Genomic DNA, 72089 nt, shown 5'->3' with positions numbered 1-72089 from the left:
AACGTGAACAGAGAATACATGAAGCACAAAACAACCGGTGACTAGACCTGGGAGGTACAGGGACTAATATACACAGAACTGAGAACAAGGAACAGGTGATGACAATGATACAGGGGCGTGGTAGATATTGGAGAATCACAGAGACAAACGAGCAGGGCGGGATGAACAGGCAAGGAACACAGACACGAGGGAACCCAGAGTGACAGCTAAGGGAGGGGGGCATAGCCCTATGTGACAATTACATTAAACTGTAGTTTCTCAGGTAAATTGTGATGCATTTTTCCCCTGTTAATTTCAAATCACCTTGCTAATACAACTAGTTAAACAATGGCTGACAGGGGCGGGGTGGGTTGTAACACAGCTTTAAAACATGTTACAACCATCACCTTACATACAACTAAGAAAACTTTCTTGATTTTTAATAATTTTAAAGAAAGACTGACAGAGGTGTGCCTGATGAGGTCACAAAGAAGGGCAAGTCAGTCAGATCAGTTGCAAAGGCACATGGTATCTGCCATGTAACACACACACACACACACACACACACACACACACACACACACACACACACACACACACACACATACATTGACGTTGTTTACTATTTGACCTACATGTTTTTTACACAGGTACATTGTATTAGTGTTCATTAAGCATACATATTGTTAAATAAGTTTGTTCTAGTACACTAATTTACACACTCACACACTTCCACAGAAAGTGGATATGAGTTATGGTCAGTCACGGAGAGAGAGATTGTTCTGGATTGTTGTTTTATTTTAAAAACCTCTTTTTGAAGCATTTTGCATGGTGTGGCCTCTGTGTTACAACCACACCCTGTCTCCCCCTACATATGCTAAAAATACAATTTCTAATTAAGTCTGAGACACTAATCTGTCCAGGTCTCAATAACTCATGGAGTCAGTCCAAAATAGAAACCTGCTGCTCAATCAAGTAAGCAGTGAACACTTTTCTTTGCTACCCCTTAAATGTTTCTGGACTGTTGTGATGGCCCACACTGGGCAGACCATCTTTCCCTCAGGTTTTGTCATTTCTTGCAATGTCTGCTCAATGTCAAATGGCAGATAGACTATTCCCTGGTGACAGTCTGTCATTCCGTCGCCCCTCATGTGATGCAGGTTTAAACGTGTGCACGCAGACTCCTGTCTCACCTCTTTTGGCATTCTCAAAAATAGGAGAATATAGGAAAAAAGGCATGTCTCGTATCTCACTTGGGAAAAGGTGTACCATCAACCCTCACCCCTGTCAGACATTATTTAGCTAGTTGTAGGTTTGTTGGCATAAGTGAAATACCTCACATTTTACTTATGATACTGCTCTTTAATGAATTATATGAGCAACAATTTCAGCTTTAAGAGTGACAGAACTAATCAAAATATAGTCTTGTTCCAAAAACAGCCTTTGATTCCTGAAAGTCAGTGTTGTTGACTGTAAACTTCATAGTTCTTCACACGTGTGTAATTTCACATGCAAGGTCAGGAAGGAGGTGGTCAAACGTGAAAGTAAGCACATAACTCGAATGAACCCACAAAAATTGAGCAGTTGTTTATTGTAAACAGCAATAGGTCAGTTTCTATGTATGTAATGTTTATATGTATAATTATGTGTAATCATGAATCTCCCCCTCCCACTTCACATGTCAATTGGCGAGAATTCCTCCATCACAGCTGTGGGGGTTACAGCCACCTTCACCCTCCGTCAGGTGCTGTGGGGGTTACAGACACCTTCACCCTCCGTCAGGTGCTGTGGGGGTTACAGACAGCTCCCTCCGTCAGGTGCTGTGGGGGTTACAGACACCTTCACCCTCTGTCAGGTGCTGTGGGGGTTACAGACAGCTCCCTCCGTCAGGTGCTGTGGGGGTTACAGACAGCTCCCTCCGTCAGGTGCTGTGGGGGTTACAGACAGCTCCCTCCGTCAGGTGCTGTGGGGGTTACAGACACCTTCACCCTCCGTCAGGTGCTGTGGGGGTTACAGACACCTTCACCCTCTGTCAGGTGCTGTGGGGGTTACAGACACCTTCACCCTCTGTCAGGTGCTGTGGGGGTTACAGACACCTTCACCCTCTGTCAGGTGCTGTGGGGGTTACAGACAGCTCCCTCCGTCAGGTGCTGTGGGGGTTACAGACACCTTCACCCTCCGTCAGGTGCTGTGGGGGTTACAGACACCTTCACCCTCCGTCAGGTGCTGTGGGGGTTACAGACACCTTCACCCTCCGTCAGGTGCTGTGGGGGTTACAGACACCTTCACCCTCTGTCAGGTGCTGTGGGGGTTACAGACACCTTCACCCTCCGTCAGGTGCTGTGGGGGTTACAGACACCTTCACCCTCCGTCAGGTGCTGTGGGGGTTACAGCCACCTTCACCCTCCGTCAGGTGCTGTGGGGGTTACAGCCACCTTCACCCTCCGTCAGGTGCTGTGGGGGTTACAGACACCTCCCTCCGTCAGGGGCTCCAGGTCTGCTACTACTTAAAGAGGGTCTCAACTGTCATCTTATGTGTGAATGTAAATTAACACAAATGTCAACACCAGCAAATGCTTGTGAGGGGAGATGACGGTTTACTAAGACTAATGCGATAGAATAAACATCCATTTGGAGGAATAAAAGCAAAGGTGGGATTTTGACTGGAAAGTCTGCTTTGAAAAACTCATATTGTGTTTAATTAATTGAGGCTATTCAAGGCCTTGCCATTTTTCACATAAAAAAGAAAAGACATCAGAAGAATTAATACAATCTTCCAAAATGTTAATTTCAGTGGTTATTTTAACTGAATAGAAATTCAGCATACACGCGTCCCTGAACTTGTGTTACTCTTTGAACATTGAAAACCCCAAAAGCTCTTTTAGTCTTGCTACTTCTTTGTGTAACACATCGTGTAAGGCTTTGAGTGTCAAATCTCATTAGGCTTTATGTGTGTATCTCATTATACTGTTATAAGTTGCCCAGGTGGTTCCGGCACACAGATCCCATAACCCAGTAACACTCAGAACACGTTTGTGTATTTATGAAGAACACGTGAACATTCTTGAACATTCTATGATCCAATTTCCTATTGCATGTATGCATTGTATGATGTCTGAGTGAGTTATTACTATTATTGAATATAAGTTGATTATTGATAATAATAATTCTAATGTGAAGTGTGATTTATATGGGTGTGTGAATGTGTGTGTGTGTTTGTGTATGTGTGTGAGTGTGTGTGTGTGTGTGTGTGTGTTTGTGAGTGTGTGTGTGTGTGTGTGTGTGTGTGTGTGTGTGTGTGTGTGTGTGAGAGAGAGAGAGTGTGTGTGTGTGTTTGTGAGAGAGAGAGAGAGAGAGAGAGAGAGAGAGACAGTGTGTGTGTGTGTGTGTGTGTGTGTATATGTGTGTGTTTGTGAGAGAGAGAGAGAGAGAGAGAGAGAGAGAGTGTGTGTGTGTGTGTGTGTGTGGGTGTGTGTGTGTGAGAGAGAAACAACCCCCCCCCCCCTTCAGCTTCAGAATGTGAATGTAAATAATTGAAATGATAACTTTCCCTAAATGTTATCATATTTTATTAGGGTTCACACACGTAGTGTGGGAAACCTATTGTAATTGCTGAGATTTTTCTTATTAGGGTTCACACACGTAGTGTGGGAAACCTATTGTAATTGCTCGAATTTTTCTTCTTTTTTTTTTTTTTTCTTCTTATTAGGGTTCACACACGTAGTGTGGGAAACCTATTGTTATTGTTAGGTTTTTTCTTCTTTCTTTCTTATTATTATTATTATTTTTCTCCGCATAAAACGCATACTGCAGCTTAAACCGTAAGGCCCAGGGAGACCAAACTTGGCAGACTGGTGTAGTCTGTTTGCGGGACCGTGCTAAAGTACAGAGACCCACATTGGCCTGATGGTGGCGCTATAGCGCAGCATTTTGCGTTTTGGTCCATATCTCCCACCCCGTAGGTCGTAGAAACAAAATTCCACTTCAGGTGCATTCCTTGGCTCCAGACAAACAAAAAAGCCTCAAGAACCATTAAGCTCCGCCTACTTAGATTTTCGCTAATTTGCATAATATGCAAAACCTACTTTTTTATACTAGTCCCTGGTTTTTCATCTGATCACCACAATCTTGGTGTCAAAATATTCACAAGAATCTCATTATCAAGGAACATCAACAAAACTGTGACATTGGTATACAGTCTGGTTGTCACATGTCAATCAATAGCTCTGAGGCGTGGCCAAATTGACTTCAGCAGCTATATCTCAGCAATGCTTTGACCTATCTTTATGAAAATTTATCAGTTGTTAGGGCACATGACTCAGAGGTCACAGGTCAAAGCTGGCCACGATTGTCCAATAGGGGGCGCTATAACATGGGGAAATTTGTTTCTCAGAAACCATTAGTCACATCAAGCCCAAACTTTACAGGCATCATCAGGGGCCCAAGTGGTATCAAGGCACACAATGATGACCTCATCACTCAAAAAACATGGCCGCCATGAGCCAATTAATTTTTATTTGAATTAATTGGCCATTTGACAGACTTACCATTGGCCAATCAACATGAAACCTCATCACTGTGCATATCCCAGGACTATGTGTCATACTGTGCAGTGTTGAAACATTTGGCCACTAGGTGGCGCTATTTGTGAAAATCATGCATAACTCCTCCAAATTTTCACTTAGGAACATGCAACTTGTTTCTTTTTATACCTTGCAGTAGACCTGACAACTTTGCAATTACAAGTCCTATTAAAAAATGCATACTTTTGTCACATTCATCAATTGTTTGAAAATAGCTCTTTAAGAACTAGTCCTAGGAATTTGATCCAATGATGGCAAAAATGGCATAGGCATAATCTGTAGACACTGTAGTTAACTAAATATGGAAAAAATGTTGCATTTTTGTTTTTCTGATTGGTCAATTTTTCCATTATATCCTTCTGGCCATGCCATAAATGACCTTTATTGCTATAACTCATAAACCATGTAAGTGATCAACTCCCAATTTGAAAGGCTTTTATACACTGAGGTCCTTGAGAGGTAGGCCACGTTTGTTTCAAATTGGCCTGTCGGAGGCGCTACAGTACCCAAAAACCTAGAAAATCATAAAAACTCAGGCTGCAATCTTGTTATAAAGAATACAGACAAGTAATTGGTCTTGTATGATTCAGATCAATGAGATCTATAAGATTGCAATTACATCTCATAACAAAAAGTGCACTGCCTGACCAGAAATGAACCTTTTAATTCACCAAAATGTCATTGCATTACTGAGATTAATGAGATATCAGTATGATAGTACTTGGGCTCCATCTAGTGGCCAAACACCAGAACTGACTGAAAACTATTGCTCACATGAAACACCACACAAACACACAAAGCTGATCTCAGCATGTGATTTAGTTCTGTGATCTGAATCATTTTGCCAATACACATTATTTTGATCCTTTTGGGCCTTTAGTGCCTCAGTTGAAATGAATGTTTTGTCACATTGATTTACTTATGCATTTTTTCCACTCAAACAGCTTCTATTCACTTTTGGGTCTAAAGGACCTATTGGGCTTCTTTTTGCCTATTGAGGCCAAGAGGCCAATTTGTTGGTCTAAAAGACCCTTTGGGCTTTTTTGCCTTTTTTTGTGTGAACCCGCCAATCGCCGCTTGCGGCTATATTTAGGGTTCACACACACATAGTGTGGGAACCCTATTGTAATTGCTGGTATTTTTCTTATTTTTCTTATTCTTTTGCCCATTTTTTGACATAAAATGCATCGTGCAGCCTAGACCGTAATGCCTAGAAAACCCAATCTTGGCAAAAAGGTTCAGTTACCTCCAAGGACCAGATTCCCATACAGGGACCCCAAATTGGCCTGATGGTGGCGCTATAGCAGACCATATTGACTTTTTGTCCATATCTCCTACACCGTAGGTCCTAGAACCAAAATTCCAGTTCCTATGCATTCCTTGACTAAATTCAATAGGACAATTAATATACAACCATTAAGCTCCGCCCACTTAGATTTTGAGTTAATTTGCATAATGTGCAAAATCACACACATCTTTGAGCGCGAACTAGTCCCTGGATTTTTCACATACGTGCACATATGTGGTATCAAAACGTTCAGAAGAGTCTGAACTTTAAAATGTATCCAACAAAAATGCTAATTTCTTCACTACCTAGTCAGTATAAGCCAATCAAATGAGGGGGCGTAAATTCAATAGTAAATTTTGCACAAATGGAACTCTAACTTAAGAAAACTTGCATGTAATGAGATGGCACTTCACAGACAGCTTCCGTGTGAGGGTCTGGGGCAGCTCGCAGTGGTTGCCATACCTCACCTGCTAGGGGGCGCTATAACATGCAAAAATTTGCCCCATGCACTCAGATTGGCCGATCCACATGAAACTTGACAGACATCATCTATGGGCCTCTGGAAACCAGGTCCTAAAGCAGACATGCCATACTTCCAAAATGGCTGACGTAATCGGCCAATCAGTGATCGGCACGCGTTTGACAGGCTTACCATTGGTCGATCTGCACGAAACCTCTTGGGTGTGGACAAGTGCACGCCCCCTATGACATAATCCAGCCGGGTGTCGATTGGCCACTGGGGGGCGCTATTGCAAAAAAAGCAAGTGTATCCCCTACATAATTCCACTTGGGAACATGCAATTGGACTCTTTTGATTCCTTGCAGTAGTGCGAACAACTTTCCCATTACATGTCCTATTAAAAAATGCACAGTTTATTTACAGTTAATAATAGTTTGAAATCATCATTTTTCATACTCCTCCTAGGATTTTCATACTATCATGTCAAGCAAAGTCTTATAATACTCTACAGAGTGTGAAATCAAAAAACAATCCAAAGATTTTGAATTTGAGGACACTTATACCTGCTAAATATTTTTTTAATAGACAGCATCGATACATATAATATTCATATTCTTAAAGCTCTTTCATATTTTACCCAATTCTGACCAAAATGCACAAGCCCATTCAGAATCCCATCCTGAACAAATTTGTCAAGTTTCATCTAAATCGGTTATCGTATGGCTCTACAGTGCAGTATTATATACAATGCATAAGAATGCATGTAAAGTCCCTCTGTCACCTTCTCCTTCTCACACGCACGCAAGCTGAAACTCACACACTCAGTCTCTATCACACTCTCACCCACATTCCCCCTCCCATCTCTGTGCCCTAAGTAAACATTGCTCTGGCTACCTAGATCTCTCTGTGTCTATTAACCAGGCACACACACATACAGGCACAAGCAGGCCTTCCTATAGCATTCACAATGACACTTCCCTAGCCATACCCACCCATATCTCAGTGACTAACACATGCTCATACAAACTGATATTTGGCTTCTTTTTTGTCTCTCTCTCACACAAACACACAGACACACACACCTTTATACCTATATGTATGTATAGTTTCTATGTATACTTATGTATGTATGTATTAGTATATGTTGTCATAGTTTCAGTACATACACTACCACACACACACACACACACACACACTTCTACCTAAATGTATGTATAGTTTGTATGCATATCTGTCCAGTCATAACAGTCATGTCAGTCCAGTCATGTCAGTCATTTCAGTCCAGTCATATCAGTCATGTCAGTCCAGTCATGTCAGACATAAGTCATGTCAGTCATATCAGTCATGTCATTACAGTCATGCCAGTCATGTCACTCATTCCAGTTATGTCAGTCATATCAGTCATATTACTTTTGTTCATCATGCCAGTGATGTCATTTCAGTCATATCAGTTATGTCAGTCATGCCAGTCATGTCAGTCATGTAATGCCAGGCTTTGCAGACTACATTCATACTTTGAATACACGGGCAGTCATGTTAGGCGTGCAAGGTGTGCAAGGAGTGAATTAACAAAGCATAGTCTCTGGCACCCTCAATCTCTCTCTGTCTGTAATATACAGGCCCAATCATGTATAGACACAATATAGGCCTTCCTATATTGTTCACATAGATGCAGCCCTAGCCAGATGTGGTATTTCTGTGTCTCCCTTTCTGACACACGCAGATGTCATCACACACTATCTGTAGAGCACACACTGGCCAAACCCAAACAGCTTCTTTTCACTTTTAGGTCTAAAGGACCTTTTGGGCTTCCTTTTGCCTATTGAGGCCAAAATATGCCTATTTGTGTGTGAACCCGCCAATCGCCGCTTGCGGCTATATTTATTAGGGTTCACACACGTAGTGTGGGAAACCTATTGTAATTGTCGGGTTTTTTCTTTCTTATTATTATTATTATTATTATTTTTCTCCGCATAAAACGCATACTGCAGCCTAGACCGTAAGGCCCAGAGACACCAAACTTGGCAGAATGGTGTAGTCTCTTTGCGAGACCGTGCCAAAGCACAGAGACCCACATTGGCCTGATGGTGGCGCTATAGCGCACCATTTTGCGTTTTGGTCCATATCTCCCAAACCGTAGGGCCTAGACACAAAATTCCACTTCAGGTGCATTCCTTGGCTCAAACCAAACAAAAAAGCCTCAAGAACCATTAAGCTCCGCCTACTTAGATTTTTTGCTAATTTGCATAATATGCAAAACCTACTTTTTTATACTAGTCCCTGGTTTTTCATCGGATCACCACAACCTTGGTGTCAAAATATTCAGGAGAATCTCATTATCAAAGTTGCTTAAAAACATTTTGAGATTTGCATACAGTCTGGTTGTCACATGTCAATCAATAGCTCCAAGGCGTGGTCAAATTTACTTAAACAGCCATATCTCAGCAACGCTTTGACGGATCTTCATAAAATTTTAACCGTTGTTAGGGCACATGACTCCGAGGCCATAGGTCAAAGCTGGCCACGATTGTCCAATAGGGGGCGCTATAACATGGGAAAAACTGTATCTCAGAAACCATTAGTCACATCAAGCCAAAACTTTACAGGCATCATCAGGGGCCCAAGTGATATCAAGACACACAATGATGACATCATCACTCAAAAAACATGGCCGCCATGAGCCAATTAATTTTTATTTGAATTAATTGGCCATTTGACAGACTTACCATTGGCCAAACAACATGAAACCTTACCACTGTGCTTATCTCAGGACTATGTGTCATGCTGTGCAGTTTTGAAACATTTGGCCACTAGGTGGCGCTATTTGTGAAAATCATGCATAACTCCTCCAAATTTTCACTTAGGAACATGCAACTTGTTTCTTTTTATTCCTTGCAGTAGACCTGACAACTTTGCAATTACAAGTCCTATTAAAAAATGCATACTTTTGTCACATTCATCAATTGTTTGAAAATAGCTATTTACAAACTAGTCATAGGAATTTGATCCAATTATGGGAAAATTGCTATGAGCATAATCAGTAGACTCTGTAGGTAAAGAGTAATTAAAAAAATGTTGGATTTTTATTTTTCTGATTGGTCCATTTTTGCATTATATCATTGTGGCCATGCCATATATGACCTATATTGCTATAACTCATAAACCATGTATGCAATCAACTCCCAATTTGAAAGGCTTTTATATCCTGAAGTCCTTGTGAGGTATGCCAAGTTTGGTTCAAATTGGCCTGTCGGGGGCGCTACAGTACCCAAAAACCTAAGAAAACATAAAAACTCATGCTGCAATCTTGTTATGCAGAATACAGACAAGTAATTGGTCTTGTATGATCCAGATCAATAAGTTCTATAACATTGCAATTGCAACTTATAACAAAAAGTGCACTGCCTGACCAGAAATGAACCTTTTAATTCACCAAAATGTCATATTGCATTACTGAGATTAATGAGATATCAGTATGGTAGTACTTGGGCTCCATCTAGTGGCCAAACATCGGAACGGACTGAAAACTATTTCTCACATGAAATACCACACAAACACACACACAAAGCTGATCTCAGCATGTGATTTAGTTCTGTGATTTGAATCATTTTGCCAATACACATTATTTTGATCCTTTTGGGCCTTTAGTGCCCCAATTGAAAATTTTTTTGCACATTGATTTATTTGTGCATTTTTTCCACTCAAACAGCTTCTTTTGGGTCTAAAGGACCTATTGGGTCTATTGCCTATTGAAGCCAAGTGGCCTATTCGTGTGTGAACCCGCCAATTGCCGCTTGCGGCTATTTAGGGTTCACACACGTAGTGTGGGAAACCTATTGTAATTGCTCGGATTTTTCTTTTTCTTCTTATTATTATTATTTTTCTCCGCATAAAACGCATACTGCAGCCTAGACCGTAAGGCCCAGGAAGACCAGTCTTGGCAGAATGGTGTAGTCTGTTTGCGGGACCGTGCTAAAGTACAGACACCCACATTGGCCTGATGGTGGCGCTATAGCGCAGCATTTTGCGTTTTGGTCCATATCTCCCACCCCGTAGGTCCTAGACACAAAATTCCACTTCAGGTGCATTCCTTGGCTCCAGACAAACAAAAAAGCCTCAAGAACCATTAAGCTCCGCCTACTTAGATTTTTTGCTAATTTGCATAATGTGCAAAACCTACTTTTTTATACTAGTCCCTGGTTTTTCATCTGATCACCACAATCTTGGTGTCAAAACATTCACAAGAATCTCATTATCAAGGAATATCAACAAAACTGTGACATTGGTATACAGTCTGGTTGTCACATGTCAATCAATAGCTCTGAGGCGTGGCCAAATTGACTTCAGCAGCTATATCTCAGCAATGCTTTGACCAATCTTCATGGAAATTTATCAGTTGTTAGGGCACATGACTCAGAGGTCAAAGGTCAAAGCTGGCCCAGATTGTCCAATAGGGGGCGCTATAACATGGGAAAAACTGTTTCTCAGAAACCATTAGTCACATCAAGCCAAGACTTTACAGGCATCATCAGGGGCCCAAGTGGTATCAAGGCACACAATGATGACATCATCACTCAAAAAACATGGCCGCCATGAGCTAATAAATTTTACTTTGAATTAATTGGCCATTTGACAAACTTACCATAGGTACATACACATGAAACTGACATGGTATGTTCATGTACACACCCTCTAAGACATACTCATGTTAGAAGGTAATTGCACCACTAGGTGGCGCTATACTAGAAAATCCAGAATTTCTCCTACATATTTTCACTTATCAAGAAATGCTTGCACTCATATGATTGTATGCAGAATTCCTAGCAACTTTCTAATTACATGTGCTTTGCAAAAATGTACCACTTTTTCACTATTATCAAATATATATAACTTGTCATTTTCATACTAGTCCTAGCATTTAACTCCATCACCTTTAAATCACACCTTGTAATACTCAGCAGACTCTGAAATGCTAAGATTAGCAAGAAAATCCTAAGGTTTTCACAAATTAATATTTTTCATATGCATCACAATGCTACCATCGTAACACATCAAATTCACAGTTCAATAACTACGCCATAGTATGTCTGATTGTTATGAAAATTGAAATCCACATTCACATGACCATTGTGGTGCTGTGTGCCAAGTTTGAGCCAAATCCGTCCACAAACAGCTCTACAGTGAATATTTTCATTTTCCATACTGAGCTGTGCAGGGAGAAGACGAGAGCTGCTCAGCCCACACGCACGTGCCATTCTCGCACACGCTGCCCCCCTCCTCCACTCCCCCATGCTTCTAACACTTTACAACCCATGGGCTCTCCCTCCCCCTCTCTCTCTTTCACATGCACTCACAAAAACAAAGGCCTCTCTGGCCTATAGGTTTTACATACACACTAATTCTAGCCATTACTACCAATTACCCAGTGACTAATATACAGATATTTAGCTTCTTTTTTTCCACACACCCTCACACAGGACTTCCTATATGCTTCATATATACATTTCTCTAGCCATTTTCAACACACTAACTGATATTTAGCTTCACTTTTCCATCCACACTCTCAACTCATGCCCTCTATACATCCTGAAATGACATAAGAGAGGACAGAGATATGTAATTCACATTTCACACACAACCTCTATATAACTGCATGCTTTACTTATCATCAAAGTCTTGTTAGATACACATTCCTAGTGGCCTCCCTACTATGGGCACAACAGTGAGAACATGTCAGAGTAGGGATGAGAACATCATGAACAGGCAAAGATAAGAATATTTGTGTTATTTTATTGTATAGTACGCCATCACTCTTTGGTTTGTTTGAGATTCACATGTGACAGATTTTGTCAGCTAAATGAAAAGGGTTAAAGAGTGGGGTTTACATGTGGGGCATTAACAAGAGCTCTCCTGCTGCTATGTTCACAACTTCTGACAAATTCAGCCAAAGGTATATTTATTTGACTAGGCCCCTGGGTCAGTGTGTCAGTGCTTTTAACCTAATCTCAGCATTTGATTTAGTTGTATGGTCTGAATCATTTTGCTAATATCTTCCACACTGTATGGCCTAGAAACAAAATTCTACTTCAGCTGTATTCCTTTGCTCAAGCTAACCAAAAAAGCCTCAAGAAGCCCTTACTGCATACATGAAAAAACACACAAACACACACATACAAAGCTAATCACAGCATTTGATTAACTTCTATGATCTGAATCATTTTGCCAATACATTTTGTTTTGATCTTTTGGGCCTTTATTGCCCCAGTTGAATATTTTTTTGCAAATTACATTATCTGTCCATTTTTTGGACTGAAGTAGCTTCATATCACTTGTTGGTCTAAAAGACCCTTTGGGCTTTTTTGCCTTTTTTTGTGTGAACCCGCCAATCGCCGCTTGCGGCTATATTTATTATTATTTTTCTCCGGATAAAACGCATACTGCAGCCTAAACCGTAAGGCCCAGGAAGACCAAACTTGGCAGACTGGTGTAGTCTGTTTGCGGGACCGTGCTAAAGTACAGAGACCCACATTGGCCTGATGGTGGCGCTATAGCGCAGCATTTTGCGTTTTGGTCCATATCTCCCACCCCGTAGGTCGTAGAAACAAAATTCCACTTCAGGTGCATTCCTTGGCTCCAGACAAACAAAAAAGCCTCAAGAACCATTAAGCTCCGCCTACTTAGATTTTTTGCTAATTTGCATAATATGCAAAACCTACTTTTTCATACTAGTCCCTGGTTTTTCATCTGATCACCACAATCTTGGTGTCAAAATATTCACAAGAATCTCATTATCAAGGAACATTAACAAAACTGTGACATTGGTATACAGTCTGGTTGTCACATGTCAATCAATAGCTCTGAGGCGTGGCCAAATTTACTTCAGCAGCTATATCTCAGCAATGCTTTGACCTATCTTTATGAAAATTTATCAGTTGTTAGGGCACATGACTCAGAGGTCACAGGTCAAAGCTGGCCACGATTGTCCAATAGGGGGCGCTATAACATGGGGAAATTTGTTTCTCAGAAACCATTAGTCACATCAAGCCCAAACTTTACAGGCATCATCAGGGGCCCCAGTGGTATCAAGGCACACAATGATGACCTCATCACTCAAAAAACATGGCCGCCATGAGCCAATTAATTTTTATTTGAATTAATTGGCCATTTGACAGACTTACCATTGGCCAATCAACATGAAACCTCATCACTGTACATATCCCAGGACTATGTGTCATACTGTGCAGTGTTGAAACATTTGGCCACTAGGTGGCGCTATTTGTGAAAATCATACATAACTCCTCCAAATTTTCACTTAGGAACATGCAACTTGTTTCATTTTATACCTTGCAGTAGACCTGACAACTTTGCAATTACAAGTCCTATTAAAAAATGCATACTTTTGTCACATTCATCAATTGTTTGAAAATAGCTCTTTAAGAACTAGTCCTAGGAATTTGATCCAATGATGGCAAAAATGGCATAGGCATAATCTGTAGACACTGTAGTTAACTAAATAAGGAAAAAATGTTGCATTTTTATTTGTCTGATTGGTCAATTTTTCCATTATATCCTTCTGGCCATGCCATAAATGACCTTTATTGCTATAACTCATAAACCATGTAAGTAATCAACTCCCAATTTGAAAGGCTTTTATAGACTGAGGTCCTTGTGAGGTAGGCCAAGTTTGGTTCAAATTGGCCTGTCGGAGGCGCTACGGTACCCAAAAACCTGAGAAATCATAAAAACTCACGCAGCAATCTTGTTATGCAGAATACAGACAAGTAATGGGGCTTGTATGATTCAGATCAATGAGGTCTATAACATTGCAATTACATCTCATAACAAAAAGTGCACTGCCTGACCAGAAATGAACCTTTTAATTCACCAAAATGTCATTGCATTACTGAGATTAATGAGATATCAGTATGATAGTACTTGGGCTCCATCTAGTGGCCAAACACCGAAACTGACTGAAAACAATTGCTCACATGAAACACCACACAAACGCACACAAAGCTGACCTCAGCATGTGATTTAGTTCTGTGATCTGAATCATTTTGCCAATACACATTATTTTGATCCTTTTGGGCCTTTAGTGCCTCAGTTGAATTGAATGTTTTGTCACACTGATTTACTTATGCATTTTTTCCACTCAAACAGCTTCTATTCACTTTTGGGTCTAAAGGACCTATTGGGCTTCTTTTTGCCTATTGAGGCCAAGAGGCCAATTTGTTTGTCTAAAAGACCCTTTGGGCTTTTTTGCCTTTTTTTGTGTGAACCCGCCAATCGCCGCTTGCGGCTATTTAGGGTTCACACACATAGTGTGGGAACCCTATTGTAATTGCTCGAGTTTTTCTTCTTATTATTATTATTTTTCAGGCTGTAAAACGCATACTGCAGCCTAGACCGTAAGGCCCAGAAACACCAAACTTGTCAGACAGGTGCACCAGAGGTGCAATGAGGGAAACCCAGACAATGACCCACATTGGCCTGATGGTGGCGCTATAGCGCAGCATTTTGCGTTTTGGTCCATATCTCCTACACCGTAGGTCATAGAAACGAAATTCCACTTCTGATGGATTCCTTGGCTCAAACCAAACAAAAAAGCCTCTAGGACCCTTTAGCTCCGCCCACTTAGATTTCGAGTTAATTTGCATAATGTGCAAAATCACACACATCTTTGAGCGCGAACTAGTCCCTGGATTTTTCACATACATGCACATATGTGGTATCAAAACGTTCAGAAGAGTCTGAACTTTAAAACGTATCCAACAAAAATGCTAATTTCTTCACTACCTAGTCAGTATAAGCCAATCAAATGAGGGGGCGTAAATTCAATAGTAAATTTTGCACATATGGAGCTCTAACTTAAGAAAACTTGCATGTAATGAGATGGCACTTCACAGACAGCTTCCCTGTGAGGGTCTGGGGCAGCTCGCAGAGGTTGCCATACCTCACCTGCTAGGGGGCGCTATAACATGCAAAAATTTGCCCCATGCACTCAGATTGGCCGATCCACATGAAACTTGGCAAACATCATCTATGGGCCTCTGGGAACCAGGTCCTAAAGCAGACACGCCATACTTCCAAAATGGCTGACGTAATCGGCCAATCAGTGATCGGCACGCGTTTGACAGGCTTACCATTGGTCGATCTGCACGAAATCTCTTGGGTGTGGACAAGTGCACGCCCCCTATGACATAATCCAGCCGGGTGTCGATTGGCCACTGGGGGGCGCTATTGCAAAAAAAGCAAGTATATCCCCTACATAATTCCACTTGGGAACATGCAATTGCACTCTTTTGATTCCTTGCAGTAGTGCAAACAACTTTCCCATTACATGTCCTATTAAAAAATGCACAGTTTATTTACAGTTAATAATAGTTTGAAATCATCACTTTTCATACTCCTCCTAGGATTTTCATACTATCATGTCAAGCAAAGCCTTATAATACTCTACAGAGTGTGAAATCAAAAAACAATCCAAAGATTTTGGATTTTAGGACACTTATACCTGCTAAATATTTTTTTAATAGACAGCATCGATACATATAATATTCATATTCTTGAAGCTCTTTCATATTTTATCCAATTCTGACCAAAATGCACAAGCACATTCAGAATCCCATCTTGAACAAATTTGTCAAGTTTCATCTAAATCGGTTATCGTATGGCTCTACAGTGCAGTATTATATACAATGCATAAAAATGCATGTGAAGTCCCTCTGTCACCTTCTCCTTCTCACACGCACGCAGCCTGAAACTCACACACTCAGTCTCTCTCACACTCTCACCCACATTCCCCCTCCCATCTCTGTGCCCTAAGTAAACATTGCTCTGGCTACCTAGATCTCTCTGTGTCTATTAACCAGGCACACACACATACAGGCGCAAGCAGGCCTTCCTATAGCATTCACAATGACACTTCCCTAGCCATACCCACCCATATCTCAGTGACTAACACATGCTCATACAAACTGATATTTGGCTTCTTTTTTGTCTCTCTCTCACACAAACACACAGACACACACACCTTTATACCTATATGTATGTAGTTTCTATGTATACTTATGTATGTATGTATTAGTATATGTTGTCATAGTTTGAGTACATACACTACCACACACACACACACACACACACACACACACACACACTTCTACCTAAATGTATGTATAGTTTGTATGCATATCTATAGTATATGTATAGTATATGTCAGTCATGCCAGTGATGTCAGTCATATCAGAAATGCCAGTGATGTCAGTTACATCAGTCATGTCAGTCATGCCAGTCATTTCAGTCCAGTCATATCAGTCATTTCAGTCCAGTCATATCCGTCATGTGAGTCAAATCATCAAATCATTACAGTCATGCCAGTTATGTCAGTCATGCCAGTCATGTCAGTCATGTAATGCCAGGCTTTGCAGACTACATTCATACATTGAATACACGGGCAGTCATGTTAGGCGTGCTAGGTGTACAAGGAGTGAAATAACAAAACATAGTCTCTGGCTCCCTCAATCTCTCTCTGTCAGTAATTAGGGTTCACACACGTAGTGTGGGAAACCTATTGTAATTGCTCGAATTTTTCTTTTTTCTTCTTATTATTATTATTATTTTTCTCCGCATAAAACGCATACTGCAGCCTAGACCGTAAGGCCCAGAGACACCAAACTTGGCAGAATGGTGTAGTCTCTTTGCGAGACCGTGCTAAAGTACAGAGACCCACATTGGCCTGATGGTGGCGCTATAGCGCACCATTTTGCGTTTTGGTCCATATCTCCCAAACCGTAGGGCCTAGAAACAAAATTCCACTTCTGATGGATTCCTTGGTTCAAGCCAAACAAAAAAGCCTCAAGAACCATTAAGCTCCGCCTACTTAGATTTTTTGCTAATTTGCATAATATGCAAAACCTACTTTTTTATACTAGTCCCTGGTTTTTCATCCGATCACCACAAGCTTGGTATCAAAATGTTCAGAAGAATCTCATTATCAATATTCCTGGAAAAAATTGTGACATTTGCATAAAGTGTCGTTGTGACATGTCAATCAATAGCTCTGGGGCGTGGCCAAATTTACTTAAACAGCTATGTCTCAGCAACGCTTTGACGGATCTTCATAAAATTTTAACAGTTGTTAGGGCACATGACTCCGAGGTCATAGGTCAAAGCTGGCCACGATTGTCCAATAGGGGGCGCTATAACATGGGAAAAACTGTTTCTCAGAAACCATTAGTCACATCAAGCCAAAACTTTACAGGCATCATCAGGGGCCCAAGTGATATCAAGACACACAATGATGACATCATCACTCAAAAAACATGGCCGCCATGAGCCAATTAATTTTTATTTGAATTAATTGGCCATTTGACAGACTTACCATTGGCCAATCAACATGAAACCTCACCACTGTGCATATCTCAGGACTATGTGTCATGCTGTGCAGTTTTAAAACATTTGGCCACAAGGTGGCGCTATTTGTGAAAATCATGCATAACTCCTCCAAATTTTCACTTAGGAACATGCAACTTGTTTCTTTTTATTCCTTGCAGTAGACCTGACAACTTTGCAATTACAAGTCCTATTAAAAAATGCATACTTTTGTCACATTCATCAATTGTTTGAAAATAGCTCTTTAAGAACTAGTCCTAGGAATTTGATCCAATGATGGCAAAAATGGCATAGGCATAATCTGTAGACACTGTAGTTAACTACATATGGAAAAAATGTTGCATTTTTATTTGTCTGATTGGTCAATTTTTCCATTATATCCTTCTGGCCATGCCATAAATGACCTTTATTGCTATAACTCATAAACCATGTAAGTGATCAACTCCCAATTTGAAAGGCTTTTATACACTGAGGTCCCTGTGAGGTATGCCAAGTTTGGTTCAAATTGGCCTGTCGGAGGCGCTACAGTACCCAAAAACCTGAGAAATCATAAAAACTCACGCAGCAATCTTGCTATGCAGAATACAGACAAGTAATGGGGCTTGTATGATTCAGATCAATAAGGTCTATAACATTGCAATTACATCTCATAACAAAAAGTGCACTGCCTGACCAGAAATGAACCTTTTAATTCACCAAAATGTCATTGCATTACTGAGATTAATGAGATATCAGTATGATAGTACTTGGGCTCCATCTAGTGGCCAAACACCGGAACTGACTGAAAACTATTTCTTACATGAAACACCACACAAACACACACAAAGCTGATCTCAGCATGTGATTTAGTTCTGTGATCTGAATAATTTTGCCAATACATATTATTTTGATACTTTTGGGCCTTTAGTGCCCCAATTGAACCTTTTTTTGCACATTGATTTATTTGTGCATTTTTTCCACTCAAACAGCTTCTTTTCACATTTTGGGGTCTAAAGGACCTTTTGGGCCTCTGCCTATTGAGGCCAAGAAGCCTATTCGTGTGTGAACCCGCCAATTGCCGCTTGCGGCTATATTATTTATTATTATTATTCTTCTTTTTCTGCCTTAAAACGCGTCGTGCAGCCTAAACCGTAAGTCCTACAGACTTCTCCTTTGGCCAACTTGTAGTACTCCTCTCCGCTACTCAGGCGCAACACGCCAGCCTGATCCGACCATAGGTGGCGCTATAGCGCACAAAATCGCATGAAAAAGTTTACACAGGTGTTTCTCCTACACCGTATGTCCTAGAGATAAAATTCAAACTGCATCTGATCAGGCATGAGCTCATCTAAAAAAAGTTCCATTGAAGCTATATGCTCCGCCCCTTACATGTCGAGCTAATTTGCATAACATGCAAATACGCACACATTTTTGAGCGCGTACTAGTCCCTGGATTTTTCACATACATGCACATATGTGGTATCTAGGTGTTCAGAAGAGTCTGAACTTTAATAGTTATGGAGCCAAAGTGCACATTTCTGCACATGGGCGTGGCCACATGCATCAGAAGTCAAGCGTCGAAAATTCCTTCGCCAAAAATCCACATATTCTGCTGTATCTCAGGCATACTTTCACGTATTCACTCCAAATTTCACACACATGTACCTATTGGGTGTCTAGACCGGCACATACATTTTGGCAGACATGCACACCTAGGTGGCGCTATAACGGCCAAAAAACTCTCCTGCCCACACCGATTGGCCAAATAACTCCAAACTTGGTACGCATCATCTATATGCACCTATGACACAGGTCCTTGACCTGCACCATCATATGTCCAATATGGCCGCCGCTATCGACCAATCAGCTTTCAGTACACATTTCACAAGCTTATCATATGCCAATTAACATGAAACTCACATATTATGTTCATCTACACACCCTCTAATACATATCAAAGTATGACGGGAATTGCACCACTAGGTGGCGCTATACTAGAAATTCCTGAATTACTCCTACATGCTTTCATGTAGAAGGACAATCATGATCTCATATGATTCTATGCAAAATCACTAACAACTTTGTAATTGCAAGTGCTTTGCAAAAAAGTACAGATTTTTGTGTATAATCCAATACATATAATTTACACTTTTCATACTAGTCCTAGGATTTTCACTCCATCACCTCAAATCACATATTATAATATCCAGCAGCATGTGAAATACAAAACTGGTGGAACAAATTCTAAGATTCTTGCAATTTAATATTTTTCTTATGCATCACAATGGTACCGTCATGACATATGAACTGCATATTTCAAACACTCCCCTATATAATGTCTGATTGTTATGAAAATGGACAGACACATTCAGAAGACCACTGAGGTGATATCTGCCAAGTTTGTGCCAAATCCATCCACAAATGGTTGTACTGTGAATATTTTCATTTTCTATGCTGAACATGCATGCAGATCAAAGGTCATTCTTTTCCTCAAAAGAGTTAGAGTTGAGCCTGTAATCCAGTCAGACCCATTAGCTCAATGGGTAGAGCAATGTGCTCCCAGCCACAATGCACGTGGACAACGGGGGTTCGAATCCCACGTTGGGCAGTATTCCACCATAAGTTTAAAAAGCTGCCATTTTGATTCTGTTTTTTGAGCAGGTACTTCATTCACGAACGTGCTTCATATACTTTCATGTACATTTCATAAAGCTTTACATAATGTTGTGCCAGTGCGTGCAAAATCTTGCCAAACCTCAGCTTGGACCCCGTAATCGCCGCTTGCGGCTATATTGACGCAATAATACACGAGAGGGAGTGCTATAACGGGTAATATCGGCACTGCTGTGCTGCGGTCGTAGGCACGAGGCCGCAGGCCGAGTGCCGTAGATCAGCACAGCAGTGCCGATATTACCCGTTATAGCACGAACCTCGAGTGTATTATTGCGATTATACCACAGTTCCATTATCGCTGTTTATTGAAAGATTTTGAGTTAGAGGACGAGAAAATACGACCTGTTTGGTTAAAAACACTCCGCCAGTTAAAATAGTTCTATTCAATGGCTCGCTGCTAAACTTACACAACACTGGGACAGCCATACCCAATAAATATTATAGAGGTAAATATACACAAAAACAACTGTTGATAAAGTTGTATTTATTAAAATACTAAAATCGACTGCAATGTCGTTGCTCTTTAACCAGGATGTAAATACATTAAGAGCCCAGGACGTTTGTTTTACGGTATTAACTTCGTTTCTCTGCTTTTCCAGCTCATCCAAATCATTGTTTGTAAGCGTGACAAACCTTGGCTCATTGGAGAAATGAGGCTGGTCATTTATAGCTTCATCCTCCAGTTTCAGATCGAAACAAATGCTTTCGAAGCCAATAGATTTAACGAACTCTCTGTAATTCATTTTGATAATGTTGCTGCTTGTTTGTAGTTGCGCGTTTGGCTTGTAAACGCTGCTTCGTTGCTAGGTTACCTGTATGTGGCGGAGTAATACATGAAGAGCTTCGGTTACAGTGCTATAACGTGCAATATTGGCACTCCTAGATCGCCTCTCAGCCAATCACATTGTAGGGTCGGAACTAACTGTGGTATAATTATTATTATTATTCTTTTTCCCATTTTGCTGTCTATAAATGATACTGCAGCCTAAACCGTAAGGCCTAGACACACCAAACTTGCCAAACTTGTTCTCTAGGTCAAAAGGACCACACACACTTATAGGGACCCACATCGGCCTGATGGTGGCGCTATAGCACACTATGTGACTTTTTGGCCCATATCTCCCATACCATAAGTCATAGAAACAAAATTCCACTTCCTATGCATTCCTTGGCTCAATTCAATAGGACATTTCATATACAACTATGAAGCTCCGCCTACTTAGATTTTTTGCTAATTTGCATAATATGCAAAACCTACTTTTGCCTACTACTCCTTGGTTTTTCGTCTGATCACCACAGTCTTGGTATCAAACTACTCAGAAGAATCTCATTATCAAAACCCATCGCCAACATTGTGACATTGCCATACAGCCTGGCTGTCACATGTCAATCAATAGCTCTGAGGCGTGGCCAAATTTACTTCAGCAGCTATATCTCAACAATGCTTTGACCAATCTTCATGAAAATTTATCAGTTGTTAGGACACATGACACAGAGGTCACAGGTCAAAGCTGGCCACGATTGTCCAATAGGGGGCGCTATAACATGGGTAAAACTGTTTCTCAGAAACCATTAGTCACATCAAGCCAAAACTTTACAGGCATCATCATGGGGTCAAGTGGTATCAAGACACACAATGATGACCTCATCACTCAAAAAACATGGCCGCCATAAGCCAATTAATTTTAATTTTAATTAATTGGCCATTTGACAGACTTACCATAGGTATATACACATGAAACTGACATGGTATGTTCATGTACACACCCTCTAAGACATACTCATGTTGGAAGGGAATTGCACCACTAGGTGGCGCTATACTAGAAAATCCTGAATTTCTCCTACATATTTTCACTTATCAAGAAATGCTTGCACTCATATGATTGTATGCAGAATTCCTAACAACTTTGTAATTACATGTGCTTTGCAAAAATGTACCACTTTTTCACTATTATCAAATATATATAACTTGCCATTTTCATACTAGTCCTAGCATTTTAACTCCATCACCTTAAATCACACCTTGTAATACTCAGCAGACTCTGAAATGCTAAGATTAGCGAAAAAATCCTAAGTTTTTGACAAATTAATATTTTTCATATGCATCACAATGCTACCATCATAACACATCAAATTCCCAGTTCAATAACTACGCCATAGTATGTCTGATTATTATGGAAATTGAAATCCACATTCACATGACCATTGTGGTGCGATGTGCCAATTTTGAGCCAAATCCGTCCACAAACAGCTCTACAGTGAATATTTTCATTTTCCATACAAAGCAGTGGAGGGAGGCATACACAGCTGCTAAGCCACACACGCACGTGCCTTTCTCACACACTCTGCCCCCCCCTCCTCCACTCCCCTCACACTCCCCCTTGCTTCCAACACTTTACAACCCATGGGCTCTACCTCCCCCCCCTCTCTTTCACATGCACTTACAAAAACACAGGCCTCTGTAGCTTTCACACTGCCCTTGCCATATCTACCCATTTCTCTATGAGTAACCCAGATACAAACACACAAACTGACGTTTAGCTTCTGTTTTTGAAAACACTCTCTCTCTCTCTCTCTCTCTCTCTCTCACACACACACACACACACCTACTTATAGGTTTAACATACACACTGCCCTAGCCATGTATACCCATTACTCTTTGACTAAAACACACACACACACACACACACACAGATATTTAACTTTTTTCTCCATACACATTCACACACAGGACTACAATTATGCTTCATATACACAGTTCTCTAGCCATTTCCAACACACTAACTGATGTTTAGCTTATTTTTGTCATCCAAAGACACACTAAGATAATCTCAGCAAGTGATTTAGATCTATTATCTGAATTGTTTTGCCATTACAATGTTTTGTGACCTTTTGGGCCTTGGTGACTCATAAGCCAGTTAAATGGACACTGATACTTCAGAGCACGCTACATGTATTCAAATCCAAGGTTAATTATTTACTCTAAACAATGCTTATACAGGCCCAATTATGTATAGACACATGCAGGCCTTCCTATACTGTTCACATAGATGCAGCCCTAGCCAGATGTGCTATTTCTGTGTCTCCTTTTCTGACACAAGCAGATGTCAGTCATGTCAGTCCAGTCATGTCAGACATAAGTCGTGTCAGTCATATCAGTCATGTCATGCCAGTCATGTCACTCATATCAGTCATGTCATTACAGTCATGCTAGTCATGTCACTCATTCCAGTCATGCCAGTTGTCAGTCATATCAGTCATGTTATTTTTGTTCATCATGCCAGTGAAGTCATTCCAGTCATATCAGTTATGTCAGTCATACCAGTCATGTCAGTCATGTTATGGCAGGCTTTGCAGACTACGTTCATACTTTGAATACACGGACAGTCATGTTAGGCGTGCAAGGTGTGCAAGGAGTGAATTAACAAAGCATAGTCTCTGGCTCCCTGAATCTCTCTCTGTCGGTAATATACAGTCCCAATCATGTATAGACACATGCAGGCCTTCCTATACTGTTCACATAGATGCAGCCCTAGCCAGATGTGCTATTTCTGTGTCTCCCTTTCTGACACACGCAGATGTCATCACACACTATCTGTAGAGCACACACTGGCCAAACCCAAACAGCTTCTTTTCACTTTTATTTTCCAATATCTTTCACACTGTAGGGCCTAGAAACAAAATTCTACTTCTGTTGCATTCCTTGGATCAAGCCAAGATGTACTGCTTAAATAAAAAAACACACAAACACACATACACACAAAGCTAATCACAGCATGTGATTTACTTCTGATCTGAATCATTTTGCCAATTTTTTGGGCTTTTTTGCCTTTTTCGTGTGTGAACCCGCAATTGCCGCTTGCGGCTATATTTAGGGTTCACACACACAGTGTGGGAAACCTATTGTTATTGTCGGGTTTTTTCTTTCTTTCTTATTATTATTTTTCTACTGATAAAACGCATACTGCAGCCTAGACCGTAAGGCCCAGGAAGACCAAACTTGGCAGGATGGTGTAGTCTCTTTGCGAGACCGTGCTAAAGCACAGAGACCCACATTGGCCTGATGGTGGCGCTATAGCGCACCATTTTGCGTTTTGGTCCATATCTCCCAAACCGTAGGGCCTAGAAACAAAATTCCACTTCTGATGGATTCCTTGGCTCAAGCCAAACAAAAAAGCCTCAAGAACCATTAAGCTCCGCCTACTTAGATTTTTGGCTAATTTGCATAATATGCAAAACCTAGTTTTTTATACTAGTCCCTGGTTTTTTATCGGATCACCACAAACTTGGTGTCAAAATATTCAGGAGAATCTCATTATCAAAGTTGCTTAAAAACATTTTGAGATTTGTATATAGTCTGGCTGTCACATGTCAATCAATAGCTCCGAGGTGTGGCCAAATTTACTTAAACAGCCATATCTCAGCAACGCTTTGACCGATCTTCATAAAATTTTAACAGTTGTTAGGGCACATGACTCCGAGGTCATAGGTCAAAGCTGGCCACGATTGTCCAATAGGGGGCGCTATAACATGGGAAAAACTGTATCTCAGAAACCATTAGTCACATCAAGCCAAAACTTTACAGGCATCATCAGGGGCCCAAGTGATATCAAGACACACAATGATGACATCATCACTCAAAAAACATGGCCGCCATGAGCCAATAATTTTTTTTTTTTAATTAATTGGCCATTTGACAGACTTACCATTGGCCAAACAACATGAAACCTCACCAGTGTGCATATCTCAGGACTATGTGTCTTGCTGTGCAGTTTTGAAACATTTGGCCACTAGGTGGCGCTATTTGTGAAAATCATGCATAACTCCTCCAAATTTTCACTTAGGAACATGCAACTTGTTTATTTTTATTCCTTGCAGTAGACCTGACAACTTTGCAATTACAAGTCCTATTAAAAAATGCATACTTTTGTCACATTCATCAATTGTTTGAAAATAGCTATTTACAAACTAGTCATAGGAATTTGATCCAATTATGGAAAAATTGCTATAAGCATAATCAGTAGACTCTGTAGGTAAAAAGTGATTAAAAGAATTTTGGATTTTTATTTTTCTGATTGGTCCATTTACCCATTATATCATTGTGGCCATGCCATTTATGACCTATATTGCTATAACTCATAAACCATGTATGCAATCAACTCCCAATTTGAATGGCTTTTATATCCTGAAGTCCTTGTGAGGTATGCCAAGTTTGGTTCAAATTGGCCTGTCGGGGGCGCTACAGTACCCAAAAACCTAAGAAAACATAAAAACTCATGCTGCAATCTTATGTAGAATACAGACAATTAATTGGTCTTGTATGATCCAGATCAATAAGTTCTATAACATTGCAATTACATCTTATAACAAAAAGTGCACTGCCTGACCGGAAATGAACCTTTTAATTCACCAAAATGTCATTGCATTACTGAGATTAATGAGATATCAGTATGGTAGTACTCCATCTAGTGGCCAAACACCGAAACTGACTGAAAACTATTGCTCACATGAAATACCACACAAACACACACAAAGCTGATCTCAGCATGTGATTTAGTTCTGTGATCTGACTCAATTTCCCAATACACATTATTTTGATCCTTTTGGGCCTTTAGTGCCCTATTTGAACCTTTTTTTGCACATTAATTTATTTGTGCATTTTTTTCCACTCAAACAGCTTCTTTTCACATTTAGGGTCTAAAGGACCTTTTGGGCCTCTGCCTATTGAGGCCAAGAGGCCTATTCGTGTGTGAACCCGCCAATTGCCGCTTGCGGCTATATTTATTATTATTTTTCCCCCTGTAAAACGCATACTGCAGCCTAGACCGTAAGGCCCAGAAAGACCAAACTTGCCAGCAAGGTGCAGCAGGTGTGCAATGAGAGAAATAGAGACAGGGAGCCACATTGGCCTGATGGTGGCGCTATAGCGCACCATTTTGCGTTTTGGTCCATATCTCCCAAACCGTAGGGCCTAGAAACAAAATTCCACTTCTGATGGATTCCTTGGCTCAAGACAAACAAAAAAGCCTCAAGAACCATTAAGCTCCGCCTACTTAGATTTTTTGCTAATTTGCATAATATGCAAAACCTACTTTTTTATACTAGTCCCTGGTTTTTCATCCGATCACCACAACCTTGGTGTCAAAAGATTCAGAAGAATCTCCTTATCAAAGTTGCTTAAAAACATTTTGAGATTTGCATACAGTCTGGTTGTCACATGTCAATCAATAGCTCCAAGGCGTGGCCAAATTTACTTAAACAGCCATATCTCAGCAACGCTTTGACCGATCTTCATAAAATTTTAACAGTTGTTAGGGCACATGACTCCGAGGTCATAGGTCAAAGCTGGCCACGATTGTCCAATAGGGGGCGCTATAACATGGGAAAAACTGTATCTCAGAAACCATTAGTCACATCAAGCCAAAACTTTACAGGCATCATCAGGGGCCCAAGTGATATCAAGACACACAATGATGACATCATCACTCAAAAAACATGGCCGCCATGAGCCAATTAATTTTTATTTGAATTAATTGGCCATTTGACAGACTTACCATTGGCCAAACAACATGAAACCTCACCACTGTGCATATCTCAGGACTATGTGTCATGCTGTGCAGTTTTGAAACATTTGGCCACTAGGTGGCGCTATTTGTGAAAATCATGCATAACTCCTCCAAATTTTCACTTAGGAACATGCAACTTGTTTCTTTTTATTCCTTGCAGTAGACCTGACAACTTTGCAATTACAAGTCCTATTAAAAAATGCATACTTTTGTCACATTCATCAATTGTTTGAAAATAGCTCTTTAAGAACTAGTCATAGGAATTTGATCCAATTATGGCAAATTTGCTATGAGCATAATCAGTAGACTCTGTAGGTAAAAAGTGATTAAAAAAATTTTGGATTTTTATTTTTCTGATTGGTCCATTTTCCCATTATATCATTGTGGCCATGCCATATATGACCTATATTGCTATAACTCATAAACCATGTATGCAATCAACTCCCAATTTGAAAGGCTTTTATATCCTGAAGTCCTTGTGAGGCATGCCAAGTTTGGTTCAAATTGGCCTGTCGGGGGCGCTACAGTACCCAAAAACCTAAGAAAACATAAACACTCATGCTGCAATCTTGTTATGCAGAATACAGACAAGTAATTGGTCTTGTATGATCCAGATCAATAAGTTCTATAACATTGCAATTGCATCTTATAACAAAAAGTGCACTGCCTGACCAGAAATGAACCTTTTAATTCACCAAAATGTCATATTGCATTACTGAGATTAATGAGATATCAGTATGGTAGTACTTGGGCTCCATCTAGTGGCCAAACATCGGAACGGACTGAAAACTATTTCTCACTTGAAATACCACACAAACACACACACAAAGCTGATCTCAGCATGTAATTTAGTTCTGTGATTTGAATCATTTTGCCAATACACATTATTTTGATCCTTTTGGGCCTTTAGTGCCCCAATTGAACATTTTTTTGCACATTGATTTATTTGTGCATTTTTTTCCACTCAAACAGCTTCTTTTCACATTTAGGGTCTAAAGGACCTTTTGGGCCTCTGCCTATTGAGGCCAAGAGGCCTATTCGTGTGTGAACCCGCCAATTGCCGCTTGCGGCTATATTTAGGGTTCACACACGTAGTGTGGGAAACCTATTGTAATTGCTGAGATTTTTCTTATTATTATTATTTTTCCCCCTGTAAAACGCATACTGCAGCCTAAACCGTAAGGCCCAGAAAGACCAAACTTGGCAGCAAGGTGCAGCAGGTGTGCAATGAGAGAAATAGAGACAGGGACCCACATTGGCCTGATGGTGGCGCTATAGCGCACCATTTTGCGTTTTGGTCCATATCTCCCAAACCGTAGGGCCTAGAAACAAAATTCCACTTCTGAGGGATTCCTTGGCTCAAGCCAAACAAAAAAGCCTCAAGAACCATTAAGCTCCGCCTACTTAGATTTTTTGCTAATTTGCATAATATGCAAAACCTACTTTTTTATACTAGTCCCTGGTTTTTCATCGGATTTCTTCAACCTTGGTGTCAAAATATTCAGGAGAATCTCATTATCAAAGTTGCTTAAAAACATTTTGAGATTTGCATACAGTCTGGTTGTCACATGTCAATCAATAGCTCCGAGGCGTGGCCAAATTTACTTAAACAGCCATATCTCAGCAACGCCTTGACGGATCTTCATAAAATTTTAACAGTGGTTAGGGCACATGACTCCGAGGTCATAGGTCAAAGCTGGCCACGATTGTCCAATAGGGGGCGCTATAACATGGGAAAAACTGTTTCTCAGAAACCATTAGTCACATCAAGCCAAAACTTTACAGGCATCATCAGGGGCCCAAGTGATATCAAGACACACAATGATGACATCATCACTCAAAAAACATGGCCGCCATGAGCCAATTAATTTTTATTTGAATTAATTGGCCATTTGACAGACTTACCATTGGCCAAACAACATGAAATCTCACCACTGTGCATATCTCAGGACTATGTGTCATGCTGTGCAGTTTTAAAACATTTGGCCACTAGGTGGCACTATTTGTGAAAATCATGCATAACTCCTCCAAATTTTTACTTAGGAACATGCAACTTGTTTCATTTTATTCCTTGCAGTAGACCTGACAACTTTGCAATTACAAGTCCTATTAAAAAATGCACACTTTTGTCACATTCATCTATTGTTTGAAAATAGCTATTTACAAACTAGTCATAGGAATTTGATCCAATTATGGAAAAATTGCTATGAGCATAATCAGTAGACTCTGTAGGTAAAAACTGAGTAAAAAAATGTTGGATTTTTATTTTTCTGATTGGTCCATTTTCCCATTATATCATTGTGGCCATGCCATATATGACCTATATTGCTATAACTCATAAACCAGGTATGCAATCAATTCCCAATTTGAAAGGCTTTTATATCCTGAAGTCCTTGTGAGGTATGCCAAGTTTGGTTCAAATTGGCCTGTCGGGGGCGCTACAGTACCCAAAAACCTAAGAAAACATAAAAACTCATGCTGCAATCTTGTTATGCAGAATACAGACAAGTAATTGGTCTTGTATGATCCAGATCAATAAGTTCTATAACATTGCAATTGCATCTTATAACAAAAAGTGCACTGCCTGACCAGAAATGAACCTTTTATTTCACCAAAATGTCATATTGCATTACTGAGATTAATGAGATATCAGTATGATGGTACTTGGGCTCCATCTAGTGGCCAAACACCGAAACTGACTGAAAACTATTGCTCACATGAAACACCACACAAACACACACTAAGCTGATCTCAGCATGTGATTTAGTTCTGTGATCTGAATCATTTTGCCAATACACATTATTTTGATCCTTTTCGGTCTTTAGTGCCTCAACTGAATCTTTTTTTTTTTACATAAAGTACACAGCCTGACCAGAAACTAACCTTTTAATTCACCAAAATGTCCTATTTCATTACTGACATTAATGAGATATCAGTATGGTAGTACTTGGCCTCCATCTAGTGGCCATATTCTGCCTGAAAACTTGCTCACATGAAATACCACACAAACACACACAAAGCTGATCTCAGCATGTGATTTAGTTCTGTGATCTGAATTATTTTGCCAATACTCATTATTTTTATCCTTTTGGCCCTTTAGTGCCCCAATTGAACCTTATTTTGCACATTGATTTATTTGTGCATTTTTTCCACTCAAACAGCTTCATTTTCACATTTAGGGTCTAAAGGACCTTTTGGGCCTCTGCCTATTGAGGCCAAGAAGCCTATTTGTGTGTGAACCCGCCAATTGCCGCTTGCGGCTATATTTAGGGTTCACACACGTAGTGTGGGAAACCTATTGTAATTGTCGGGTTTTTTCTTTCTTATTATTATTAGGGTTCACACACACAGTGTGGGAAACCTATTGTTATTGTCGGGTTTTTTCTTTTTTCTTTCTTATTATTATTATTTTTCTACTGATAAAACGCATACTGCAGCCTAGACCGTAAGGCCCAGGGAGACCAAACTTGGCAGGATGGTGTAGTCTCTTTGCGAGACCGTGCTAAAGCACAGAGACCCACATTGGCCTGATGGTGGCGCTATAGCGCACCATTTTGCGTTTTGGTCCATATCTCCCAAACCGTAGGGCCTAGAAACAAAATTCCACTTCTGATGGATTCCTTGGCTCAAGCCAAACAAAAAAGCCTCAAGAACCATTAAGCTCCGCCTACTTAGATTTTTTGCTAATTTGCATAATATGCAAAACCTACTTTTTTATACTAGTCCCTGGTTTTTTATCGGATCACCACAACCTTGGTGTCAAAATATTCAGGAGAATCTCATTATCAAAGTTGCTTAAAAACATTTTGAGATTTGCATATAGTCTGGCTGTCACATGTCAATCAATAGCTCCGAGGCGTGGCCAAATTTACTTAAACAGCCATATCTCAGCAACGCTTTGACCGATCTTCATAAAATTTTAACAGTTGTTAGGGCATATGACTCCGAGGTCACAGGTCAAAGCTGGCCACGATTGTCCAATAGGGGGCGCTATAACATGGGAAAAACTGTTTCTCAGAAACCATTAGTCACATCAAGCCAAAACTTTACAGGCATCATCAGGGGCCCAAGTGATATCAAGACACACAATGATGACATCATCACTCAAAAAACATGGCCGCCATGAGCCAATTAATTTTTATTTGAATTAATTGGCCATTTGACAGACTTACCATTGGCCAAACAACATGAAACCTCACCACTGTGCATATCTCAGGACTATGTGTCATGCTGTGCAGTTTTGAAACATTTGGCCACTAGGTGGCGCTATTTGTGAAAATCATGCATAACTCCTCCAAATTTTCACTTAGGAACATGCAACTTGTTTCTTTTTATTCCTTGCAGTAGACCTGACAACTTTGCAATTACAAGTCCTATTAAAAAATGCATACTTTTGTCACATTCATCTATTGTTTGAAAATAGCTATTTACAAACTAGTCATAGGAATTTGATCCAATTATGGAAAAATTGCTATGAGCATAATCAGAAGACTCTGTAGGTAAAAACTGATTAAAAAAATGTTGGATTTTTATTTATCTGATTGGTCCATTTTCCCATTATATCATTGTGGCCATGCCATATATGACCTATATTGCTATAACTCATAAACCATGTATGCAATCAATTCCCAATTTGAAAGGCTTTTATATCCTGAAGTCCTTGTGAGGTACGCCAAGTTTGGTTCAAATTGGCCTGTCGGGGGCGCTACAGTACCCAAAAACCTAAGAAAACATAAAAACTCGTGCTGCAATCTTGTTATGCAGAATACAGACAAGTAATTGGTCTTGTATTGTCCAGATCAATAAGTTCTATAACATTGCAATTGCATCTTATAACAAAAAGTGCACTGCCTGACCAGAAATGAACCTTTTAATTCACCAAAATGTCATATTGCATTACTGAGATTATTGAGATATCAGTATGGTAGTACTTGGGCTCCATCTAGTGGCCAAACATCGAAACGGACTGAAAACTATTTCTCACATGAAATACCACACAAACACACACACAAAGCTGATCTCAGCATGTGATTTAGTTCTGTGATTTGAATCATTTTGCCAATACACATTATTTTGATCCTTTTGGGCCTTTAGTGCCCCAATTGAACATTTTTTTGCACATTGATTTATTTGTGCATTTTTTCCACTCAAACAGCTTCTTTTGGGTCTAAAGGACCTATTGGGTCTATTGCCTATTGAAGCCAAGTGGCCTATTCGTGTGTGAACCCGCCAATTGCCGCTTGCGGCTATATTTAGGGTTCACACACGTAGTGTGGGAAACCTATTGTAATTGCTCGAATTTTTCTTCTTTTTTTTTTTTTTTTTTCTTCTTATTATTATTATTATTTTTCTCCGGATAAAACGCATACTGCAGCCTAAACCGTAAGGCCCAGGAAGACCAAACTTGGCAGACTGGTGTAGTCTGTTTGCGGGACCGTGCTAAAGTACAGAGACCCACATTGGCCTGATGGTGGCGCTATAGCGCAGCATTTTGCGTTTTGGTCCATATCTCCCACCCCGTAGGTCGTAGAAACAAAATTCCACTTCAGGTGCATTCCTTGGCTCCAGACAAACAAAAAAGCCTCAAGAACCATTAAGCTCCGCCTACTTAGATTTTTTGCTAATTTGCATAATATGCAAAACCTACTTTTTTATACTAGTCCCTGGTTTTTCATCGGATTTCTTCAATCTTGGTGTCAAAATATTCAGAAGAATCTCATTATCAATAAATTTGAACAAAATTGTTACATTTGCATACATTGTCGTTGTGACATGTCAATCAATAGCTCTGAGGCGTGGCCAAATTTACTTCAGCAGCTAGATCTCAGCAACGCTTTGACCAATCTTCATGAAAATTTATCAGTTGTTAGGGCACATGACTCTGAGGTCACACGTCAAAGCTGGCCCAGATTGTCCAATAGGGGGCGCTATAACATGGGAAAAACTGTTTCTCAGAAACCATTAGTCACATCAAGCCAAAACTTTACAGGCATCATCAGGGGCCTAATTGGTATCAAGGGACACAATGATGACATCATCACTCAAAAAACATGGCCGCCATGAGCCAATTAATTTTGATTTGACCTAATTGGCCATTTGATAGACTTACTATTGCCCAATCAACATGAAACCTCACCACTGTGCATTTCTCAGGACTATGTGTCATGCTGTGCAGTTTTGAAACATTTGGCCACTAGGTGGCGCTATTTGTGAAAATCATGCATAACTCCTCCAAATTTTCACTTAGGAACATGCCGCTTGATTCTTTTGAGTCCTTGCAGTACGCCTGACAACTTTGCAATTACAAGTCCTATTAAAAAATGCACACTTTTGTCACATTCATCAATTGTTTGAAAATAGCTCTTTAAGAACTAGTCCTTGGAATTTGATCCAATGATGGCAAAAATGGCATAGGCATAATCTGTAGACACTGTAGTTAACTAAATATGGAAAAAATGTTGCATTTATATTTTTCTGATTGGTCAATTTTTCCATTATATCCTTCTGGCCATGCCATAAATGACCTTTATTGCTATAACTCATAAACCATGTAAGTGATCAACTCCCAATTTGAAAGGCTTTTATACACTGAGGTCCTTGTGAGGTAGGCCACGTTTGGTTCACATTGGCCTGTCGGGGGCGCTACAGTACCCAAAACCCTAAGAAATCATAAAAACTCATGCAGCAATGCTGTTATGCAGAATACAGACAAGTAATGGGGCTTGTATGATTCAAATCAATGAGGTCTATAACATTGCAATTACATCTCATAACAAAAAGTGCACTGCCTGACCAGAAATGAACCTTTTATTTCACCAAAATGTCCTATTACATTACTGAGATTAATGAGATATCAGTATGGTAGTACTTGGGCTCCATCTAGTGGCCAAACACCAGAACTGACTGAAAACTATTGCTCACATGAAACACCACACAAACACACACAAAGCTGATCTCAGCATGTGATTTAGTTCTGTGATCTGAATCATTTTGCCAATACACATTATTTTGATCCTTTTGGGCCTTTAGTGCCTCAGTTGAATTGAATGTTTTGTCACATTGATTTATTTGTGCATTTTTTCCACTCAAACAGCTTCTATTCACTTTTGGGTCTAAAGGACCTATTGGGCTTCTTTTTGCCTGTTGAGGCCAAGAGGCCAATTTGTTAGTCTAAAAGACCTTTTGGGCTTTTTTGCCTTTTTTTGTGTGAACCCGCCAATCGCCGCTTGCGGCTATATTTATTATTATTATTTTTCTCCGCATAAAACGCATACTGCAGCCTAGACCGTAAAGGCCAGAGACACCAAACTTGGCAGAATGGTGTAGTCTCTTTGCGAGACCGTGCTAAAGCACAGAGACCCACATTGGCCTGATGGTGGCGCTATAGCGCACCATTTTGCGTTTTGGTCCATATCTCCCAAACCGTAGGGCCTAGAAACAAAATTCCACTTCTGATGTATTCCTTGGCTCAAGCCAAACAAAAAAGCCTCAAGAACCATTAAGCTCCGCCTACTTAGATTTTTTGCTAATTTGCATAATATGCAAAACCTACTTTTTTGTACTAGTCCCTGGTTTTTCATCGGATCACCACAACCTTGGTGTCAAAATATTCAGGAGAATCTCATTATCAACGTTGCTTAAAAACATTTTGAGATTTGCATACAGTCTGGTTGTCACATGTCAATCAATAGCTCCAAGGCGTGGCCAAATTTACTTAAACAGCCATATCTCAGCAACGCTTTGACGGATCTTCATAAAACTTTAACAGTTGTTAGGGCACATGACTCCGAGGTCATAGGTCAAAGCTGGCCACGATCGTCCAATAGGGGGCGCTATAACATGGGAAAAACTGTATCTCAGAAACCATTAGTCACATCAAGCCAAAACTTTACAGGCATCATCAGGGGCCCAAGTGATATCAAGACACACAATGATGACATCATCACTCAAAAAACATGGCCGCCATGAGCCAATTAATTTTTATTTGAATTAATTGGCCATTTGACAGACTTACCATTGGCCAAACAACATGAAACCTCACCACTGTGCATATCTTAGGACTATGTGTCATGCTGTGCAGTTTTGAAACATTTGGCCACTAGGTGGCGCTATTTGTGAAAATCATGCATAACTCCTCCAAATTTTCACTTAGGAACATGCAACTTGTTTCTTTTTATTCCTTGCAGTAGACCTGACAACTTTGCAATTACAAGTCCTATTAAAAAATGCATACTTTTGTCACATTCATCTATTGTTTGAAAATAGCTATTTACAAACTAGTCATAGGAATTTGATCCAATTATGGAAAAATTGCTATGAGCATAATCAGTAGACTCTGTAGGTAAAAACTGAGTAAAAAAATGTTGGATTTTTATTTTTCTGATTGGTCCATTTTCCCATTATATCATTGTGGCCATGCCATATATGACCTATATTGCTATAACTCATAAACCATGTATGCAATCAATTCCCAATTTGAAAGGCTTTTATATCCTGAAGTCCGTGTGAGGTATGCCAAGTTTGGTTCAAATTGGCCTGTCGGGGGCGCTACAGTACCCAAAAACCTAAGAAAACATAAAAACTCATGCTGCAATCTTGTTATGCAGAATACAGACAAGTAATTGGTCTTGTATGATCCAGATCAATAAGTTCTATAACATTGCAATTGCATCTTATAACAAAAAGTGCACTGCCTGACCAGAAATGAACCTTTTAATTCACCAAAATGTCATATTGCATTACTGAGATTAATGAGATATCAGTATGGTAGTACTTGGGCTCCATCTAGTGGCCAAACATCGGAACGGACTGAAAACTATTTCTCACATGAAATACCACACAAACACACACACAAAGCTGATCTCAGCATGTGATTTAGTTCTGTGATTTGAATCATTTTGCCAATACACATTATTTTGATCCTTTTGGGCCTTTAGTGCCCCAATTGAACATTTTTTTGCACATTGATTTATTTGTGCATTTTTTCCACTCAAACAGCTTCTTTTGGGTCTAAAGGACCTATTGGGTCTATTGCCTATTGAAGCCAAGTGGCCTATTCGTGTGTGAACCCGCCAATTGCCGCTTGCGGCTATATTTATTATTATTATTATTTTTCTCCGCATAAAACGCATACTGCAGCCTAGACCGTAAGGCCCAGAGACACCAAACTTGGCAGAATGGTGTAGTCTCTTTGCGAGACCGTGCTAAAGTACAGACACCCACATTGGCCTGATGGTGGCGCTATAGCGCAGCCTTTTGCGTTTTGGTCCATATCTCCCACCCCTTAGGTCCTAGAAACAAAATTCCACTTCAGGTGGATTCCCTGGCTCCAGACAAACAAAAAAGCCTCAAGAACCATTAAGCTCCGCCTACTTAGATTTTTTGCTAATTTGCATAATATGCAAAACCTACTTTTTCCTACTACTCCTTGGTTTTTCATCGGATCACCACAACCTTGGTGTCAAAATATTCAGGAGAATCTCATTATCAAAGTTGCTTAAAAACATTTTGAGATTTGCATACAGTCTGGTTGTCACATGTCAATCAATAGCTCCAAGGCGTGGCCAAATTTACTTAAACAGCCATATCTCAGCAACGCTTTGACGGATCTTCATAAAATTTTAACAGTTGTTAGGGCACATGACTCCGAGGTCATAGGTCAAAGCTGGCCTCGATTGTCCAATAGGGGGCGCTATAACATGGGAAAAACTGTATCTCAGAAACCATTAGTCACATCAAGCCAGAACTTTACAGGCATCATCAGGGGCCCAAGTGATATCAAGACACACAATGATGACATCATCACTCAAAAAACATGGCCGCCATGAGCCAATTAATTTTTATTTGAATTAATTGGCCATTTGACAGACTTACCATTGGCCAAACAACATCAAACCTCACCACTGTGCATATCTCAGGACTATGTGTCATGCTGTGCAGTTTTAAAACATTTGGCCACTAGGTGGCGCTATTTGTGAAAATCATGCATAACTCCTCCAAATTTTCACTTAGGAACATGCAACTTGTTTCTTTTTATTCCTTGCAGTAGACCTGACAACTTTGCAATTACAAGTCCTATTAAAAAATGCATACTTTTGTCACATTCATCTGTTGTTTGAAAATAGCTATTTACAAACTAGTCATAGGAATTTGATCCAATTATGGAAAAATTGCTATGAGCATAATCAGTAGACTCTGTAGGTAAAAAGTGATTAAAAAAATGTTGGATTTTTATTTATCTGATTGGTCCATTTTCCCATTATATCATTGTGGCCATGCCATTTATGACCTTTATTGCTATAACTCATAAACCATGTAAGTGATCAACTCGCAATTTGAACTGCTTATATAGCCTGAGGTCCCTGTGAGGTATGCCAAGTTTGGTTCAAATTGGCCTGTCGGGGGCACTACAGTACCCAAAAACCTAGAAAATCATAAAAACTCAGGCTGCAATCTTGTTATAAAGAATACAGACAAGTAATTGGTCTTGTATGATTCAGATCAATGAGATCTATAACATTGCAATTACATCTCATAACAAAAAGTGCACTGCCTGACCAGAAATGAACCTTTTAATTCACCAAAATGTCCTATTTCATTTCTGAGATTAATGAGGTATCGGTATGATAGTACTTGGGCTCCATCTAGTGGTCAAACACCGGAACTGACTTAAAACTATTGCTCACATGAAATACCACACAAAGACACACAAAGCTGATCTCAGCATGCGATTTAGTTCTGTGATCTAAATCATTTTGCCAATACAATTTCTTTTGAACCTTTTGGGCCTTTAGTGCCTCAAATTGGCCTGTCGAGGGCGCTACAGTACCCAAAAACCTAAGAAATCATAAAAACTTGTGATGCAATCCTGTTATGCAGAATGCAGACGAGTAATGGGGCTTGTATGATTCAGAACAGTGAAATAATTAACTTTGAAATGACATCTCATAAAAGTGCACTGCCTGACCATAAATAAACCTTTTAATTCACTAAAATGTCTTATTTGTCACTATAATATCAGTATGGTAATACTAAATTCCGGAACTGACTGAAAACTATTGCTCACATGAAACACCACACAAATACACTCATACACACACAAAGCTAATCTCAGTATGCGATTTAGTTCTATGATCTGAATAATTTTTTTCCAATAAAATGTATTTTTGTCTTTAGTGCCTCAATGGCCTGTTATTTCTTGATTGGGTCCATCTATATATGCAGTAGTGTCCATGTCTACTGCCTGTTGGATGATCTGCTGATCTGTGGATTAGTCCTGAACTTTTATGATGTCCTAATTCTTCTGTGGACAGAATAACATGAGTACTTGTGTTCGTTTTGCCTGTATTGTAAATTATTGCTTTTCTGATCATATGAAATAAAAGGCACTGCTGGCCAAAAGGTCAAAATGTGCAAATCTGTCCTAACAGCTTTGTTAAAGATTTATATTCATCATTGATGACATGTGACACTAACTACACTGCACTGTATATGTTTACCAAAGGTATACAAACCTCTTTCATGCAATAAGTGTCAAAAGTTGCAAATTATTTGGCCAGTAGATGGAGCTGTGAGACAAAATTTGAAATGCACATATAGTTTTTAGACTTTTCCCTTCCAAAATACAGCGCATTGTTTAAAGGTCAAAGTTTTTAAACTCTTTCATAAAGTTCTCATGATCACTCATATGTGGAGATCTGTTTATACAGGCTATGTGCACTAAGTATCTGCATTCAAGAGGCTTATTTCCAGAGGTGGGCATTGCAAGTTCAGGAAGTAAAAGTCACCAGCAGGATTTTGCTCAGTCCTCCTGGATTGTGTTGATTCCACATTTTACCTGCATTGCACTAATTAGAAAATATAGCAAGCTTCAGTAAAATCCTGCTGAAGACTTTTACTTTCTGAACCTGTAATGTCCACCTCTGATTATTTCACCTCACATGCTCAAAGTGATTAAGGCCTTTGGTCTATGGCCTTTGTATCTAACCCTAATCCCAATTTTCTAAAAACAACAAGTGTATGTGATTTTCATTTGCATAAAATTGTCAGAACATTATATATTGACAAACATTTTCATATTTGGGCTCTATTTGAGACCAGTGCAAACTGTCAATATAATAACACACGAGAACCTCTTTATAAACATAATGTATTTTATTTATAACTGACAATCAACACAATGCAAAACTTTTCATGTTCAGTATAACAACTAGGAGAGAAGGCTGAATGCAAGTGCGGACTGACCAATGATTTAATACCAAAACGAATACATACACAGCACACAGAACAGACACCAAGAATAAATCAAACATCTAACATATGAACCAAACACTAACAGAAATAACTGGGTGGGCAAGGCTAAAGAAAAGAAAATACAACAAGCAAAATCACACAAAGTACATCTAACAGAGAATGTAAAATACAAGGAGTACACACAGACTAGTATTATAGACACAAAAGACCAAGATACCAAATAACATACAAGCAAGTGGTACTTACAATAACAGACCACATAAGAGACTAAACGCAAGACTTAAATACACTGACCAAAGAAGGTACTTAACAAGACACACCAGAAAGCAATAACGAGGGGCAGAAAACAAGGCAGGGGAGTGAAGTCAGACACAATGAGGAATTTCAAAATAAAAGACAAACGGAAGACATGACCGACAGGAGGGAGGCAGGACTGTGACATTCAGTCTGTTTATTTGAGATCATTTCTCTAGATAAATATAATTAAAAAAAAATTATGATAATGTATAGTATAACTATTGTAATAATCCCTCACTAAGGAGCTGAGGTGCCCTGTACTGGTTCACAGCAAATAAAAGAAACATCAGATAATAATACAGTCCACTGTAAATTAAAATTTTGTCATTATTGAGTTCAAAGCAGACCTGTAGTTAGTAATCACAATATGTGTAGATATCTATATATCTCTATGTGCAGTATGCAAGCAGCTTTACAAGCGCATGGGTCCATATCCCTAATGAGCAAGCCAGGGGCGACAGTGGCAAGGAAAAACTCCCTTGGCATGATTAGGAAGAAACCTTGGGAGGACCAAGACTCAAAAGGGAACCCATCCTCCATTGGGCGGCCCAGCTAGTAGTCACAGTCCCTCCAATATGGAAGTTGAGCCTCAGGTAGGAAGGACTTGTGTGACTGAATTCTCCTGAAGAATCATCTGAGCACATCAAATAGAGAGATAGTTAAGGTGCAGCTGTGACAGTTAGAGTGAAGCTGTTTGTCTGGTCTCTAAAGGAATATGAAATATGTTTAGCATACCTGCAGCAACACTTGTATCACAGACCTGTCCACCTTTTAATTCTGTGATAAAGTGTATGCCAATCCACATGTGCTAGATGTGACATCATTGGTAGATGACTGTAACATGGTCCTACAGTGCACACTGATGAACCATTGATGCCATCAAGACCACATGCCTTGTGTAAGGGAACCCTCCATAAAGATCTGAGCACATCAGACACAGACATGGTTAATGTGCACCTGTCACAGTACAATGGTAGTTTAACTTTACATAAAGATATGTTTGTCTCCAAATTACAATAGAACATCTTACCTGGTGAACGCAGCAGATACCAAATCTGTCCATCTCTGTAATCTGTGATAGCATGCAAGTGATTCCATATGTGCTTGATGTCACATCCTTGATAGTTGACTGCAACTTGTCCCTGGCCTTTAGAAGGACATTCCTGGCTTTCCTGTATGACACCAGGTTCCCAGACATGTAGGCAGCACTGACCACTCTTTGACCAATAGCTCCAGCCTTTAATCAGGAATTTTGGTTTGTGCAGGATTAGATGTGAAGTTAAATGTCCATGTTTATTGCTTCTTGGAAACTGTATTACCTGTGGATTCAGTCCTGAAGTATGATATTTGTCAACAGTCCTTTAACAGATGATTTGAGAACTGTTTTGCTTTGTTAAACATTTGGCCTGTATTTTATATGAATACCTTTATATTTCGTAATAAAAAACAAATAAAATAAATAATACATACAATAAAATAAAATGCTGTGAACCAGTTAATAGGGCACTCTCAGCTCCTTAGTCTGTTCCCACAAGAGGCCGTCCAGATAGTTTACCCCCTGTATCCCCCACCCCCCACTTCGTGGACGCTTCAAGTTGTGCCTGACTTAATCAAAAGTTTTAGTTCAAAGTGTCACCAAATTGTCAGTAAAGTGTCAGCAAACCGTCAGCAAACGTTAAGTACCTGAAATTGAAGATTAATGAAAACAGTTCAGTACAACACATTCATGAAAACTGAAATATGTTGGCATAACAGAAACACTGACATCTTCTGCAGAAACATCTTTGATATATACATGATCAATCAAAGTGCCATATTCAGTTGTTGGTTCTCTTATAACCTGAGTAAAGCCATGGAGTTGCATAGTATTACTGACTGTCCTTGTTACAAAAAGATTTTCATTGAAATCTCCCATGATCACTTTTCTTCCTGGGAATCTGTCAATATGAGAAATCAAGTGTATCAGGTTATTTTGAAACATTACCAGATTGTAGGAAGGAGGTCTGTACAGAACTGCCACTGTTGTATTCAGCTGAGGTAGGATGAACTGCAGGCATTCAATGTTAATGCATGGTAAATCAACAATACTACAACCAGTATGTCGTTTATAATACACACCAACACCACCATGTTGTCGATCCTTCAAGTCAGCAAACATCACCTGACTAGTGTCATATGAAAAACATCTGGGTTTACTATAGAATGCAAATTCAGATAATTCAATATCAATGTTGCAATCATTTGGTTGTAACCAAGTTTCTGTCACACAAATAATGTCAGCTTCCATGTACCTCGAATCATGTCTCAGGTCTTCCACATGGCATGTTAGTCCTTCAACATTGTGCAGAAGAATCTTGTATGACCCAGAGGGGGGTGGCAGCTCTGTCACTGGTTCAATAAATAAAGGCATGTTATGTAATGACTGTTCAATGTCTTCTTTTGCATAAATAGCACTCTCTTTGAAATCTTTTATCTTAAGCCCTTCCAAAGATGTTACACGACTCAAGGCCACATATGCTTGTCCTGCTGCAAATATCTTTTTTAGTGACACAACAGCTTTTTCCACAGTAAGACCTTGTACTTTGTGAACAGTGCAAGCCCAGGCTAATTTCAGGGGAAACTGACGTCGCATTCCACCACTTTTTGTCACTCTTTCTTCTTCAGGGAAAATAGGAGTGGCTTTTTCAAATCCTGGTTTTAAACAAGGATGTTTTGCTCTTAATTTATTTCCTATTCTTTCATTTTCAAATGTGACATATATTTTGGCTGGAAAGTCATCTTCAGAATCAAAACACACTTCAGCAACTGTACCAAATGCACCGTTTACAAGTCCGTCTGCTACATCAATGTTTTTAAGAAGCATAACATGAGCATTTACAGCGATGTGAAGAGATTCTGGTAAAGACGTGTGGGTAGTATGAACATGATGTCCATGCATTTTTTCCAGCCGACCTGTTTTTGCAACCTTTTCAAAGTCCTGTGCATGAATGATAGTAATGTCTGCACATACCTTCTTCAACATGTTTGCATTGTGATCATCCACTTCAGCATTTGTTGCATAAATATACAGAGCAGTACTGTCCAGTTCATCACCTTCACCACCTGTTTCACATAATTTCAACATATTCACATCATGTTCTGACAAATTATCTTGTCTTTTGTGTTTCCTTAAACGACTCAGTAACTGAGCAAACTCCATGTTTTTTTGTCTCATGATTTGTGACAGCTCAACCAATGCAAAGTGGTTCTGCCATAGATTTACACCTTTAGGTTCAGTGTATAGAGACTTTCCTTTCACAGGAGAAAGTTGATAAAAATCTCCAACTGCAATTATAGACACATTTCCAAAAGCAGAATAATCTCCTTGTTGTTTAATTTGTCTCAATCTGCCATGAATATACGATAAGAGTTTGTGATCAACCATTGAGATTTCATCAATAATGACAATTTGTAGATTTCCCAATTTAGCTCTCAGTGAATTTATCTTTTCATCTCCGAGCGGTTGATAAGGCAGCGTTACCTCTGGTGATATAGAGAAACAGTTGTGTATTGTTGCAGCGTCGATGTTAAATGCACTTACACCAGTTGGAGCTGTTATTAACACATGCGTCTCATCTGGATTATCTGACAATCGGGACAGGATGCGACATGATTCGTAGTATATTGCTTTGATTAACATGGATTTTCCAACACCACCTGGACCAGATATAAACACATGAAATGGCTGCGGGTTTTTAGCAAGTGTCTTTTCTAAACACCAATGTCGAATTTTGTAAAATATTTCAGACTGTTGTTCGTTTAGTGAACGAAGCACATACATTGCTTCCTCTTTTCGCATACCTTTCTCTTTTCCTATAGCACAGCGTGGTTCAGCTGGTAATAAATCAGGTATGTCAGCAGCAGAAATATTTTGCTCTGTTTCATCAGTAGGATTTTCTTTTCTGTGAAGACATTCTAAACGTTCACGTTCATTCTCTGGACAGATTTCCGCCCAAGCATCTTCCACTGCACCGTTTCTTTTTAACTGTTCCTCGGCTTCATCTATTGTGTCAGCATCTTTCTCGAAATATGACATATTTAAGTCTACTATTGTTTTGACTGATTGGACTTCTTCATCAGAATATTTGATAAACCCAGTCTTATAAAAATCCTCATAAGTGTTGAAAGTTGGTGGCTTGAGTTGACAATCCAAATAATGAGGCAAAAACAATTGCAAAATACTTTGATAATGCTTCTCTGGATGTTTTGTGGGTGAAAAGCGAGCGTATCGCACAACAGCAGAATCTGTTCGTGTCCGTTTCCTTATGAATCCTAAGCTTTTCTCCAACTTTATGGCATCACGAGCTGAACTTTCAGATTTTGACAATATTCTGTACTCCGATGCAAAACTGGCTAAACACATCTGGGAAAATTCGTCCGTTTTTGGTCTATATCTGTATCTGTCTGTGATGCTGTTCATCCATATGTTTTGATTATCATCATTGTCATATTCAGCTCGCGTTTGTATTACGTGAAGTGGAAGACTCATTCTCACTACGTTATCACCAGTAGGAATAAATTGCACTTTGCGAGAGGCTTCTTTCAGTTTCATGTTAGTAAGTCGGTACACACTTTCCTGAGCTGAAACTTCACGATTGTGTAAAAATACACTTCCGAGTTTCCGTAAAGCATGTTTAGCGTCAAGGTTACCTTGTTCTGTGGCTTCTTTTTGAGTACGTGACAAAAGCAATCCCATCTCTCTCTCAGCTTTGGAAATGTAAGAGATTATATACACAATGCAGGAATATGCATCAACTACAAACTGAATGTCCATATTTGCATTCCAACAACGTATAAGATCTCTGTTGTATTGGTTTACCCATATGTCACCTGGTTTTCTTTTTAGGACAAAAGTAGTTTTTCGAGACACTCTGATGTAAGCAGCTTCAAATATCTCTTGACTTATACCAAGCGAAGCAAATAACTCCTCAGTAGAATCAAAGATAACATCTGTATTCAATAACGCATCTTTTACTTTTTTCATGATAGCCTCTGCTACATCTTTTTCCATTGAAGGCATGTTATTACCTTTGGCTGATTCCACATAATTCTCATCTTTCTCTTTAGCATCTTTTTCAGGATTGTCAGTTTTACGCCTTGTTATAAATGTTCTGCTACTCGGTGGGCGTGGAAAATTAAAACGACAAGTTGTTTTCTTTTTTCTGCATGATTTTGAATGTCTTTTGCTGTGTTGTTGTACACTGGAAACAATGTCATGCATTTCTTTGTCATCCTCCGATGGCATTTCACATGTCACATAGTGATCTACAAATGACACAACTTCATCATCATCATTTTTGTCCACTTGAGGTGCATCTTTGACCCAAAACAAGCAGTGAGTGTGAGGTGAGCCACGCTGTTGAAATTCAACTCTGTAAAAGTAATCAACAATTTCACCAATCGGTTGTGCTTCAGACATAATCACATCTTTAAGGAAATAGTGGAATCGATGTTCAAACATCCTGGCTGCTGTGACAGGGTTAGTTTTTATTAGAGCACATCTTTCTGACCAGTCTAGATCATCAGTAGAAGTTTCTCTCCCCTCTTGTTTGAGAATAGTTTGCAATAATTCTGGCCAACGCAGATCAGCAGATGAAAATGAGCAAAACCATGTGGGAATACCCAGTTGTCGCACCATTGCAAACAGGTCTTTTTGAACACTTTGCCAGAAAGGGGGTGTACCACGAATAGGTCTTAAGAATTTATACCCTTCATCAAAATTGAAAATGTTCTGCAAGGCTTCTCTGTTAGTCAACATTTCTGATGTAATCACAGGTTTGTTGCGTGTATCATGTCCTTTTCTCAATGCAATAGACACATTTGACACAATCTGATTTAACTCTGACAAATATTGACCATAAAAAATGTAATCCAAGTTCTTTGCAAAACGTCCGTCTGCGTTGAGTATTCTGGTGTTCAAGTATCTGCTCAGTGTGAGTTTCTCTTTTCTGTGGTCATGAAAAGTACCCGTACCATTTGGAAATAGAACTGGAAAACACTTTGCCTCATTTGAATGATCGTTCAAGAGCCTTACAGGATTATTACCTTCTGCAGGTGCCACAGACATTATGCCATCAAAGTGCTGATCCAAAACCTCTTGTGCAATATCAACAGGTTGTAAACAGGTATCCATGAACATACCGTGCTGTTGTCTGTCGTGCAAGGTTTCATCTATATCCACATCTTCAGATTCATTATTCTCATCATTGTTCTCCTCATCAACATGCTGTGTACATGTGTCATCAGGCTCTTGTGTTTCATGTTCAGTTTTATTTAGTGGATTGACCCAGTCATTATTAAATGTCACATCTCTGTAAAAGTCATTATGTTGTTTGAGGTACAATAATGCATCCTTTATTTTTTCTGTATTAACAAATTTGTACTCATAGTGCCCCTTGTAAGTCAATTTCCTCTTTAGTTTTATGCGAATCATCAAATCAACATTTTCTGTTCTTGGTAGCACTTCAGTTACATCTGTAATGTTAGATGGAACACACACAACAGGTCCATGAACACCATTCTGTCCACCTTTTGGTAAAGACACAAGTCTCATGAATGGAATATTCATCCCAATCAGATGTTGTTCAAGTGAGTTTAGATTGTGTAGTTCAGGTGGAATTGGTTCTAGTGCAAGATTGTTCATAACACTTTCTTCTGGCATTTTCCCATTAAGAATCTTTCTGTGACATGTGTAGCAAATCCACAGTGATCCAGCAGGGCCAGTTTGAATGTTACACTTAGGAACACAGGTATGACTACATCGATGTAAGTATGTGTCAGTAATACATCTCTCTGCTATGGAAACAACCTCCTGGGCTTTATTGAGATATGTATCTTTTCTGCATTTGATTACTTGATTCTTGAACAATAGTCGATGGCATACTGAGCACACATATTCAGGACCAGTACTTATTTTCTCTCTGAAGTTTTCAGTCACATAGTTAATATCTTTGTGTTTCCTTTTTTCTGTGTTCTTTCTTTCTTTACTTCTGTTTTTAGTAACGTTAGCATAGCAGATGTCTGTTTTATACCTCTCAATACCAAGTTGTTTCTTAGCTGCTTGATGTTGAGGATCATGATGATAAGCTTCAAAACTCCTCTCCATACTCTTCTTTTTCTTAGCCGTTTGATATTCTGGATCGGTATGATAAGCGTCAAAACTCTGTCTTTTTATAGTCTCTCTGTGATGTTCATTTGAGGAATATTTATTAATACTTAATTGTTTCACATGTTCCCTGTGTTCCATATCCGTCGCATATTTGTTTACACTTGCTTGTTTAACTTTTCCACTGTGTTCCATATCCGTCGCATATTTGTTTACACTTGCTTGTTTAACTTTTCCTCTGTGTTCCATATCCGTCGCATATTTGTTTACACTTGCTTGTTTAACTTTTCCACTGTGTTCCATATCCGTCGCATATTTGTTTACACTTGCTTGTTTAACTTTTCCTCTGTGTTCCATATCCGTCGCATATTTGTTTACACTTGCTTGTTTAACTTTTCCTCTGTGTTCCATATCCGTCGCATATTTGTTTATGCTTAACTGTTTATTCCGTTCTTTATGTTGCGAATTCGTTGCGTATTCAACACTGCTACGTGTTTTGACACTATCTCTGTATATTTCATTTTCACGGTATCGTTTCAGTGTTCTCTGAATCTTTTCCTCCTGGCTTGTTCCATATTTGATTCTCCGTTTCTCAAGTTCAGAGCGACTGGACTTTGTTTCTGATTTTCTGCTGTCACATCTCTTTAAACATAGTGCGGCACAGGTCTGTCCATCAGGAACTTTAACACACGTCACTACTTCATAATGAGACTCGCTACAATGTTTGAGGTATATTCCCGCATCTTGGTCGCAACTATTGCACGATGAATATTTTAGCCACGTATTTCTACTGAATGTAAATATATTGGTAAAAAAAAGATCGGCTGCAGCTTGTATTTCAACTTCAGTAGCCCAGGTTCCCACGTATTTCATTCGGGAAGTAGCAAGATAATTTGCAACAGATGAAAACCCTTGTCGAAGACAGTTAATGTACTTAGATTCGTTTCTCTCCATTTGTGTAGTTACAGCACGTCGTATTTTTCTGTGTTCTTTCTCACTTCCGCTAATTGCAAATGCCAGTGATCTGAATAAACAGTTACCGTCACCAATGATAGTTTTTGTTTCACAAGGATCACCCATCGGTACTGGTATGGTTTGGTCGCTACGAGCATGTTCGATGTACACAACGTTTTGCCTTAAACATAATGTCTTCTGCTGTTTCACTGTCAATGGACAAAACTGAAAGTATTCACGTTGTGTGTCGCCAATCAGCACGTCACTGTCATTTCTCACAGATACATCGGTAAGGTTGTTTACATGCTTCATTCGTTTACCAACATGCAGTTCGGGTACCGTTTTCACCTCGGAATCATTGTCAGCTGCTTTGCGTTTACTTTGCACGTTTGCTTTGCTGCAGGGTTGTGAACGGTCAAATGCGTCACCTTTTTTAGTTTCATTTTCATTTGTGTTACGATTTCGTTTTAGCACACTGCTGTAGAGCTCTCGGTGTGTAGTGACAGACAAACCATCTTGTGTTTTCTCTTCCGCTGTGCTTCTGCCAGTTATGTTCACAACAACACCAGTAACTTCAAATTGTGCTCCTTCAGCTTTCAGTGACTGACCAAGTATCATAACGTGGTTAAGTAATGATTCCATGTCAGCATAAAAAGCAGCCAAACTCTTGCCTGAATCAATACGTGCACCGTTTTCGCTTCGTGAATGAGAGTCAATCAGCACATACCAGGAGTCTTGTTTAATGATAGCGCATGTATTCTCTTTAACAGTAAACAAACATGCTTCACATTGCATAAACACTCTTCGGATTGCCTCATCATGTGACATAAGAACGTTTTGTAACGGTCCATATTCAGTGACACCAAACTTCCCAGTAAACATTTCATCATGAAAATTTATTGAAAAGTCATATCCACACACAGTGTATTCTGTAGGTACATCTGTAACATATAAATAGCCCAATGGATCATGAATTTTGCCGGCATCTCTTATATTGCTGTAGAATCTGTCACCATTCAGCAGAACATCATCAAGGTCTCTGATTGTCCAAGAAAGCACATTTTTTACTTTGTTAGTCATGATGGCAGTAATACTATTTGCAACACATTGTTTGTTACTGTTTATGCCAAACTTTGGATGAGCTTGATGAAAAGAACCTCTGAGCATATCCACATGTACACATTCATCAGAATCAGTTTTGCAGCTTGTATCTGGTAAGGTATTTGGCAAGTATTTGGCAATTGTATTTGGCAAGGTATTTGGCAAGATATTTGGCAAGGTATTTGGCAAGGTATTTGGCAAGGTATTTGGCAGCTTGAGTTTGTAAATTGCTTTGAGGAGTGCTCTTCAGGAGCACTCCCGTGTCAGTCAGACCTTTTTTGTCAAGGGATGAAGGCATAACCCCGTCAGTCAGAGACGAGATCTGGTCTGCAGGACAGCTGTGGCTCACAGGAACAGTCTCAGTCAGGACCTTTTTGTCAGGGGAAAAAGCCAGAACCCCGTCAGTCTGAGCCACAAGCCGCTCCGTAATCCTCCTCCTGGCTGCAGCCGACCTCAGCGAAGCTTTCGTGCGAGGCATCTGAAAATACAAACACACAACCAGTCAAAACCTATGTCTATCCCAACACGACATACTAATCAATCAATATTACTTAATACAAACAGCACATATCAAATCATAAAAAGAAAAAAGGTTAAAAAAAATCAGAACAGACATTGTATTCGTGACAGGTGTATTCATGACTAATTTCTTACTTGCATACATTGTTACAGTATTGCATATAGAAATTACTGTGAAGTAAATGCCTTCCTAACACCATGTTATACAAACTAAGCATTACTTTATAATCAAGGGACTTGATTCAAGGGACCATTTCCACTAATGTACATTTTTCAGAATACAATGAGCAAAACCACGCTTTACTGCTCATTTAAATGCTGTATAGCTTTAAAACAAATAACCACATCAGAATACTTGATCAGACAAGCTTAAGTTGCAAATATGTACATCACTAAACACTTTCAGCTCAACAGTTTAAAAATGTATTGTGTGTGAGATGTGTTCAGCAGGCTTTGCTTCAACAGGACATTCTTGCTTCTTCCTTGGAACGCCAACATTCATTCTTCATCTGATTCAGGAGCTTGATGTCAGCAGCACCTGTGTAACAGCTGTTTCATATACTCTACTTGTGCTAAGCACTGATCACTTAGTGTATATATAAATAAACAATTTAACACATTAAATGTCTTTGTTCCAATAGCGTAGTTAATCTAACAGACAAGTTAAACAAAAACATTCCATTTGGTTCCACTTTAGCAATTAAAACATATTACCACATAATGCATTGTGAAACAGAATATGTATTATGACAATGTTGCTGGGTGTTATCGTGCCCATGCTAACTTCTAAGCATTAATTTCAATAGTAGTTAAATTAATAATACATTGTTCACCTCATCATTTGTGCACTTACTCAACTGGACACTAAACTCAACCATGTTTACTCACTATATAATAATTTTGTATACCACCACTCAACACTAAATCAACTTCACAGCTAAAATGCATGTGTGTGTCATCTTCATACAGCAGGCATTGCTCCAAGATTAATCTTGTGTGTGTGGCACATCATCTAGCAGGCGTTGAGTGGCATCCTCAACCAGCAGGCGTTGAGTGGCATCCTCAACCAGCAGGCGTTGAGTGGCATCCTCAACCAGCAGGCGTTGAGTGGCATCCTCAACCAGCAGGCGTTGAGTGGCATCCTCAACCAGCAGGCGTTGTGTGTGTGTGTGTGTTATTCTTGTGTCTTAATTGTCACACCAACAGCACATTTCACATCTTTCAAAGTTGATCAGTATCATGTAAGCAGCACCACATGTGATACCTGTTGCACATACTCACAACTGTATTACCATTTGATGGGCTATTTTATAGCATGCATTAAATATATCTAGCACAATAACTACACATTCACTGCATTAATGTGATTAAAAGTTTCAAACCTCAAAGCACAATTAAGACAGGGTACACATTGAACAGGACTTTGAGAAGTTGGAGCTGCGATTTCTGAGTTCTTCTATACATTTTACATTATTGCTTCCAAGTGTTTACATATCACTACAGATACTCATCATAAATGAACAATTATTCTGCAGCACATCAACTACTCTCACCATTCATTGTGTGCACCGTTTTATAAAGGTATACCAGTTCAACCACTGCTCATACACGATACACTTCAAACGTACCTTTAATGTGTTCCAGCACAATTCTCCTTCACCACAATTCTCCTTCACCAACAAGCTATTCATACAAAATAGACAAAACACATTTGTAACAGTTAGTAAACATTAAGGGGTTAAAAAATTCATATGTATAATTTTAAAAAGCTGCTATAACGACATGAATCATCAATTGGACAAACACTTAGAATCTTTCTATTCTACTTAAGGCTACAGTTATACAGCATTACTAAAGCCCCATACTTATCAAGTTATTTGGCTAGTGTATATAAGTATGGTATGGAAGTTTATCTATGTTAATTTTAAAATGAAAATGTGAAAATAATTAAAATATTAGTCCATTCTAACTTCTAAGCATCAATTTCAACACAGGTTGTTAAATTAATAATACTATATAATAATTTTGTATACACCACTCAACACAAAATCAACTCCACAGCTAAAATGCATGTGTGTGTGGCATCTTCATCCAGCAGGCGTTGTGTGTGGCATCTTCATCCAGCAGGCGTTGCTCCAAGATTATCGCGTGTGTGTGGCATCTTCAACCAGCAGGCGTTGTGTGTGTGTGTGTTATTATTCTTGTGTCTTAATTGTCACACCAACAGCACATTTCACATCTTTCAAAGTTGATCAGTATCATGTAATCAGCAGCACATGTGATACCTGTTGCACATACTCACAAGTGTATTACCATTTGATGGGCTATTTTATAGCATGCATTAAATATTTCTAGCGCAAATACTACACATTCACTGCATTAATGTAATTACTGCTGCATAATCTTTAAACTATTGGACAGAATATTCATGAGCCAATTAAACTGTGAGAATGCATCAAATTGTCCTCAACACAGAATACAATGAAGACTACTTCAAGACATCCGCTACACTGCAGTTTACTCTGTTCCAAATAGGAGTATAAATTTAGTCTAGGCAATAAGCAGGTTAACTTACTGTACCTAATCAAGTTTCAAACATCAAAGCACAATTAAGACAGGGTACACATTGAACAGGACTTTGAGAAGTTGGAGCTGCAGTTTCTGAGTTCTCTTCTATACATTTTACATTATTGCTTCCAAGTGTTTACATATCACTACAGATACTCATCATAAATGAACAATTATTCTGCAACACATCAACTACTCTCACCATTCATTGTGTGCACCGTTTTATAAAGGTATACCAGTTCAACCACTGCTCATACACGATACACTTCAAACGTACCTTTAATGTGTTCCAGCACAATTCTCCTTCACCACAATTCTCCTTCACCAACAAGCTATTCATACAAAATAGACAAAACACATTTGTAACAGTTAGTAAACATTAAGGGGTTAAAAAATTCATATGTATAATTTTAAAAAGCTGCTATAACGACATGAATCATCAATTGGACAAACACTTAGAATCTTTCTATTCTACTTAAGGCTACAGTTATACAGCATTACTAAAGCCCCATACTTATCAAGTTATTTGGCTAGTGTATATAAGTATGGTATGGAAGTTTATCTATGTTAATTTTAAAATGAAAATGTGAAAATAATTAAAATATTAGTCCATTCTAACTTCTAAGCATCAATTTCAACACAGGTTGTTAAATTAATAATACTATATAATAATTTTGTATACACCACTCAACACAAAATCAACTCCACAGCTAAAATGCATGTGTGTGTGGCATCTTCATCCAGCAGGCGTTGTGTGTGGCATCTTCATCCAGCAGGCGTTGCTCCAAGATTATCGCGTGTGTGTGGCATCTTCAACCAGCAGGCGTTGTGTGTGTGTGTGTTATTATTCTTGTGTCTTAATTGTCACACCAACAGCACATTTCACATCTTTCAAAGTTGATCAGTATCATGTAATCAGCAGCACATGTGATACCTGTTGCACATACTCACAAGTGTATTACCATTTGATGGGCTATTTTATAGCATGCATTAAATATTTCTAGCGCAAATACTACACATTCACTGCATTAATGTAATTACTGCTGCATAATCTTTAAACTATTGGACAGAATATTCATGAGCCAATTAAACTGTGAGAATGCATCAAATTGTCCTCAACACAGAATACAATGAAGACTACTTCAAGACATCCGCTACACTGCAGTTTACTCTGTTCCAAATAGGAGTATAAATTTAGTCTAGGCAATAAGCAGGTTAACTTACTGTACCTAATCAAGTTTCAAACATCAAAGCACAATTAAGACAGGGTACACATTGAACAGGACTTTGAGAAGTTGGAGCTGCAGTTTCTGAGTTCTCTTCTATACATTTTACATTATTGCTTCCAAGTGTTTACATATCACTACAGATACTCATCATAAATGAACAATTATTCTGCAGCACATCAACTACTCTCACCATTCATTGTGTGCACCGTTTTATAAAAGTATACCAGTTCAACCACTGCTCATACACGATACACTTCAAACATACCTTTAATGTGTTCCAGCAGAATTCTCCTTCACCAACAGGCAATTCATAGAAAATAGACAGAACACATTTGTAACAGTTAGTAAACATTAATGGGTTAAAATAATTCATATGTATAATTTTAAAAAGCTGCTATAACGACATGAATCATTAATTGGACACTTAGAATCTTTCTATTCTACTTAAGGCTACAGTTATACAGCGTCACTAAAGCACCATACTTATCAAGTTTTTGGGCTAGTGTATATAAGTATGGAAGCTTTTCTGTGTCAATATTAAAATGAAAATGTAGCCTAACACGCATGTTCCACACATACAAGCAACTTTGAGCTCAAAATTCAAATGCAATAACTCCATTTACATTTGCAATGTGATAGACGTCTATTCATATTTCACATACATTTTGGTGCTGACAAACCACCGACACAAAAAAACATTCACATTCAGACTAGTATAAAAAGCACAAATTGCCTCTGCAAGCACGTACATTTTTATACACAACGTAAAAAATTATATACATAACATACTCATAGTCCATTATTTTGACTAAAAAAATTAAAACCTGTGCGTGACCAGGTTTTCCAACGAGCACAAAACATGCATAGCAACACTCGACCCAGCAGACGCTTCATTTACCCAAATACACCATTATCTGGGCTACATTAAACCATATACACGAATCGCCCGATTGTACAGTTATAAATCAGTACACGCGAGTGCTACTACTTCACTACATCTACAACCACGCCTACTCAGCCAGCGCCCTCGTGGTCAGCTGCACTGGGCGCCGCCATTACAGGCACAAGACCCACACGCCATCTTAGAGCAACTACAAAACCGCTCTTACTCATACATGTACAAATCATGTATACTTGCTCATACATGTACACTGCAAATATATGTAACATCAAATAACTCGTTTTCATGAAAGAACTAGGCAATATAAATGAAAACTGATGGCACTCTGGACAACTACAACAGCACAAAAACGTTCCGCTAGCATACGCACGGAACATGCTAGCGTTGTACTAGCGAACGCACTAACCACGTTATAACATACTTTAATCCTTTATTTAGCTCATTTGCCATCTCATACACTAAAACGTCCATCTAAACACAATTAACCAAACAATCTAGAGCAAAAATCCGACGTCAAAAACAACACATTTCTGACATTTGTCTAATCGGACTAGCATGCTAAGCGCAAACAGCATGATAGCATTGAACTAGCACACGCGCTAATTACATTATAACATACTTTTATTCTTAATTTATCTCATTATCTCCCTCACTAAACTTTACGTACACACAAGTAACTTTATCACAAACAAGAACATTAACCCAGCATATTAAAAAACAGCACATTTTAGACAATTGTCTTACACTACTTAAGAGACCAAAGCACATCTTACCTCAACAAGAGCAGAATGAACGAAAGAACCTGATCGCACGTGCGAGGGAACATTCTGGGGCGGGGCCATCGACCAGAACAGGATACACGGGCAGCAGACACCCTTCAACAACCACAATGACTTTAAGTCCACATTAGTCAGTCTTTTAAAGCCATCACATTTGTTGTGATCCTAATATTTATGATTCTGAAAATCAAATAATTAGAAGTAAATGTCTTGTGTGGTTTTCATGTCCCATGGCCTCAAAAACGCACACACACAGCCCTGTAAGTAAACATGCACTCACTTTCTTTATTATACTTGGCTACCACAAGAACACCATGACAAACCAAAATAAGTATTTGTCAGCATGTTGATAAATTCTGTTTTTTTTTTTATTATTATTTAGTCATGTTTTTTACTGCCTCATAGGCCTATTGTCTAGACTTCTCATTAAGAAATCCACTTCAAGCATTCTAATCAAAACGTATCACATATAGCATAAACACTCACAGATCTACCTACAGTACTCACTACACATGGTCTTTTCTCCCTCTTATCTCTCTCTGTATTACACACTCCACCATATTATGTCAGACATGCTCACTGTGACAACTAACACTGCCCATTATACACACACAGACACACATTCACATACAGCCCTTACTCATGAACACTTTCACATAATCACAACAAACCTATCTCTCTCTCTCTCTCTCTCTCTCTCTCTCTCTCTCTCTCTCTCTCTCTCTCTCTTATTATACATGCACACACATGCACTGGCCTACCTATTGGTTTCATATACACATTGCTTCACCCATACCTACCCAGTGATTACATACATGCTTACGCATCTCAGTCATAGGTTCAGCACATACACTACATACACCATCATCAGACATGTGAGTTGTCTGTGACAACTGACACTCCTAAAACCTCTTCATGACATATATATTTCATATTGCAACTGCCCCATAACTACACTGCCCTAGCCATTCTTATCCATACTTCAGGGACTAACAATCACATGCACAAACTAACATTTAGTTTGTTTTTGATAACACTCACACACTCTCTCTATCACACACACACATACACAAACAAATACAGCTCTAGCTCATGAATGCTTTCATGTACTCACACCAAACGTCACAGGCACACTCCTGTCTTGTCAGACATGTGAGTTCACTGTGACAACTGACACTGCCCATTATACACACACTCACTGCTGTGTAGTGAAAGTCTAAACAGCGAATGCCAGGGTGAGTCTGACTCCTCAGCCCACAGCTCTGCCCAGTTTTGGGGAGGGCTTGATTTCAGAGCTCAACTAGGTGAGGAAAAGCAATATGTAGCCTTTCCCTTTTACTCTTCCATCTAGAGGTTGCTGAGCACTTAACCACTTAACGCACGCACACACACACACACACACACGTGCAGTCAAAGGCCAAGTGGTTTATATATGCAAACTGAGTGAAAGTCACAATGTACACGAGTAGATGATTGGCAAATATTTTTATTAAAGATGAAATGATGAGTGATGGGTTTGTTTTGGTTTACAAAGATAAACAACTGACAATCAATAAGAGCTGTGTGAAGGATATATACAGCATGTTAAACAATGTAGTCCTACAAGAAATAACTAATAATTATGATTACGACAAGCATAGTCATCTACTTAGTTGTCATTCCTGAGAAGTCGTAGGCACTATGATAGTGCTTCTGTATGTGGTATGAGAAGACGACTAAACACCAGTAGCCAATCTGTGCAACAAATGTCATGGTAGAGGTGCAAATGTGCATAACAAGTGGCCCATTAATTGCAGTATTTTTCAAGCATTGTGTGAGTCCTGTAGTGCTTCATAGTGTCTTACGATGAAAGAAAGTCCACGTGAATGCAGAAATCATCAGTGCACTGGAGTGTACAGATTTCTCAAGCTGTTCATATTTCAATTCACATGCAACTCACATAGTATGTTAAGGCATAATATTGCCCATTATACGCAAACACAAACACACACATTCACATATACAGCCCTAATTCATGAACACTCTCAATCACACCAAGCCTATCTCTCTCAGTCTATTACACATGCACACACACATGTACTGGCCTACTTATGGCTTTCAAATACACATTGCCCTAGCCATACCTACCCAGTGACGACACAAACACACACGTGCACAAGCACAGGCACACACATGCTTACTCAAGTGTTTGCATCTCAGTCACAGGTTCAGCAGGGAGTGACACAGAGCCACAGTCTCCCACACACGCTGCCACTCACACAAACATCCCCCCGTCAACCACCACACAATACGTGGGAAACATATTGTAATTGCTGAAATTTTTCTTATTATTAGGGTTCACACACATAGTGTGGGAAACCTATTGTAATTGTTAGGTTGTTTCTTCTTCTTTTGGTCCATATCTCCCACACTGTAGGTCCTAGAAATAAAATTCCACTTCAGTTGCATTCCTTGGCTCAAGCCAAACGAAAAAGCCTCAAGAACCGCCCACTTAGATTTTTTGCTAATTTGCATAATAAGCAAAACTACTTTTTTATACGATTTTGGTGTCAAAATATTCACAAGAATCTCATTATCAAACATTTCGACATTTCCATACAGTCTGGTTGTCACATGTCAATCAATAGGTCAGAGGAGTGGCCAAATTTACTTAAGAAGCTGTATCTCAGCAACGCTTTGACCAATCTTCATGAAAATTTATCAGTTGTTAGGGCAAATGACTCAGAGGTAACAGGTCAAAGCTGGCCACGATTGTCCAATAGGGGGCGCTATAACATGGGAAAAACTGTTTCTCAGAAACCATTAGTCACATCAAGCCAAAACTTTACAGGCATCATCAGGGGCCCAAGTGATATCAAGACACACAATGATGACATCATCACTCAAAAAACCATTTATAGCCTGAGGTCTTTGTGAGGTATACCAAGTTTGGTTCAAACTGTCGGGGGCGCTACAGTACCCAAAAACCTATAAAATCATAAAAACGCATGCTGCAATCTTGTTATGCATAATACAGACAAGTAATTGGCCTTGTATGATTCAGCTCAATGAGATCTATAACATTGCAATTACATCTCATAACAAAAAGTGCACTGCCTGACCAGAAATGAACCTTTTAATTCACCAAAATGTCATTGCATTACTGAGATTAATGAGTTATCAGTATGATAGTACTTGGGCTCCATCTAGTGGCCAAACACCGAAACTGACTGAAAACTATTGCTCACATGAAACACCACACAAACACACACAAAGCTGATCTCAGCATGTGATTTAGTTCTGTGATCTGAATCATTTTGCCAATACACATTATTTTGATCCTTTTGGGCCTTTAGTGCCTCAACTGAATCTTTTTTTTTTACATAAAGTACACTGCCTGACCAGAAATGAACCTTTTAAGTCACCAAAATGTCCTATTTCATTAATGAGATTAATGAGATATCAGTATGGTAGTACTTGGGTCCCATCTAGTGGCCAAACACCAGAACAGACTGAAAACTATTGCTCACATGAAACACCACACAAACACACACAAAGCTGATCTCAGCATGTGATTTAGTTCTGTGATCTGAATCATTTTGCCAATACACATTATTTTGATCCTTTTGGGCCTTTAGTGCCTCAACTGAACCTTTTTTTGCACATTGATTTATTTGTGCATTTTTTCCATTCAAACAGCTTCTTTTCACATTTTGGGGTCTAAAGGACCTTTTGGGCCTCTGCCTATTGAGGCCAAGAGGCCTATTCGTGTGTGAACCCGCCAATTGCCGCTTGCGGCTATATTTAGGGTTCACACACGTAGTGTGGGAAACCTATTGTAATTGCTGAGATTTTTCTTATTAGGGTTCACACACGTAGTGTGGGAAACCTATTGTAATTGCTGAGATTTTTCTTATTATTATTATTTTTCCCCCTGTAAAACGCATACTGCAGCCTAGACCGTAAGGCCCAGAAAGACCAAACTTGCCAGCAAGGTGCAGCAGGTGTGCAATGAGAGAAATAGAGACAGGGACCCACATTGGCCTGATGGTGGCGCTATAGCGCACCATTTTGCGTTTTGGTCCATATCTCCCAAACCGTAGGTCCTAGAAACAAAATTCCACTTCTGAGGGATTCCTTGGCTCAAGCCAAACAAAAAAGCCTCAAGAACCATTAAGCTCCGCCTACTTAGATTTTTTGCTAATTTGCATAATATGCAAAACCTACTTTTTTATACTAGTCCCTGGATTTTCATCCGATCACCACAACCTTGGTGTCAAAATATTCAGGAGAATCTCATTATCAAAGTTGCTTAAAAACATTTTGAGATTTGCATACAGTCTGGTTGTCACATGTCAATCAATAGCTCCAAGGCGTGGCCAAATTTACTTAAACAGCCATATCTCAGCAATGCTTTGACCGATCTTCATAAAATTTTAACAGTTGTTAGGGCACATGACTCTGAGGTCATAGGTCAAAGCTGGCCACGATTGTCCAATAGGGGGCGCTATAACATGGGAAAAACTGTATCTCAGAAACCATTAGTCACATCAAGCCAAAACTTTACAGGCATCATCAGGGGCCCAAGTGATATCAAGACACACAATGATGACATCATCACTCAAAAAACATGGCCGCCATGAGCCAATTAATTTTTATTTGAAATAATTGGCCATTTGACAGACTTACCATTGGCCAAACAACATGAAACCTCACCACTGTGCATATCTCAGGACTATGTGTCATGCTGTGCAGTTTTAAAACATATGGCCACTAGGTGGCGCTATTTGTGAAAATCATGCATAACTCCTCCAAATTTTCACTTAGGAACATGCAACTTGTTTCATTTTATTCCTTGCAGTAGACCTGACAACTTTGCAATTACAAGTCCTATTAAAAAATGCATACTTTTGTCACATTCATCTATTGTTTGAAAATAGCTATTTACAAACTAGTCATAGGAATTTGATCCAATTATGGAAAAATTGCTATGAGCATAATCAGTAGACTCTGTAGGTAAAACGTGATTTAAAAAATGTTGGATTTTTATTTTTCTGATTGGTCCATTTTCCCATTATATCATTGTGGCCATGCCATATATGACCTATATTGCTATAACTCATAAACCATGTATGCAATCAATTCCCAATTTGAAAGGCTTTTATATCCTGAAGTCCTTGTGAGGTATGCCAAGTTTGGTTCAAATTGGCCTGTCGGGGGCGCTACAGTACCCAAAAACCTAAGAAAACATAAAAACTCATGCTGCAATCTTGTTATGCAGAATACAGACAAGTAATTGGTCTTGTATGATCCAGATCAATAAGTTCTATAACATTGCAATTGCATCTTATAACAAAATGTGCACTGCCTGACCAGAAATGAACCTTTTAATTCACCAAAATGTCATATTGCATTACTGAGATTAATGAGATATCAGTATGGTAGTACTTGGGCTCCATCTAGTGGCCAAACATCGGAACGGACTGAAAACTATTTCTCACATGAAATACCACACAAACACACACACAAAGCTGATCTCAGCATGTGATTTAGTTCTGTGATTTGAATCATTTTGCCAATACACATTATTTTGATCCTTTTGGGCCTTTAGTGCCCCAATTGAACATTTTTTTGCACATTGATTTATTTGTGCATTTTTTCCACTCAAACAGCTTCTTTTGGGTCTAAAGGACCTATTGGGTCTATTGCCTATTGAAGCCAAGTGGCCTATTCGTGTGTGAACCCGCCAATTGCCGCTTGCGGCTATATTTAGGGTTCACACACGTAGTGTGGGAAACCTATTGTAATTGTCGGGTTTTTTCTTCTTATTATTATTATTATTTTTCTCCGCATAAAACGCATACTGCAGCCTAGACCGTAAGGCCCAGAGACACCAAACTTGGCAGAATGGTGTAGTCTCCTTGCGAGACCGTGTAAAAGCACAGAGACCCACATTGGCCTGATGGTGGCGCTATAGCGCAGCATTTTGCGTTTTGGTCCATATCTCCCAAACCGTAGGGCCTAGAAACAAAATTCCACTTCTGCTGGATTCCTTGGCTCCAGACAAACAAAAAAGCCTCAAGAACCATTAAGCTCCGCCTACTTAGATTTTTTGCTAATTTGCATAATATGCAAAACCTACTTTTGTATACTAGTCCCTGGTTTTTCATCGGATCACCACAACCTTGGTGTCAAAATATTCAGGAGAGTCTCATTATCAAAGTTGCTTAAAAACATTTTGAGATTTGCATACAGTCTGGTTGTCACATGTCAATCAATAGCTCCAAGGCGTGGCCAAATTTACTTAAACAGCCATATCTCAGCAACGCTTTGACCGATCTTCATAAAATTTTAACCGTTGTTAGAGCACATGACTACGAGGTCATACGTCAAAGCTGGCCACGATTGTCCAATAGGGGGCGCTATAACATGGGAAAAACTGTATCTCAGAAACCATTAGTCACATCAAGCCAAAACTTTACAGGCATCATCAGGGGCCCAAGTGATATCAAGACACACAATGATGACATCATCACTCAAAAAACATGGCCGCCATGAGCCAATTAATTTTTATTTGAAATAATTGGCCATTTGACAGACTTACCATTGGCCAAACAACATGAAACCTCACCACTGTGCATATCTCAGGACTATGTGTCATGCTGTGCAGTTTTAAAACATATGGCCACTAGGTGGCGCTATTTGTGAAAATCATGCATAACTCCTCCAAATTTTCACTTAGGAACATGCAACTTGTTTCATTTTATTCCTTGCAGTAGACCTGACAACTTTGCAATTACAAGTCCTATTAAAAAATGCATACTTTTGTCACATTCATCTATTGTTTGAAAATAGCTATTTACAAACTAGTCATAGGAATTTGATCCAATTATGGAAAAATTGCTATGAGCATAATCAGTAGACTCTGTAGGTAAAAACTGAGTAAAAAAATGTTGGATTTTTATTTTTCTGATTGGTCCATTTTCCCATTATATCATTGTGGCCATGCCATATATGACCTATATTGCTATAACTCATACACCATGTATGCAATCAATTCCCAATTTGAAAGGCTTTTATATCCTGAAGTCCTTCTGAGGTATGCCAAGTTTGGTTCAAATTGGCCTGTCGGGGGCGCTACAGTACCCAAAAACCTAAGAAAACATAAAAACTCATGCTGCAATCTTGTTATGCAGAATACAGACAAGTAATTGGTCTTGTATGATCCAGATCAATAAGTTCTATAACATTGCAATTGCATCTTATAACAAAAAGTGCACTGCCTGACCAGAAATGAACCTTTTAATTCACCAAAATGTCATATTGCATTACTGAGATTAATGAGATATCAGTATGGTAGTACTTGGGCTCCATCTAGTGGCCAAACATCGAAATGGACTGAAAACTATTTCTAACATGAAATACCACACAAACACACACACAAAGCTGATCTCAGCATGTGATTTAGTTCTGTGATCTAAATCATTTTGCCAATACAATTTATTTTGAACCTTTTGTGTCTTTACTGCCTCAACTGAATCTTTTTTTTTTAATAAAGTACACTGCCTGACCAGAAATTAACCTTTAAGTCACCAAAATGTCCTATTTCATTACTGAGATTAATGAGATATCAGTATGGTAGTACTTGGCCTCCATCTAGTGGCCATATTCCGGAACTGACTGAAAACTATTACATGAAACACCACACAAACACACACAAAGCTGATCTCAGCATTGTGATTTAGTTCTGTGATCTGACTCAATTTCCCAATACACATTATGTTGATCCTTTTTGGGCCTTTAGTGCCCTAATTGAACCTTTTTTTGCACATTGATTTATTTGTGCATTTTTTTCCACTCAAATAGCTTCTTTTCACATTTAGGGTCTAAAGGACCTTTTGGGCCTCTGCCTATTGAGGCCAAGAGGCCTATTCGTGTGTGAACCCGCCAATTGCCGCTTGCGGCTATATTTATTATTATTTTTCCCCCTGTAAAACGCATACTGCAGCCTAGACCGTAAGGCCCAGAAAGACCAAACTTGCCAGCAAGGTGCAGCAGGTGTGCAATGAGAGAAATAGAGACAGGGACCCACATTGGCCTGATGGTGGCGCTATAGCGCACCATTTTGCGTTTTGGTCCATATCTCCCAAACCGTAGGGCCTAGAAACAAAATTCCACTTCTGATGGATTCCTTGGGTCAAGGCAAATAAAAAATAAATTTGAACCATTAAGCTCCGCCTACTTAGATTTTTTGCTAATTTGCATAATATGCAAAACCTACTTTTTTATACTAGTCCCTGGTTTTTTATCGGATCACCACAACCTTGGTGTCAAAATATTCAGGAGAATCTCATTATCAAAGTTGCTTAAAAACATTTTGAGATTTGCATATAGTCTGGCTGTCACATGTCAATCAATAGCTCCGAGGCGTGGCCAAATTTACTTAAACAGCCATATCTCAGCAACGCTTTGACCGATCTTCATAAAATTTTAACAGTTGTTAGGGCACATGACTCCGAGGTCACAGGTCAAAGCTGGCCACGATTGTCCAATAGGGGGCGCTATAACATGGGAAAAACTGTTTCTCAGAAACCATTAGTCACATCAAGCCAAAACTTTACAGGCATCATCAGGGGCCCAAGTGATATCAAGACACACAATGATGACATCATCACTCAAAAAACATGGCCGCCATGAGCCAATAATTTTTTTTTTGAATTAATTGGCCATTTGACAGACTTACCATTGGCCAAACAACATGAAACCTCACCAGTGTGCATATCTCAGGACTATGTGTCTTGCTGTGCAGTTTTGAAACATTTGGCCACTAGGTGGCGCTATTTGTGAAAATCATGCATAACTCCTCCAAATTTTCACTTAGGAACATGCAACTTGTTTCATTTTATTCCTTGCAGTAGACCTGACAACTTTGCAATTACAAGTCTTATTAAAAAATGCATAGTTTTGTCGCATTCATCTATTGTTTGAAAATAGCTATTTACAAACTTGTCATAGGAATTTGATCCAATTATGGAAAAATTGCTATGAGCATAATCAGTAGACTCTGTAGGTAAAAACTGAGTAAAAAAATGTTGGATTTTTATTTATCTGATTGGTCCATTTACCCATTATATCATTGTGGCCATGCCATTTATGACCTATATTGCTATAACTCATAAACCATGTATGCAATCAACTCCCAATTTGAATGGCTTTTATAACCTGAAGTCCTTGTGAGGTATGCCAAGTTTGGTTCAAATTGGCCTGTCGGGGGCGCTACAGTACCCAAAAACCTAAGAAAACATAAAAACTCATGCTGCAATCTTGTTATGCAGAATACAGACAATTAATTGGTCTTGTATGATCCAGATCAATAAGTTCTATAACATTGCAATTACATCTTATAACAAAAAGTGCACTGCCTGACCGGAAATGAACCTTTTAATTCACCAAAATGTCATTGCATTACTGAGATTAATGAGATATCAGTATGGTAGTACTCCATCTAGTGGCCAAACACCGAAACTGACTGAAAACTATTGCTCACATGAAATACCACACAAACACACACAAAGCTGATCTCAGCATGTGATTTAGTTCTGTGATCTGACTCAATTTCCCAATACACATTATTTTGATCCTTTTGGGCCTTTAGTGCCCCAATTGAACCTTTTTTTGCACATTAATTTATTTGTGCATTTTTTTCCACTCAAACAGCTTCTTTTCACATTTAGGGTCTAAAGGACCTTTTGGGCCTCTGCCTATTGAGGCCAAGAGGCCTATTCGTGTGTGAACCCGCCAATTGCCGCTTGCGGCTATATTTATTATTATTTTTCCCCCTGTAAAACGCATACTGCAGCCTAGACCGTAAGGCCCAGAAAGACCAAACTTGCCAGCAAGGTGCAGCAGGTGTGCAATGAGAGAAATAGAGACAGGGACCCACATTGGCCTGATGGTGGCGCTATAGCGCACCATTTTGCGTTTTGGTCCATATCTCCCAAACCGTAGGGCCTAGAAACAAAATTCCACTTCTGATGGATTCCTTGGCTCAAGCCAAACAAAAAAGCCTCAAGAACCATTAAGCTCCGCCTACTTAGATTTTTTGCTAATTTGCATAATATGTAAAACCTACTTTTTTATACTAGTCCCTGGTTTTTTATCGGATCACCACAACCTTGGTGTCAAAATATTCAGGAGAATCTCATTATCAAAGTTGCTTAAAAACATTTTGAGATTTGCATATAGTCTGGCTGTCACATGTCAATCAATAGCTCCGAGGCGTGGCCAAATTTACTTAAACAGCCATATCTCAGCAACGCTTTGACCGATCTTCATAAAATTTTAACAGTTGTTAGGGCATATGACTCCGAGGTCATACGTCAAAGCTGGCCACGATTGTCCCATAGGGGGCGCTATAACATGGGAAAAACTGTTTCTCAGAAACCATTAGTCACATCAAGCCAAAACTTTACAGGCATCATCAGGGCCCCAAGTGATATCAAGACACACAATGATGACATCATCACTCAAAAAACATGGCCGCCATGAGCCAATTAATTTTTATTTGAAATAATTGGCCATTTGACAGACTTACCATTGGCCAAACAACATGAAACCTCACCACTGTGCATATCTCAGGACTATGTGTCATGCTGTGCAGTTTTAAAACATATGGCCACTAGGTGGCGCTATTTGTGAAAATCATGCATAACTCCTCCAAATTTTCACTTAGGAACATGCAACTTGTTTCATTTTATTCCTTGCAGTAGACCTGACAACTTTGCAATTACAAGTCCTATTAAAAATGCATACTTTTGTCACATTCATCTATTGTTTGAAAATAGCTATTTACAAACTAGTCATAGGAATTTGATCCAATTATGGAAAAGTTGCTATGAGCATAATCAGTAGACTCTGTAGGTAAAAACTGAGTAAAAAAATGTTGGATTTTTATTTATCTGATTGGTCCATTTTCCCATTATATCATTGTGGCCATGCCATATATGACCTATATTGCTATAACTCATAAACCAGGTATGCAATCAATTCCCAATTTGAAAGGCTTTTATATCCTGAAGTCCTTGTGAGGTATGCCAAGTTTGGTTCAAATAGGCCGGTCGAGGGCGCTACAGTACCCAAAAACCTAAGAAAACATAAAAACTCATGCTGCAATCTTGTTATGCAGAATACAGACAAGTAATTGGTCTTGTATGATCCAGATCAATAAGTTCTATAACATTGCAATTGCATCTTATTACAAAAAGTGCACTGCCTGACCAGAAATGAACCTTTTATTTCACCAAAATGTCTTATTGCATTACTGAGATTAATGAGATATCAGTATGATGGTACTTGGGCTCCATCTAGTGGCCAAACACCGAAACTGACTGAAAACTATTGCTCACATGAAACACCACACAAACACACACTAAGCTGATCTCAGCATGTGATTTAGTTCTGTGATCTGAATCATTTTGCCAATACACATTATTTTGATCCTTTTCGGTCTTTAGTGCCTCAACTGAATCTTTTTTTTTTTTACATAAAGTACACAGCCTGACCAGAAACTAACCTTTTAATTCACCAAAATGTCCTATTTCATTACTGACATTAATGAGATATCAGTATGGTAGTACTTGGCCTCCATCTAGTGGCCATATTCTGACTGAAAACTTGCTCACATGAAATACCACACAAACACACACAAAGCTGATCTCAGCATGTGATTTAGTTCTGTGATCTGAATTATTTTGCCAATACTCATTATTTTTATCCTTTTGGCCCTTTAGTGCCCCAATTGAACCTTATTTTGCACATTGATTTATTTGTGCATTTTTTCCACTCAAACAGCTTCATTTTCACATTTAGGGTCTAAAGGACCTTTTGGGCCTCTGCCTATTGAGGCCAAGAAGCCTATTCGTGTGTGAACCCGCCAATTGCCGCTTGCGGCTATATTGGCAATTATAATTGCTTAGATAATAATCTAAAACTAACTACAGCCTACGGCATACATCCTACAACCATGAAACTTGGCAGAAAGGTGTAGTCTCTTTGCAAGACCGAGCACAAGTACAGAGACCCATATTGGCCTGATGGTGGCGCTATAGCGCACCATTTTGCATTTTGGTCCATATCTCCCACACCGTAGGTCCTAGAAACAAAATTCCACTTCAGGTGCATTCCTTGGCTCCAGACAAACAAAAAAGCCTCAAGAACCATTAAGCTCCGCCTACTTAGATTTTTTGCTAATTTGCATAATATGCAAAACCTACTTTTTTATACTAGTCCCTGGTTTTTCATCGGATCACCACAACCTTGGTGTCAAAATATTCAGGAGAATCTCATTATCAAAGTTGCTTAAAAACATTTTGAGATTTGCATACAGTCTGGTTGTCACATGTCAATCAATAGCTCCGAGGCGTGGCCAAATTTACTTAAACAGCTATATCTCAGCAACGCTTTGACCAATCTTTATAAAAATTTATCAGTTGTTAGGGCACATGACTCAGAGGTCACAGGTCAAAGCTGGCCACGATTGTCCAATAGGGGGCGCTATAACATGGGAAAAACTGTTTCTCAGAAACCATTAGTCATATTAAGACAAAACTTTACATGCATCATCAGGGGCCCAAGTGGTATCAAGGCACACATTGATGACATCATCACTTAAAAAACATGGCCACCATTCACCAATTAATTGGGTTTGGCCATTTCACAGGCTTAACATAAGTACATACACATGAAACAGATATGGTATGTTCATCTACACACCCACACACATCTGAATCATTTTGGCAATATCTCCCACACTGTAGGGCCTAAGCAGAGAACTGCTAAACCACGCACGCTGGCCATTCTCACACACGCAGAGTGCACTCCCTTCCTCCACTCCCTCCAGACTCCCCCGTCCTTCGAACAACCCAATGGCGATGCCTCCACCCCTCTCTCTTTCACATGCACTCACAAAAACACAGGCCTCTCTAAAAAATAAAACGCAAATACACATTATTTTGATCCTTTTGGGCTTTTAGTGCCTCAATTGAACCTTTTTTTGCACATTGATGTACTTATGCCGTTTTTCCACTGAAACAGCTTCTTTTCACTTTTAGGTCTAAAGGACCTTATGGGTTTCTTTTTGCCTATAGAGCCCAAGAGGCCTATTCGTGTGTGAACCCGCCAATTGCCGCTTGCGGCTATATTTTTATTATTGTTATTTGTTCTTTGTCAATGTTATTGTCATTGTTAACATTGCTGTAATGCTTTGGCAACACTGTACCCTATACAGTCATGCTAATAAAGCTATATTGAATTGGAAATTGAATTGGAGAGAGAGAGAGAGAGAAAGAGAGAGAGAGAGAGAGAGTGTGTGTGTGTGTGTGTGTGTGTGTGTGTGTGTGTGTGTGTGTGTGTGTGTGTGTGTGTGTGTGTGTGTGCACGCGCAGTGTCATACCCATATGGTTCTTCACATCTAAACGTTCTCCTTTTAGCAGCAGTGGTCTGTATATAAATATATAATTGTTTCATACAGTATTTCACATTTCAGTGAACATATTACATGTCACAGAATTTTACGAATGTGAGATTTCCATTTCAGTGTAAAATAATTGCGTTTCTACTAATATACACTGCAATAAGAAACGTTCCCTAAGGGATTTCCTGTCCCGGACTTTTGTGTTTCGACTGTTTTACTGCCTTGGGTTGTTTGTACTTGTACATGTAAATAATACACTTCTCCATGGAAACCTTTGTGGTGCTTTTGTGTAGTCTGCAAGGGATGGGAGATCCCTCCAGAGATGGGAGATCCCTCCAGAGATGGGAGATCCCTCCAGGGATGGAGATCCCTCCAGAGATGGGAGATCCCTCCAGAGATGGGAGATCCTTCCAGAGATGGGAGATCCCTCCAGAGATGGGAGATCCCTCCAGAGATGGGAGATCCTTCCAGAGATGGGAGATACCTCCAGAGATGGGAGATCCCTCCAGAGATGGGAGATCCCTCCAGAGATGGAGATCCCTCCAGAGATGGGAGATCCTTCCAGAGATGGGAGATACCTCCAGGGATGGGAGATCCCTCCAGAGATGGAGATCCCTCCAGAGATGGGAGATACCTCCAGAGATGGAGATCCCTCCAGAGATGGGAGATACCTCCAGAGATGGGAGATCCTTCCAGAGATGGGAGATCCCTCCAGAGATGGAGATCCCTCCAGGGATGCCAAAGCATCGCTCCTACAGTGTAATTATCGGTCACTGGATATCTGACAGGTTACAGAGAAAGAATGAAATGTTTTTACAGCAGCTTGTGTGTTTTTATATTCAAATGTTTGATGTGGATTCCTTGTAATTTATATTAGCAATGTCTTGAATCCATAAATTTACCTGCACAGTTTTGAATTCCATATATATATTTAAATTCTCACCCTTATCCAAGTTCTCTCCTAAGCATCACATCAGTCTTGTCACGGTACAGCGGCCCCCTACCGGTCGCCTCCGTCCACAGCAGCAGTTGTCGTTGTTGTTGATGTTGTTGTGTTCGTCCCTCAGGTGGGCGGAGCCCGCGATCCATCTCACCTGAGGGTCGTTTGTTTGTCTATATATGTCTTGTCTTTGTACTAGTTGCTGGTCATTATATCCTTAATTTGGATCAGTTCACGGGTTTTGGTTTGTGCACTATTTTAATTAAACCATACTTTTTCCCTGAGACTTGGCGTGATCGCTTCCATTTTATTTCGCTCACCCTGCCCGTCACAAGTCTCAGTCTCCCCAAACACAAGAAAGTTCAGCAATGTGCAGCACAAGGATTCTGCAGGTAAAATAAAATACTGTGGCTTTCACCAAAATTGAGAGTTGCTTTCAAGGTCTGAACCACTGCCCCTAATGGTTTGTGCACTCAGCATGTGTCCCTCCTATAAAATACATGTTAAAAGCAGCACTTTAATACAGATGTTCTCAAGGCAACATGTGCCACTTTTCAGCTGTGAAATCACCCACTGTTCAATATACATTATATTGACCACAGAAACAGCAGTTCCTTCAAAATGTATAGTCTGAAGGCACCAGGGTGACTTGTGCTAGAACAAAATCAGACCAAGGGTGCCAGACCAAACCTCCCTAACATAATATCAACCCAAAAAGGTAAACACAGTTATCATCATTCACGCCTGCTAATGGGGAGACATTCATCAGGGTAAGACCTGTGCATGAAAGTAATCTGTTTGAATGATGCAGGAACGTAATAACAAAATAATGATTAATTCATGCCTTGTTTGGTTGGGTTAACGGCAGCAAATGTTATGATTGTGTCCATGCAGGTTCATAATGCAAATGAAAACAAAAGCTATGACTGCATTTACTGAAGCAAAATTATTTATTAATTCTGTATAATACATTTGGCCTCCAAAGAAATAGAGAATACTGAGGTTGAATAGTACAAGGAAACTCAGTTTTGACCAAATGAATGAATCCCTCCCATAAATAAAGGCTAGTTTCCGTTTTCTAAGAAACATATCTCTAACCATCAGGAACTACAATGTTTCTGAATATGATCTTAATTACAAGAAAGTCCCAATTTGTAGGTCAGGTATAGAAAAAATGTTCTGTGCCACTTTGATTATTGATTATTGTATGAATAGTTCTGCCTCTATGTGAGATTAAATTACACTTTCACTGAATTCTAAGTAGCACATCTAGCATAACAAGAAGAAGGAGAACCTACTGTGGCCTTCCAAACGTGTTACAGTGAGGACAGAATATGTAGGAAGTAGTAAATGTGTACTGTGGAGAAACTGATAGCTGGTGAGAAAAGATTAGCAGCTCATGATTTTCTACACAGGTAAATGTTGGACTTGTGAGTAAATGTGTCACTAATGAGTGTAAGCAAATAAGGTTGTTTAGTTCATATGTCCTCTCTAATTTATCTGTCTGTCTGACAATCTTGCTCCCTCCCTCCCAGCCTCCCAGCACCCCTACACACACACACACACACACACACACACACACACACACACACACACACACACACACACACACACGCCACGCACACGCACACGCACACACACACGCACACACACACACACACACACACACACACACACATATATATATATATATATATATATATATATATATATATATATATATATAGAGAGAGAGAGAGAGAGAGAGAGAGAGAGAGATGGGGGGGGGAGAGGGGGGGGGAGCTCAGCAGGGAGCTGACAAGAGTGTCAGAGAGAAACAAGTCTCATTGGCTCATTGGTAGCAGGACTCAGTACACAGTACAGAACAGCCAATCAGGGCACAGCACTGAAAGAGTGTACCTGTGGGCTTTATATGATGGGGAAACAAGAGGAAATCAAAGCAGAGGTTCACATGGTTCCTGATAATCAGATGATTGGAGAGGGGTAGATGAGATATACATGTGTGTGTGTGTGTGTGTATGTGTGTGTGTGTGTGTGTGTGTGTGTGTGTGTGTGTGTGTGTGTGTGTGTGTGTGTGTGTGTGTGTGTGTGTGTGTGTGTGTGTGTGTGTGAAACAAGTGCCCCAAGATACATCCATAATACAAAAGAAGAGAAATTCTGCCAGTGTGTGACTCACTAGTACCATGACGAGGTAAGATGAGGTCACCATCATCACACTCCTACGTAGCCCTGCGAAGGTGCCAAGCTGCAGTCATCTGAGTGGACCTTCTGAGTGTTTTAGCTAATAATGAGGAGTAGGTCAGAGGAGTAGGTCCCTAACTTTGGCATTCTGCCCCTATATATTTATATTGTCTAAAGGACACATATCACCTGATGAAAAAGAATCATATGCTAATTAAGTGAGAAAGCGTATGATACTGTATGTATATGATCTATGACTGTTATAATAATATATGTGATATTATATTTGATGTCCCAAGAGCCTATAAATGTATTAGAGGCTATCATCCTATCAATTTTACACCATGATATTCGGACAAAAATGCTGATATATTACGCAATGCTAATGGAGACTGTACAGTTGAAAGCTGACAGTTTTAAGTTAATATCAAGATAATATAAATGAATAAAATACTTGGACATATCTTTAACCTCTTGCCACATTGAACATACATCTGCCATTTCATCTCTTTTACACATTTACAATATCAAAGCTCTGTGGTTTCTGGTCAAATCCCCAGACGAACTACATGAGTCTGGTCATTGGAGCACGATGTTCACGGGACAGAGGGGGGGGGGCACAGACGTAAGAGCAGACGTGGCGTGAAGCTGCTCTCTCCTCCTCAGTAGGTGCATTCTGGTGTTGGCTGTAGTATGTGAAGATCTTCTGAACCTGTGAGAGGGCGATATCACTGATGAACGTGCTCACTGCCTGTCCTGGAGATGCTAGCGCCAGTGTCTCACACCGCTGACGAGCCAATATGCACTCAGTCTCCTCCCTCCACTGGAATACTCCACACTGCAACCTAGCAGTGC

At 39.4% G+C, this 72089-nt stretch overlaps 1 long non-coding RNA gene across 6 annotated transcripts; it reads right to left on the bottom strand.

The window, feature by feature from the left end:
• Positions 1-39053: 39053 nt before the first annotated feature.
• On the bottom strand, positions 39054-54761 carry LOC143511725 (uncharacterized). 6 transcript variants are annotated; one of them, XR_013130242.1, is made up of 11 exons: positions 54658-54760; positions 53249-53274; positions 52032-52086; positions 50815-50869; positions 43309-49145; positions 43049-43164; positions 42479-42570; positions 41453-41856; positions 40499-41151; positions 40204-40389; positions 39054-40102 (listed from the first exon to the last, which is right to left on the bottom strand). It is a non-coding gene; the product is annotated as an uncharacterized LOC143511725 (long non-coding RNA). The 6 variants fall into 6 exon arrangements; XR_013130243.1 differs by having other exon boundaries at positions 40499-41515; positions 41760-41856; XR_013130241.1 differs by having other exon boundaries at positions 40499-41856; positions 43049-43192; positions 54658-54761.
• Positions 54762-72089: the final 17328 nt, after the last annotated feature.

Source organism: Brachyhypopomus gauderio, chromosome 4 (assembly GCF_052324685.1).
Source record: "Brachyhypopomus gauderio isolate BG-103 chromosome 4, BGAUD_0.2, whole genome shotgun sequence".
NCBI classification, from domain to species: Eukaryota; Metazoa; Chordata; class Actinopteri; order Gymnotiformes; family Hypopomidae; genus Brachyhypopomus; species Brachyhypopomus gauderio.
This window is presented reverse-complemented; position numbering and strand designations above follow the sequence as displayed.